Genomic DNA, 72,089 nt, shown 5'->3' with positions numbered 1-72,089 from the left:
AAAATGACTTTTCACAATCATTTCTTTCGCATTTGAGTCTTCACAGAAAAAAATGCTAATAGTTCAGCTGCCCAAAACCTCGATCTTCAATTATTTCAATTTGCTTCAATAAGTCTTCGGAACGTTCAGTCGCCGCAAACGTCGATATGCTTGAGCAACTCTAGATGCTGTGTGACGTCATACACCTTATCGCATCCGGGACAATGGAGAAGCGTATCAGCTGCGGCGGCGTCGTCGTAATCTGGCGATCGTTTTTTTGCGTTCCTGCGATTGTCCCTTGCCTTTCGCTCGCGGCGCGACTCGACAGCGACAGCTAGCGACTGAGCGGAACGAGCCTTTCTCTCGCTAGGTGGCGCCGGCGCTGCGCGTTTGGAGCGCGTTAGTTCGACGCTTGTGACGTCAGTGGGCGTCTTGTCGCGGCGCCGCGGAAACGGCTTCGGAGGCGAAACGGCCCGGCGCCCGCGGCCCGATCGGTTGGTGACGTCATCGTGGTTGTACACGTCATCGTAGGCGGCGAACTCGTCGAACATAACGTCACTGAATGACACGTGGGGTTTCTGCAAGTGATACAACAATTAGGTTAATAATAATTTAAGAGTAAACTATTATTTGTGCAAAGGATATTTATAGTTACCACGGTTGGCAAGCAATTTACAGAAATGTTATCATAAATCGCCATTAATAATACAAAAATACCTCAGAAATGCTGATTTCGGTGTTTATTCGCCAGGTGCTAGTTAACTTATCGTCTTATCACAACACAAAACTACAAAAACAGTGGGCTTAATGTGGGATACCAGAGATTACACACTTGTGCTAAAGGGATAAGCGCGTCCAGTAAATTTAATGGTCCTATACGCGTAACACACTATTTTGTATTCTTTTTAAGACTAGTTTAAAAAAATTGTTTGTCAAAATTTTTAAGTAGAATATTTTAAACGAGTCCTAAATGTAATTTTACAGAACCTTTCTAAACCGCTAAGTAAGGCTCGCGTCGTAACTTTTTTGTTGGCAAAGCCCTTCTTTGCCTATTTTAAATTCAAATAAAAACAAAGCCATCCGGCCTATATCGTTACATCACAGTTGTGTGTGCCAGTTCCCAATAAATCAACTGGTGCTTTTTTTAGTTCCGTTTTCGCGCACCTATAATCTTTGAATTTAAACAAAAACAAGACTGCATTACGTCACAGCCGTTTATATTGACGTTTGGAAACAGCAATTTGAAACCTTCTAAAAGCGTGGAAAATCTACCACGCGATTACCAAAAGGTAGACAAAACTTATACTTAGTCATAGCGACGTCAAAAACTCGAAAAAATATATATTTAAAAAGATAGAAAATAAAATTAAAATACAATGATAGGTCGGATATATTTGATTTTGTTTGAATTAAAGCCCAAAGGTGCAAAACATCACGACATCATAGCGGAAAGAACACAATTGGTCGATTTTAAACCGGAGACATTAACTGGCACACACACACAACTGTGACGTAACAATAGGTGGCAGCTTTGTTTTGGTTTAAAAACAAGTACCTTATGTAGGATCTCGATTTTCTGCTGCAGCTGTTGCACCTTGTTCCGGAGCACCAGCATCTCAGTTTCGGCGATTTCTTTTTCTTTTCTCTCGGCGCGAAAGTCCTCGCTAAAAAGTTGCACCTGGAGAGACAATCAAGTTTAGTTTAATAAAAATACTAAAGTATACCATTTAGCTTTAAGCTTTATTTTAAACAAATAAACGGATTTTCTTAGTAAATTTAGTTAAAAGTACCATTTGTTTTTGTTTTTGATGAGTTGTTGGTCCTAATCGGACAAGTTTACCAATTTTAGAAGTTAAAATGTTTTATTCTTAAATTGGTGATTTGCATTGGAGTTGACTTTCTCTAATAATGGCTAGATTGGGACTTAACTTGGGCAATCGATGATTCGGACTGGGATTTGCCTTGCGACTTTTTGAATTAAATCGACTTGATTTGGAATTAAATGACTTGACTGGGACTTAATTCATTTATAAATGACTTTTTACAGCACTACTTTTCCAAAAAACGTCACAAGGAAAAAGGTAGAGAACCACTGCTGTACAGTATTGTGTGAACGTCTATATACCTGGCTCTGTAGCAGCTGGATCTGCGACTGTTTCTGTTTGCTTTCCTTGAGCGAGTTGCTGCTTCTTCTTCTTTCGCTCTCGTAGTTTGCGGTGATAGTGGCGAGGGTTGTGCGCTGTTCCTCGTAGCGACGCCGCCAGTATTCCACTTCCTGTATAAAACAAACTACCGTAAATATATATGCCAAATAGCGGGCCACAAACTATCGTACATATATATATGCTGAAAAACTTTCTGGAATCTAAAACCATTTATTGGCAGCAGGTTTCTGCTTGTCGATCACTGTTCCACTCACGCGTTTAAAAACAATAAAACTCGAAGTTTAAAAACCAGAGTAAAACCAGGATGAGACATTTTTTAAAGAAATATATATTTCACCCACACTGGCATCGTCGGTTTCTTTTGAAATTCTATTTCTATTAATTATATTTGAATGAGAAAAAAATATATTTCTTAAAAAAGGTTTGAACCTCTGTTTTGATCGGGTGTTTAAACTATTGTTTATCTCCTGAAAATAATGTAGGGCATTTAATTTGCTTTTGTTGGTTTACGTGGGGCTAAAGCAGTGGTTATCAACCTTTTTCCCAGGCTTTTAATACTCAATTTCCCCCTGAGAAAACGGTACCCGTAATTTTGTCAAATACGAAGAAAAGGCATAACCCAGTGTTTCTCATCCTTTTTTAACGTCGACCCAAACGCTAAGCGTAAATATAACAGCGAAGGCTTTTTCGACCTAATTACGTTAAAATTAAAGAACTTTTTCACACTAGCATAACATTTTTAAAATCTTTTTGGTCTCTTCCTCACTTCATATATAACCTTCTGTAAAGTTAATGGTATTTTGCCCTGAAAAAGATCACCTGTATATAGGTAATCGAAATGTCGGCCCTAAACAGAATATTTGTCAGAAGAACCCCTTTATAATTATCTTTAAAATCGCAAGCTCTGTTCAAAAGATTAACCAATACAACACATTTTCGATAACTCGCACTTACGCATGAAGCACAGTAAGTTTGCAGTCTTTAGTTTTTTCTATTTGTGAAATAGCAATGAAAGGGTTTGTGTATTAAAACCGTGAGCCTTAAGCGATATAAAATAGATAACTTGAGCGGTACTGAACCGCTGAGAGACTATATTACTGTAGGTGTAACGCATAAGTATATTATTTTCATCCGCACACGACGTTTGTCATCCACATTACAATATTTTCACCCGTCACTGCCCTATACTATATCACTGGATAATTGGATTTCTTGAAACGACTTACTATAGGCGTCAGCAGTAACCGATATCTATCAATATAAAGAGGAAACTTTCCGGGACGATTACTTCCCCAACGATCCACTGTCTGTTTCGTCACAATAGATCGGGTGACGTGACAATATAGGAAGTCAATCAATCGATTGTGAATTATTGTCAACAGTGCTTGGATTATATCGCCGTTCAATCAATTGCGATTCGTCACAATGCGCATTGTTTCAGATTCGTTTGTTGAGTTTGAAAGTAAACAAAAAACAATGACCACAATATCAATTACAATGCTTATGGTAATCAATTCTGTCACCGAAGTTGCAATTCACACATATGTATATTAATGCTTTGCTTTAGTTTGGTTTATTTATAATTTAAAACCGACACATTTAATCAAGAATCTTTTTAACTATAATATTGTATTTATCGAGAGCGAAGTTTAGTAGAAAAACAACAAATAAACTTAAATGATAATGTTGAAATTTAAGAATACAAGAACCTGGAGGTGAATTTGGAAAAAAAGTTAAGAAAACCCGTTAAATATAGGAAATCTTGGTGCTGGTCTAGAATGTTACAACATTTTTGTATGGGGTTTATATTGCTAACATTATTTGGGTTATTAGGGTGGGAGTTAGCGTTTGGATTTGGGTGGATCAATTAGTAATATTATAATATTTATTCTCTCATTCTTGTAATTTTATTTTTTAGAACCGTTAATGTAAAAAGGGTAGAACTCTAGACCAGCGCCGGAATCTTCTTTGTTCTGTTGCGATTTTTTGCAATGATGTTCGAATTAGAAGATCGAATCCTTGGATTTAAATCCAAATAAGTTTGGTATATAATTTACTGTTATACGGCCAAAGACTGTGCCTAAATGTACATAAGGAAGTGGTAATTTTAGATAAACAGCCGTTATCCTAGATTCGAAACATAAAGTTCTAGACTTACCTGGGATTCTACTTTGAACAAGTACAGTTCATTATTTTTTCTGCTTGGTTATCCAGTATTCGGCTAACATTTATAAGAAAACTACGCAAATAGTCAAATCAAAGCATATCTATGTTTTTTTACACCTGCAATATTATTGCATGAGGTCAGATATAGACATAAAAAGGTTGTGCACTGACCGCTTTAAGTTGCTTCATATCCGATTCGACCTTGGTTCGGATGACGTGCGACTCGGTCCTCACGTGATTCGTTTCGCTTCGCTGCTTCTCCAGCTCCTGTCGCGCTTCGATAAGCACATTGTCATAGTGACGTCGTTGTTCGGCTGCGAGTTTGTCTGGATGGAAAAAAGACGTAATGACGTAATTAAGGGGGCAAATCAGTATAAATGCCATGTTCAACTATTGTTTTTCAATCGCACTTAATTAACATAAACTTAAGGTGCACATAAGTGAGTTTAAAGACCATTAAAACGTTTTAGAAAGGCATAGGGTTTTGTTTAAAAACTTTTCAAAGGCATTGTGTCAGCCCTATAATACTATAAGATGATCGTAGAATGATTTATGTACAGTATCATAAAAGCTGCACTAAAAAACACCGTAAACACTCAAATTAGGCGTACTTTGGTTTAAAAATCAGACGTTTTAACCTTTTAAGTGCAGAGGCCCCTTCCATAGGCTATCAACAATTAGTGCCCGACGGCTACGGTTGAGAAACGTTGGTTTAATTCACTGTTTGACAACCTATGAGCTGCGAATAAAACTAGGTCGCCCTTTGGTTTGGTTTGGTCGTCTATTGCAGTAGTTATATATGGTTAGAATTATAGTGATCGGTTCTAAAAAAGATTTTTCAAATTTTAGAAAACTGTGTAATTATATTCGAGTTTATTTATGGTATTATGTTTTTTTTTTGTTTAAAATACGGTCAAAGCCTTAGCCGTTACATTTACGTTTAGTTTATGGGTCGCCGCAAAAAAGGTTAAAAATCACTCATTTAATGCATAAAAGTTAACATCAACCACTAGGATAAATAGGATAAATACCAAGACATGGATTATAAAATAATAATAAATACTTGATTTATGCTATTTGTCTGTTTTGTTCACTTATAATATATCATTAATTAGAATTGGGTCGCCAAAACCTCCGCTGCCATATTTACGTTCATTTTTTTGGCCACGCGTAAAAAGGGTTGGAAAACACTGATTTAATGCAGGAAAGTTAACATCAGTAAGCAACCTTTGGTGAAGGCATCACTTAGTACTTTTGCCAGGCCGTATTTTGTAACACACCTGGGTTGCTGGTGATATGTGCCAATTTGTCCCTTGCTTCTTGTAGTTTGACGCACACCTGGTTGTACTTGTTGAGCAGGTTGCCGACATATTGCTCGCGCTCACTGTTGTAAGTCTGCCAGCGAACGTTCTTTTCCAGAACCTGTTGAAAAGCACCACGGTTTTAATTTAATATGGTTAAAAAAAGTATAAAAGACTTAAGTTAAAAGACCGATATCACTTTTTTTACATTTTGCCAAAAGATACCCGATACCGATTTTTTTATATACCTGAAATATGGCAAAAGTTTATTATAATTGGAAAGGATGCGTACCTGTATCTATTTTTTGCAAAATAACCTATATTTTTTGCAAAATAACCTATATTTTTTGCAAAATAACTTATATATAGCAAAAAACTGGAAAATTTGTTTGTTTTTTACGAACAACTTTATATCATAATTTTTTAGTAAATATCGGCCCAGATATTGCCCAAACTTAACCGATAACGATTTTTTTTATTTACGCGAAATATAGGCCGATATCGGTATATCTCTACAAAAGATCACTAAAGGCCCACCAGCCACCCCCTTTCTGTCGAGCCGCGTACAACGACACGGCCTGTAGAGTTAAAAATACTTGACGTATACACATAGCTGGCAGATATTTCGAGGGCCTAATTTAAGACTGACCATCGAACGCGAACATTGGTGCATTAAGAAAGCAAAGTCCCCAAGGTTGGCAATGGGAGCCATTGGTTTATTGAATCAATATATTTTTTGTTTTTTTCTAGAGAAATGTTGATCTTCATCCAATCGTTTTTTTTGCGTTGCTTTTGATGTACAAACATATTCAATCAGATCAAAACGCAGGAAAATACTCACGTCGCAAAGTTGTCTGTGCAATTCGTCGACGTTCGTTGAGTCCAGGATCGAATTCGCCGACTCATCATGCTGCGTCAGCAAAAACAAAGAGGCAAAGTTACTATTGATAACAACTGAAAAGCTTCTAAGCGACGCATGCACAACTTAAAATAATGCAAGGGTTACATAAGGGAAACATTGTTTTCGCGGGTTTAATATGGGATACTTGACATTTTATTGTGATACCAACACCCGATATTTTGGATCAAAAAGTATCGCGATCAGATCTGATGCAAATGACGTCATTAATATGCTAAAAGATAAAAATAAAATCGTTCAAGGTAATGTGTTCCAGGTTAATATGTCAACATTTTTTATTGTTTTTAGGTTAGCCACCTCTACAGTTGTTAGCCTAAGATTATTTGATACATTTGTGTTTTAAGAAAAAAAATCGCTGGTTGGAGAGCAAATCTACGCTAAAGTCCCATGTTAATTTGGTATCAGATCGCTACCGATACCACCCTAGTATCGGACAAGAACCGATACTACAACCTGTCATCTAGGGTATTGGCCCGTATCCGATATTTATCGGACATAACTGGTTTAAGACTCATGGAAATGTAACCATAGTAGGTTTCAATGCGGTACAGTAAAATTGAGAATAGACGATATTGCTAAGTTATCATAGGCCTTAAAAAATGGTCGTATGTCACTTAAACGCTGTGAATTAAAATGGCTTTAAATAAATGGCATGCAAACTTTTACCGTTGCCACGCTTTTCCTTCGTTTGGTCACATTGCCCTCACTGTTGACGCCATTGTCCTGGAATTGTTGACAAACAAAGGAAGACGACGACAATCGCTGCTTTAGGGCGTCACTGAAAAAAAGGATAGCAGGTATTGAATTATGCAAACCATAAAAGTCGAGATATGCTGATATTTTTGCAGTCGCGTTTATGCTAAGCAGCTCAAAACACAATTATCTGCTATGAAATGCGGTATTGTAAATGTAAACTACTGATGTTTGTTTTTAGTTTCTAGTACAAACAATTATTAATAACTATTATTATCCCGGTAAAGTCTTGTACAAAAATAGCAGGCGATTTACCAATGCAATTTAAGTCATTGCCGTAGCATTACATTAGGTTAACAAATACACTTTGGCCAAATTCGAGTATTTTGGAAATAAAGTCAAGCCCTAAAAGAAATTACAACACTGGCTAGGCTACTGCAGCCTATGGTTTAACGCTCCGACCAAATCGTCCTGTCATTGAACTCTTGTTTTTCTTCCATAGTTTAAGTGCATGTTGTATTTGTATGAATTTAAAAAAAAACGCTTGCGAAATTGACATATATACCAACGGAACGGTGATAAAAAAATTGCGCATTTCGTCTGTAGGCAAAAGTGGCAGAAAATTAGGACGCCAAAGCGTAAACAAAACGCATGTCAATCAAATAAATGCTAATTAACTGACGTTATTGTTGGGAAACAATTCCAAGCCCGCTTTCCGTTTTATTTTAGACTGGGCCGCCTTGGATAAATATCCAACGGAATCGGTGTGTTATCACAAGACTAAACGATAAACCGATAGAAAATCATTGGAAAGAACAGTTAAGTAGGGGCGTATAGAGGGGCCTAATAAGCTGCAAACAGATTGTCTTTCTTGTGGATATAGAAACCTTTTACTATAAGGGTTCTTGTACATTTAACTTACCGTTTTGATTTAGTGTCCTGGTCGCGATTCTCCTGAAACAAAATATAGCATTGATTACGAGCCTTAGTTTTTAACATAATCTATTATTCAGTCGAAAACTTAAAAACCAAAACTGTTAAAACGCAAAAAATCAATTTTACTCATTACGCCGCGTACAATCCTTAAACCTAAAACATAGCTTAAACAGCGGCATTAAAGCGAACGTGGATGCACATCGGTAGGTTCGCTACAGCATAAATATTTGGAAACTGATTGAATTAAAAAACACAGTTGTTTAGTTTTTAACTCACAAGATCCGAAGTCAGCTTTTTGGTGATGTCTCTCAACTTGGCGAGTTGCTCCTTCAAGTTTTCGTTTTCGCGTTTCAGCGAATCTTCGTCGCAACTCACGCTCGTTTGCATTGCTGCGAAGAAGAAAACGTATTTTTGTCAATTAGACCGGAGATAGAAACTTTTAGGCCTGATCATAGCGGTCCGGATATAAACTGTTTTGCCGAACTTTATTAACTAAACTATTACTATGTTGGAAATGAATAAAGAGTTATTTGAAACGTTCAAAATGATACCTACTTCTGCGTGGGCTTTGATAGCTAGTATTACTACAACCTTCAACCATTTTGCTCGAAAGTTTATTGACTTAATTATCGTCAAACAAAGAAAATATAAATTAGTATTCAATAAAAACTTCGCATAAATACACATAAATAAGTGGTTAAGGGCTAGATTTATCCAAGCTTCATTTTCAAGCAATTTTATGCCGCTTTTTTAATGTTTTTAGCTGATCCGTTGTTTAATACCCAGCCTCGGCGTAAGTTTTTAACCAAGACAGCAGCACGATGAAAAGGTTGCTGCTTATAAAGTCGGGCTCGTGTTTACCCGCCCATGCAAACCGCTCTTTTACAATAAGCTAATAGCCGTTAAGCTTGGGCTCAATACTGACCTGCCGATACATTGTGCGCCTGCATTTTGCTGACGTCATGAACTGATGACGTCACGGTTTCTGACGTGCCGGCGGTGGAGTGGGTTGAGGAGAGCCAGTTCTGAAGGTCGGCCAGCGCCGTTTCCATTTTGTTGTTGTTCTGTTCGAGGTGGCAGATTTCAAGGCGCGCCTCTTCAAGCACTTTGCCGATGTGCGAGCCTCCTGAAAAAAACTTAGGGTTCGGTTAATTGTTCAATAAGATAGCATCGGTGCCCAATGCGCTAGTGATAGGACAAGATCACCAGATTCGTCAGTCATTAGTGTAGTTCTAAAACATCTAAGCAAAAAGGTCTAGGATCGGAAAATCAGACTTTTAGACCTTGAGGTCGATGCAATGCACAAATTTGACTTGACAAATCTGCATAGGAGATTAACTTTAATAATATTTGACAAAATAATTTGTATGCCCAGCTGAGTTTGGGCTTTTTCCCAAACGTTTAAATAATTTAAGGACAAATCACTCGATCCGTTAGTCATTGGTGCAGTTCTGAGCAAAAAGATATACAACAAATAGGGCATTTAACTATCGGAAAGTATGACTTTTAGACCTGGAGGTCTTCGACAATGAACTAATTTGACTTGGCAAATCTGCATAAGATGATTACCTTCGATAATAGTACTTTACGAAAAAAAAAATTATGCTTCTGCCTTAGCGTTCAAATATTTTCACTTAACGCACATTATTTAGGTTAGCGTTTGTGTTCGGGTGTGCCAAGTATTATTTAATTTAATCTTAAAGTTTTTGATTAATTTTTGTCAATATTTAGCGAACATTTTCATTTTTATGTATACAGGGGGTTTACCTAAAGGTTCAATTAGTGCATTGCCGCAACATCAAGATCCAAAAGTCAGACTTTTTAGGTCTTGGATACCTTAACAGTGGCAGACCATTTTGCTTAGAAGTGTACTGATTTCTTACCAAAATGGTCTACACGTATGAATAGAAAGATGGCATCAATGTGGACAAACAGATTTAAGTTAGGTAAAGTATGACTAAACCGAAACGCAGAAATAAAATGGTACTCTGATCTAGCCTCTAGTTGTGCGGAATTTTAATTCCCTTTAACTGAACAAAATTGATGGATTTAAAAATCATAAATACATATTTGCTCTCGTGTTCCGACACAAAAAACTTAGATAGGATTAAAAAATTAGTGCTGTTTTGATTCTGCATTCAAGGTAAAGTGTTTCTATGACTGGTGAGTGGTGGCTACACTGTCAGATCAAATATATCGATTATGATAATAATTAAAACTTTGTGTACCCTTTTTTGTAAGGCATCAATCTCAAGTATTTCCTTCTTAACTTAACATACAATCACAGTGCAACAGACCCAATAAAGACGCAATACTCAATTTGAAACCGAAATGAAAAGTTAAGTTGCCCGAACTACAAATATCCATCACTTCGATCGTAAATCAGCAGTAATCAACGCTCATTTTTCAGCTTACCTGGTAAAGGCATCCGCCTTAATCTGGTTTGTTGTTGTTGCAAAGATTCAGGCATGCTGCGGTTTACACTGTTGCTGTTACTGATGTTTGTTGTGACTAATATGCACTTGCACACATAAGGGCAGGCACCGCACGGCCTAATACGCTCAATCTGCCTAATATACCTGGCCGCCACAAGCATAAACAAGAAAAAATTTGAATCACGCTTGCATTGTAACGTCACAAACAGGAAGCACGCGCTGTCAACCAGCCGGAAGCCACTATGACGTAACAAGCCCCAGCGGACCGACATTCAATGGAAGGTTACTTGCAATTTTGCAAGGGTTGGTCTTAAAAAATGCGCATTGCACAGCTGTAAGCACAAGACTGCTCAAAACTGTAAAGATGTTAAAACTGACGTTACAGCTGACGTTCTCGAACTTTATATTTACTTAAAAATAATTAAAAGCGTACTGTTTCAATTTTAATTCTCCCGCGAAAATTACAGTATAAAACTTATTTGGCTAATTCTGATAGAACAACAAATTCAATTTTTTAAAGAACATAATCTAAGAATGTTTAGCCGCTCGGAATAAATTGGCAAACTTGTTTCACATATAATAAACTCTATTAGCACTGTATACATTTAGGAAGTACACAGGACTCTATTTCTGTCTCAGTATACTAAGCAACCGAAACGAAACCTTATAATCAAAAAATAAATATACTTAGGACAATATAAAACAACACGGATTAGCATATGGTATTCTATGACTTTCGGTAAAAGCATTGTTGCGCCAAAACAATGTGCCTAGGAGGTGTCACTCATCATTTCTGTTTACTACCGCGCAACAAACAATGGGTGGGTGGGTGGTAGGCGTTATAATGAGTCGCATTTTGACGTAATAATAGCGCAGCCCGGCATGTGCCTTGTGACGCATGGCATGAGGCATTATGACGTATCACAACATTACAATTAGCACGCAGTGCCTGAAAAACAGCCATTGTATGACGGGAGCTGTACTTTATAATGCAAAAGACTGTATATTGTCTTTAGGCTCAGTAAATACATTCGAGTTTTTTCGATGTGATAATAAGTCTTTCACTTATTAGCATATACTTTAGCTAACAAAAATTTAAGTCGACACTATAGAAAGCTGTAAAATAAGCTGACCTCAAAAATGTTTACTACCGTTTACATACAATACCTGCATCAACTGATGAACAAATTTCAACAAAATCGAAAAAATAAACTGGGAATCAACAATAACGTTAATATAAAACTGCTATACCACCGACTCCATATCAACCCTCTATAATGCCAGGAGAAAACAATCCAACTTCGGTTTTTCAAACACAGCCGAAATTCAAATTTTCGCGCCGTAAAGGCGCAAAGATTATAAACTGCCTTTAGGTTTAGTAAATACATACGATGTGTTCGTTACTAGCATAATACTTTAACCAACCAAAAACCTAACATGTCGGCACCTCAAAACTGTAAAATTAGTTGACAACAAATTTCAACAAAATCTACAAAATAAACGGCAAATCAACAATAAAGAATCTCTGCTATACCATCCACTTCATAGCGACCCTCAATAATGCCAGGAGAGAAAAAAAATCCAACTTGGATTTTTCAAAAAGAGCCGAAATTCAAATTTTCGCGCCGACCGGTCTGCTGGCCAATAGACGAAAGGCGATTTAACAATTCGCCGCAATCGTTAATGCAATCGCATTAACAAGTATTTGCGAGCTGCATTCGGGATTAACAATGGAGTGTGCCCTCTTTCAGCCGTCTTTCGCGTCACGGTCGGGCACAAGGTTGCATGTGAATTGCGGCCAGTTTCCTTTCTCATGTCGGACAAGCAATCAATCGGCGCTTTGGAAAGCAATTCGCACTTGTGTGTATTGCGCATAGGATAAGCTGGAGGTCAATTGAGGCGGCAACAACAATGCGTGCAATGAGCGCACTTGTACAATTTGTATAACTACAGATCGACCGATATCACTATTTTTACCTATATAATGATAACCGATTTTTACGTTCTTGCCAACCGATACCGATGTTTTTGTATACCTGGAGTTTTTTGCCCAATTTTAATCGATTGACTGACTGCGAACGTTGAGTACACCATTGTATTCAAACTTTATAGATTCATGTTAACCAATTCGTATTTAGTGCCGTTATTAGGTGTCGTACCACAGGGTTAAAGTCGGGTTGGTTAACAGGAATCTATGAAGTTTGAATACAATGGTGTGATTAACGTTCGCTGTCAATCGAACGAATACAATCGCGCGACCACTTGTCAACCTAGTGTATTGTATAGAAACGTTACAATTTACAAATACCATTTATTCGTATTTTTGCAAAACTGGGCACAACAACATTTGCTGTTTACTTACGCTGATGCAGAAAAAATGCACATATTACAAAATCAGTAAAATTAAAGCCACGGCAAAAAGAAGCCACTCCTGACTATTGACCTAACAGCTCCTCGCAAATTTGCAAATTTTCGGATAATTCTTGCTTTATACAAGGCATTCCGCCCCTACGAAAAACGTTTAAATGGTGGCACAACTCTACTGTAATGTCATCCCGGATATAAGTTGAAATTGCGCCACGCTATGAAAACACACGTATGCCCAAGCGCTTCCTCACTTGAAGCGGTGAAATAAACGTTGCAGCGGCAATTAACGGGTTGAAATTGTGAGCTACAATAATTCGCATACGATTAAAAACTACAAAAATACTCCTCGAAATGTAGTTCGGGGCTTAAAATAAAAATTAAGAAATAGAAGCGCGTAAATGTACTTGGTGTTATATCTTCATAAGCTACTAGCTGAAATTTTCACACAAAGATAGTGAAGACGCTGTTTACCAAACTTCCAAAATAGTTCATAAAGATAAACAATCAAATGTTTCGATTATCAGAACAAATAAGGGCCATAAATACAATATGCACGGATCCGTAATGTAGCCAAACAATTGATGTCAAAAAAGTGGTGAATCGACATTATTTACATAAAGACGTTATAAAACGCACTTGTATCATCATTATTTAATTAATAAGCGCCTTTTTAACAAAAAAGGCCTTTGTCGAACCGATTTTTAAACATATCCTAATAAAAATCAAGAATCCTTTCGCCAGTCGGCTGCATAAAGTAAACAACGGCTTTGCATTTCTGCTTTCTAACAAGCCCGTTGCAACTGCATTGATCATTGATTTTAGGCCCGCACCGCGCTCACCTGCCCCGAGTTCCTATAACACGTCCGGTCGGGTAGTCGGGCTTGTACCGTCGCCCATCAGTTATATCTAACGACTGGCGCAATAAACTGCTATTAATTATTGCTGATTCTGGTTTCGATTGAGCTGCTGGCCCAGCCTTGGGCAACCATATATAATTCTTGATAATGAACTAGAAAGCCCAAAAGGTCGATTAGATCAATAACATCTCGATTAACACGTTTGGTTTTCAACTCTTATGATTGCCATAATTGTGTGGCTTCAACAGGGCACCACTAAGGTGACTAAAACTAACCATAAAAAAGGGCCATGTCTTTTATATATATAGTTGCAATTTGATCGTTGTCGACCAAAGGACTTATAGAACAGTGACTATCCACATCGTTGCTGATCAATAGAACAAAAAAGGCGTGCTCTCGATGTCTGTGATGACTCGTGCTTCATAAAAAGGCAATCAATCAAGTAAATCGGAACAATCAACTTCAAACTAAATAATGGGGCTTCAACGAAGAAAAAACTTGCCGAAGCTGTCAAACATTGAATCATGGGAAGCACGTGAAATTCCGCAGCGCGCATAAATTAGAAGTAATATGAGTTACCAAAATCTAACTTGCTTTCTACATTTTAAGGATAATAAATGACAAGTGCTATGGTATCATTAAACTGTTGAAGTTACCATACAATATTAAAAACATTTATTTTTCGTTTCTGCAATGAATAAATGAAGCAATCCAACCCAACAAGTATTTTTTTTCTAAGTCCAGTCCAGTCATGTCATAATTATAGCAAGTCAATTCCTACTGAAAACCTTGTCAAAAAAATTAAACCATAACTCAAAATTAAACGATAACCACCAAAATTGCTAAGTATAACTCGATTACAGCAATTACTCAATTAACAAAAATGCAACATATACCAAGCAAATTGTTTTAGGTATAGAAATCAAGATATATAACCAAAGATTTATAAAAAATGTTAAATGAAAACACTCCATTTTTAACAAGTCATTTGCCTAAATGAAGTTTGAAAACAGTGACTTAAGTGCACATGGCCTCTCTATGCGGCAAAACAATTGAAACTGTTTGTCTTAGATACGTTTTAAACGCTTAAAAGGTGCAAGCAAACAAAACAAACGCTACAACTGTTCACCTAGCTAACACCACACGTTTCCTTTTCAAACGCAGAAAATCAGGATTAATGCTCACTCGGCCCACGCGAGTATAAAAGAAACGAGGAAAAACGATTACAAGGTGCCAGACTTGTGGCAAGAAACCGACAGGAAAGGCGCGAAGAAAAAGGGCGCTAGAAAAAATGCTGCAGTAACGCTTTGTGCATTAGGCCGCTTTATAGAAAGGCCACCTATAAAATTGCAGCCTTTTTTAAAGCTTTATTGGTGTTTTATATCTTTTGTCTTGCTTCAGAGCTGTCCTTTTTAATTGCCAAGAAGCGAAAATGATTTTCTTCAAATATTTTATAAACCTTAAATTACGGGAATTCCAGGCGCCGGTCTAAAATCCTTTCACATTTTCGTCATTTTTGCTAACAATACTTGGGTTAAGGTACGAGTTAGCGTTTGGGTGGGTCAAGTAATATTATTATATATATTCTTACATATTTATGCCTTTCTTGCAATTTCAACTGTGACAACTCGTTTCGTCATCGTTAAAATAAACGTGGTAGAATTGTAGACCAGCGCCGAATTCTATTGTATCAGATCAAATTTAATTCACAATAAGTTCGGGAAAATCAAGTCAACGAATTAACAAATAAAGTAAAATCTAAATGTATGTAGAGGAGTATGAAAAGTAAAGAGTATTTCGATTAGACATCACTGATACGCGACTGAAACACTTTGGTACACCCCGTCATGCCAGTCTGCATTTCACGGCACATTAGGTTAAGATTGAAAAACTTGGATTTGCGCAGAGGCACGATTTTGCACCATGAAATTGCGCGGCTGTAGTAATATTTCTGCCAAAATAGGCGCGGCTGCAAAACAAAAAAAGCTAAAAATGAAGTACTATACTGAAAGACAAAACGAAAGGGGGTGAAAACAAAAAAGAAGGCGGCCTGCGTTTGGAACAGCCACGATAACTGGTTGGCCTGTTGCTGCAGTGGCGAATTGCGGTAATCCCTTGTAATGCGAGCCGCCTTTAATGGTCGCCCGACGTTTAATCGCCTTTGCAAGGAAACGTCCGTCAAATCGCGGGTAGAAACTGGCACCTTCGCGCCAATCTTAACGTCCCACGTTGCAGCCTCCAACAAACCGCATATACATCATGTAGTAGCTAGCCAACTTGGCACGTCTTTACGCTTGCTGTGCAAGATTTGACACTACCACCTTTCGTGCTTTTGGAGAAGTAAATATTTTTGCTTTGGTCCCCAGTTGGCATTATTAACACCATTTTGTCGGCATCCGGATAAAATAAACTAAGGGTGTTCACATCTTTTGCTCACCTTTTAGGTAGAAAACTATTGCACTTTGCTAACCTTGAAGTTAATTTTTTGCAAAAACTAAGTGCAAGCTGATTTGACAAAGCAACCAAAGTTCAAATAGTGTACCCAGGTTAAAAGAAACTAAAGTAAAACCTTATGATGCAATATTTTTATGTAGTTTGCGAAACTTGAAGTTTTTAAACTCTTGCTAGATAATCTGATACAGGGGCCAACAGTTGAATTAGCTTGACTGACTTATACCTTGTTTAATACAAACTTCTGATTGTGCAAAACTAAACATGTTTCACATTTGTGTACGAGGTTAATCCTAAAGTGGCACAAAACTCTAAAGAGAATCACAGTATTTCAATAATTGATTTCACATTATACTACATGTATGCATAAATTCTGGGGTGTATTGAATCATAACACCATGAATGGAATGGTTTGTATGCCGTTAACCAGAAGTTAACTTCAAAATATAAGCACACTATACAGCATTCACTTAATCACTTTTTAATTCTGCCTCCAACCCTGTGCAAAAACTCCATCGATTTTATTCAACAATTTCCTTCTAAGAAAGGCCTTTGTTTGAGCAAATTTCAATGGGGTTAATAGCTTCCTGTTTAAGTGCAGTGAGACCAGCGTAATATTGAATAAGGTGGTTATTTAAAGTTTTCTTGCCCTTAGTTTAGGGCGGCTAATATATATATATATATTTTTTTTTAATTTTGTGATTAATGACAAGTATTTTAGAGCACACTAGTAATAAAGACATCACATTGTTCAATGATCTCAAAAAGTTCACAACCGTTCAAAGGAGGTGAATTTAAATTGACAAAATAATATTTAACTTAGGATAATTAATAACACCCAAGAGAACTTTGTTTGGCTGTACAGAAAACCGAATACACATAACATTTTAGCTCTTTATAGGATTTTATCTTTATTGGTTTCTGTACAGGGAACAACTATAGACTTGAATGGGTGACATTTTTCTAATTTACATTTGCTATTTAGTAGACCAGCTATTGTTATTCAGTTTGTATTCCAATTGCTCATACTTTTAATTTGAACAGTGACGCTGACCATTCACTAAAAAATCACTAAAAAAACAACTTTCATTTTATAAGGAAAGATAAATCTAAGTCGCCAAATAGGCATTATTAGTATATAGTAGAAAACAATTATACAGATTGCACAGTGTATCAGAATTTCTGCTTGTTTGCATTGTAGGTGGTCCACAAAGCCCCCAGGGACAATTCTTATTAATTAGAAGCCTTCGCTTATATGTCGGTGTGCAAATAACTTTCAGTCAATTTTATCATACAGCTTACAACATACCTCTAATAGTTCATCGATTATTGTACTTGCCTAGTTTTATATGCTTCTCGATTGTAGATAATTATGAGGTCTGTTTATCATGTAGAATACATGAATACACCTATATGCCAAATAAATATAATAAATACATACCTTCATTCATTGGCTTTAACAAAGACATCTTAAAAATCTTGTAGTGGTGAAAATTTGGACTTCAACTAATAAAATTTCTTCTCATTTTACATTGAAATATCATGTGTTTAAATAAAAATTACATATCTTAATACAGAGAAAGAAAATATAGGCGAGTTTGTATAGATTGTTGATCATTACCGTCTACCGATATATTAAATATATTTGCATAAATGGTATCAGACCATAAACAGTTCAACTGTTTAATGAATTCACATATATTCCATATTATGTACTGCAAGCACAATGAACTGTGCCTTCCTTAATTAAAGACATTAATACTGAAAACATAAATAAATTATCATAAAGCAATATTTAACGACTACAAAAGGTAATCAATAACGTCCAATATTTAAGTTAGGGTGCGAGTTAGCATTTAGGTTCGGATGGGTCAAGTATTATTATGATCTTAATTCTAACATATTTGTGGGCGCTGGTCTAGAATCCTACCACAACGAAACACCACTTGGGTTAGGGTGCGGGTTAGCGTTTGGGTTAAGGTGGGTCAAGTATTATTATTAAACAAAGAATATAATAATACTTCACCCACCCACACCCAAACGCTAACCCGCACCCCAACTCAAATTTTGTGCGTTGATTTTAGAACTGTGGTAGGATTCTAGACCAGCGCCTATTTGTGCCTTTCCTTGCAATTTCAAATTTAACAACTCGACTCGATACTGTTATAGTAAATGTGGCAGGATTCTAGACCTGTGCCAAATAAAGTTACGAAACCAGTCGTGAAAATTCAAAACTGAGAGAATAAATAAATATAAAAACTTGATCTACCCCAACCCAAACGCTAAATCGCACCCTAAACCAAATAATGTGCGCAATTTCGATCATTTGAACGCTCTGGTAGGATTTTAGACCGCGCCGAGTAATTTTGATCGAATAAACATATCTGAGATATAAAATTTAGGCCCAAATTAACTAAATTGAATGCTAAATAACACAAAACACCGGTGAAATTAACAAAAACACACTCATTTTCTCCCGCAAACAATTTAAAGTTCAGGAAGCGATGGCGTACTTTCAAGTGCGGTCATGCATAAACAACAAAAAAGTTTTTTTCTAAAAGGGGCAAGGCGCAGGCATTAAAACATTAGGAAAAACGCTTCAGTTGAATCCTAATCTGATACCATTATTGCGAATAACGGTCTTCAAAAGTTGTTTATTAAATAAGACATTATCCATGCTGTGATATCTACGATGTCCTGACACAAAGTGACACATAGACATTTTAGTAGGATGGTTTCTCCAACTAAAAGCACAGACCGACTCAGCTAATGGTGTAGATCAGTGGTTCTCAATCTTTTTCTTTCGTGGCCCCATTTACGATGCAAAAAAATTCTGTCGCCCAATAAATTTTTATTAAGGAAAAAAACGTAAACTAGGTTTAGAACAAAACACAGCAGAACACATTTAAAAAAGGATTATTTGCACTAGTAAGATACTTGCGGCTGAACAATAAATTTACATTCCTTTTTAATTCCTCTCCAAGCCATTATTCCTGCAAAATTAAATATAGTGACACAAACGAAACTAAATCTAGCTTTTTAAATTGGTCTGTGGCCCACCCAAAATGTTCTTATGACCCACCAGTGAGCCATGGCCCACTGGTGGAGAACCGCTAGATATTAGCCGAATTTCCTTTTTGGAGGTTCTATTGCAATTACGGTATAGTTAAATACAAATTTCAACACCGTATGATTTTTTTAACATTCGAAAAGTTTCGTCTTATTATGCAGCGCAGGGATTCTCGAACATCCTTATTAGTTAAGCTGAATCGCAATTTCAATACAGCTTGAATATCGTGTTAGAAATTATCTTACTTAGCACGTATCTATGTCTAGAAGGTTCAGTTAGAACTGGTTTGGGTAGGACTTATAAGTACTTATCCTGACTGATTTGTGACACATAATTTATTTTATTGCATGACCTGTATAGCCTACAAACTTCCTTAACCGTTTTTTTACGTTAGAAAATCATATATTGCAGTTTCTGTCTCTAGGTGGCGCTCGGACCAAATCTGAAACTGCAAAATGTTTACAATGGCGAGGGGATAAATAACCTGCCCTGTTACGTCGGTCCCAGGGGCAGGGTAGAACAGAACTACCTTTTTAGATAAGGGTTGTACTTAGCCTGTGTATACTCCGCATAGGCTACGCATTTAACTATATAGCCATCGAAGTTAAAGCCTATATACTAATTTAATCAAACGTTGATATTTTTTTAAAAATAGAGTTAGCTCCACCAGGCAACATATCAATTTTACTTCTCAGTATATAAGATGGCTAACGCACTCTCGTTTTAATTATTAACCCTGATGAGGTCAGCTGGTATCTGCTGCCGAAACGTCGGTTTATACTTCGTTTACACCAGAAGAGCGATTTATATTTATTGATATGTTGCCTGGTGGAGCTAACTCTATTTTTAAGTTTATCGCAGACTCGCATGGATCACAGGCACTTTCGTTGTTTCGAAAGTACCTAAATGCAGGTGATCGTTATACGAGACACCGTTGCCATATTCGTTTTAACCATTCTTGTATTTCAGCACGTGTTCTGCCTAAGAGCGTAACGTTAAAGAGTCCGGACAACAACCGAGCAGCCAAAGCTCTAACTCGAAAAAACGGGTTCCGGTACTTGAAACTACGTATCCGGGAATCGCATATGTGGGCAAAAATCAGCAAGGAAAGTATGGATAAGTTGTTTAATGACCTTTCTAACTCTGTTTCACAGGATACATTGCAAAAATGTATTAATTACGCGGAAGTAAATCGGGAAAATCTCTATCAAAAATATAGAAAACAACATGACGACAAGTTACAAAAACTTAAAATGGACCCAAGAAATAGACCTGTCAACCAAGGTAATGCTAAGAATTGGGTTAAGAATTTATCTAGCACTCAGCTAACTCCAGCCCAGACGAACGTCCTCTCTCTTGGCTTAAATTTTGCCGTAGCACCTGCCAAGGTACCTACTCAACAAATTTTAGCCTCAATTGAAGGAGGGCTCTGGAGATTACCCCCCGGTGAAGCTAATCTGGTAAGAGGTAAAGTTATTTCAGGTTTAAAATCCCACAAAACAATCGAACCCAACCTCCAACCGGACGAAAAACAAGCCTTAAAAGAGCTCAAAAATAACACAGGTTTGGTAATTCAACGGGCGGACAAAGGTAATGTTACAGTTGTTATGGATAAATCTGAGTACGATAATAAACTTCACAATATGTTGGCAGACAGGGACACTTACTGTCCTGTTACGGTTAATCCCACTAAAGGTATAGAAAAACAACTTAACAGGTTCATGCAACGGCTGAAGAAAGAAGAGAAGGTGAACAATTATGAATGGAACCTTCTCAAAAGTTCTGATGCTACATCACCATTACTCTATGGGTTACCCAAAATACACAAACCGGAAATCCCGCTTAGGCCTATTGTTTCATTCATTGGGTCCCCCACGTATAACTTAGCTAAACGTATTTCTTTAATTTTATCCCCTCTTTTAGGTCGAACAGAATATCATGTTAAAAACTCGATTGGTTTCGTTGAAGAAATTACAAATTTTCAAATAAAAGAAGATGAAAGCATGGTCTCGTTCGACGTTACCTCCCTGTTCACCAATGTACCCGCTAACCTGGCTATACAAGTAGCTAAAGAACGTCTTAACCAAGACAACACACTGGAAAACAGGACTAAGTTTAATATTAATGACATACTAGAAGGGTTAACTATATGCCTAGAATCTACATACCTTAAATTCAAAGGAAAACATTACAAACAGATATTTGGAACAGCTATGGGATCACCGGTTTCAGTAACTGTGGCAAACTTGGTTATGGAGGACATCGAACAACGGGCCATGAATTCATTCCATACCCCCCCGCGAATGTGGCGAAGATACGTAGATGATACGTTTGTCATAATAAAAACAAACTTGATACAGCAGTTCCTGGACCACTTGAACAGCTTGGAACCTACCATTAAATTCACTATGGAAACAGAGAACAAATGCTCAATTTCATTCTTGGATTCATTAATCACTCGTAACCGGTCAGGTAAATTATCTTCCAAGGTATTTAGAAAATTAACACATTCAGATCGCTACTTGAATTTCAGATCAGACCACCCTTTACAACACAAACGCTCGGTTGTGAGTTCCCTGCTACACCGAGCTTCAAAACTTTGCAGTAACTATCAGGACGAAGGCAACGAAATTAAACATATTAAGAAGGCCATGAGATTAAACGGATACCCCGACTGGTTGTTCAAACCTCGTAACAAAACCAACCATTTAACATCTAAACCAGAATCTAAAGGTCTGGCCATTATTCCCTACATTCCAGGTCTGGGAGAAAAATTAAAACGCATTTTGAAGGGCCACCACATCTCTACAGCTTTTAAACCAGCCAGAAAAATTGGAAATATTTTACCTTCAACTAAAGATCCAGTCAAACCAGAAAAACGTCAAGGGGCAGTTTATGAGATTCCCTGTGGAGGCTGTTCAGCAACATACATAGGGGAAACTAAACGTTCCTTTCATACCAGGAAACTCGAACACATGCGTGATGTCCGCCACGAAAAGGCATCCCGGTCAGCTCTGGCAGAGCATGCGGTTGAACTCCGACACGGAATTGATTGGGATAACTGTAAAATTCTAGACTGGGAACCGCACTATTACAAAATACGGTTCATTGAATCATTCCGGATTGACAAATCTCCTAACACCATGAATAAAAAGGATTCATGGTATCCGGCAATCTACTCGTCGTTGTAGCTATACGCAATAGCTGATAAACGCCCGTTGTCCGACGGCGCAGTACTGCACCGGATGACTCCGGCGCGTCACAGCTTATCGCATACTTCAGCGACGTCTAGAATTATTAATTTTAATCTACATTTTTTACTTCTAAGTATATAAGATGGCTAACGCACTCTCGTTTTAATTATTAACCCTGATGAGGTCAGCTGGTATCTGCTGCCGAAACGTCGGTTTATACTTTTACGTTTACACCAGAAGAGCGATTTATATTTATTGATATTTTTTGTTTAAACTTTAGAGGTTCAATATTGGGGCATGCTTGTTTTTTAGAACTTAACTTAAATATGAGTTCGAATTCAAATATTTCTGTAAATTATTGACCGACAGTTTTAGGTTTAACGAAACTGTAACACAACCATGCAAGTCTAAACAAGTGCTGACTGCTGCTACATAACAACCTAAAGACTTGAAGCTGACTTAAATAATGACTTGACTGGGACTTGACTTAGGCAACTGGTGGCTTGGACTGGGACTAGACTTTATATTTTTTGCTAAATATTTGACTTGGACTTAAGTTATTTCGCAAGTGACTTGACTTGGACTTGAGACATCTCAAAATGACTTGTTTACAACACTGCTACTTGGGCACTGCTAGCCATTTTATACTTAAAGTTGACTTGTGCTACAAGCGCAGGCCTTACGGGTGGGCAAATTGCCGGACAACTATCGCTCCTTTACGTCTGAAATTTATTCACGATCGATAAATGTCTCGTGTTTTCGTAACTTAAAATATGTCTGACACCCTTAGCCCAGTGTTGTGTGCTAAAGTCGATTAACTAGTCGTACCACTTCAAAAACATCACACAACATTGCACTTCAGTTGAATGTCAATTTGTCACAATCTTTTTTAAACCATCGGCAGCAACATGCGGCTTCAAACTTTTATACCACGCCAATCAATTTATATGCTGCTTCCACACAGGTCATCAATTGAAAAGCCACACAGATACGTATGTAACCTTTTAAATAAATTGCCGCAGTTATTCACAACATAAAGATTTCGAAAGCTTTTGCTATCCAGTATCGTAAATCTTACTTGTTGCACCTTTGTTGTAGTCAAAAAGCTGTTTATGAAAAATTCTCGTATTTCTCGTTTATGACGTAATAATACATTCTTGTATGAAAGAGCATTTTCAGCTCTTACCAACATGATCATAAAATACAGGTCCAGACTTTCCGTGGATTCTGACTTATGAGTTTGCCTTTCACAAATAACTCCTAGAATTTATGATTCATGCAGAAAGAAGCAAGCGCACACGTCTCATTGATGTTGTCAGTTTTGTAAATAAATAAAATTCGTTTTTTGTTAATTTTTTGATTTGTATTGCCGTCCGCGAAAAAACTGTTTCACAAATAGTGGTCCGCGGTTCAAAAAAGTTTGGGAAACCCTGATTTGGACTGTATTTCACTTTTACATTTTTGGACCGGAACAGCATATTTCTGAAGTTTATTTGTATTGTTCGTAAATTTATGACACCGTCTCTTAAAATTTCTTGCCTACACTGATCCATGTGAAGAAAAATTTTTGTAAGGGGTCCGCGGTGAAACAAAATTTAGGAACCCCTGATTGAGTTCAACCCTTTCTGATACAGTCGTCGCCATTTCCATGCAAAAAACACATCACATGGTGTTGAATATCTATTTACCGAACGTGTAGTGCCACGTATAGCGCAACGTTCAGGCATAAATGAAACTTTTATGGAATGTTAGAAAGATTTTGCGAATTATTGCTCTTATTGCAATTTCACTCGATTTGCGATTTACTTGACTGGGACTTTTTTTTGTAATTTTTTATTTTTCAAAATTACTTGTTTACGACGGTGAATAAAACTATAATATGTTTTTTGTCCGTATGCAGGAATCTCTTCAGCCCAAAAGCGCTATGCATATATGGCACGTTGCATCGTGTGACTCAGAACACTATATACAGAGCGCAATTTCTGTCCATTCAATACGCTAGTACAGGGGTCCAACAAGCGGCATCTAATAAAAAATGGCACGCAAGCCCTGCCCAAACAATACTAAAATTTTTATTTAGCCAATTGCCAAAAAAGCTCAATTTGTTATTCAGCCAATTGTCAGAAAATACTAAGTTTGTTATACTGCCAATTGCCATTGTTTGTTCACAATATAAAACAATCGCGGCAATCACGACAACCAACAATTACTTTTGATCTAGTAACATTATACTGTGTGGAGGCTAGCATTCACATAATATTATATAGCTTGGAAAAAACAAAAGTCAGCTCACCGAGAGACACTTTGATGTAGTGATGCGCATTTCTACTACACAGTTTTTTTTAAGTTTAAATAAACGTTCTTATTTTTGGTAAAAAAGCGCTTTTAAGATTAAAAAGAACTGGTTCGGTTACGAAACTTTGGCACGGGAAGAAGTTATAAGATAAAAATTGGCACGCCGTCATGTTTGAGTTGGACACCCCTGCGCTAGTGTCATTTCTGTACCTAAAGCGTCTTTTTAAATTGATAGTTTTGCTAATTTAATCCAAATTGAATCATTTTTTCGCGCTATGAGCGATTATGTTGGTTTCAGCTGCATATTTTCATACAAGTTTACTTGAGAACAACAGGTGCACGTTACAATAGTAACATCAACTTCGGTAATCAGTATGAGACCCGCAAATTTTGCATTTTGCGACTACTACCATTGTGAGTTTGTGCAGGCCTGCGCTAGCCAAAGCCCACGCAGCAACAGCTTTAATGTTTTTATTTTTATTTTGTTTAAGAGCGGCGAACATTTCGAATCAAGCCGCAGTGCTGTAATTGTAACTTCAAATGTGCGCATTATAGACTGGTGTATTTTTCAGTTGACGAAGACCTATTGTAAATCTGCACGAAGCGGGTTTATCAAAATATCAATTATCAAATATCGTAGCTAACGTTTGCCGGGCAGAGGTGCAGAAAAATCGTGGAGATTTTAAGCTTCCGGTGTTTTTCAAAAACAAAAATCCTCCGCATGTTTTACGGGAAGTTGTTGGCGTGTGTCACATAATGTCGGGCAGAACGTCATCTCATCTTTTGCTTTATTGGTCGTTTTGTTGTTCGTCACGGATTGTATCAGGAATATCATCTATGCTGAGTCGGCAACCAATTCGGATTTATGCGGCGATGCCTAGTTCCCCCCCTAAACATTGCCTATACTCAACCGAAGTAAATCATTGGTTCCGTTTTTAACACTGTCACACAACTTGGCAGCTTTAGAAATTCGCTCTTAATTTTCACCGTCGATTTCTTTGTGTATTAAAAAAAAAAATTTTTACAGCGATTGGGAAATGCTATTTAAAGTTTGCCTGTCACGCCAAAATCGGTCCGGCCGGATCGATTTTGGCGTTGGAACAGCCGCTAAAACAGGTCTGGCTAGGGTTAGGGTTAGGGTTAGGCCGGACCAGTTTTGGCCTAGCCGGACCTGTTTTAGCGGCTGTTCCAACGCCAAAATTGATCCGACCGGAAATATATAGGTTGTGTTATTTTCGATTAGTATGTCGTTACTTATTTTTCCAACCAGAAATATTTCAAATATAAAAAACAACTTCTCTAAACAACCCAATGGCTTGAGAAGCGCACCGCTTCGAACAACAATCAGTCGGCAAGGTCTAAAACTTTTAATATAAATATGCATTTCGCCATATAAATGAATGGCATCATTGGTTTATCTTTACAAATAAAAAGTAAAAAACAATTAAAATAATAAAAAAAGTAAAGCAAATAAATAGAATACATCCAAGATTACCATGGACATAGACAACCTAAATAACTTGTGTTAGTTTTTATTTGGTATGACATTACTGATTGTTTACCAGGAATATTTCAATTAAAAACAATTATGCTTCAGAGACTTGTTTCCCAAGCAAAACACTTTCTTTAATCCATAGAACAAGAAAACTCAATTGAGAAAGTTTCGCTCTTGAATAACTAAACGCATCCTGTTGCGTTGTTTACTGTTACCCTACTGCCTAGCAACAATTAAACGTGTGCTGTCTATGAAATAAGAAAGCGGTGAAAATGCGTTAGCTGCAAGTGACTGACAACCAGGGGCATACTGAAAACTTTGTATGTCAATGCATGAAAGTTTTCAGACAGAACTGTTTTCGTAGTCCGTCGAAAGATCTTTTCGTCAAATTGCATGAATAGTGGGACAGAGCTTATTAAGGTTTATCAGGAATGCTTTGTTTCGCAGAAAAGGCGACTTTTTCGAGTTTGATGCACACGGAGAACATGAAAAAAATAGGCGCTGAGCAGATTAGAGCAAAGCGATTTTTCTTGTTTAGTGTGGTAAACTTCGAATTCGAACGGACCATCACATCACACACCTAATTAATTAGCTCAGCAAAAAATTCGCTTTGCAATTGTCTGGGCCACAATCGAGCTCTAAACGTTTTACCGGCGACCGGAACCTTAAACGATCAACTTCGCGTATTTTGTTACAGACGCGTATGAAATATGATACTCTTAATTCAAGCTAAAAACACACAGGAAGGTCAATGTGGATTTGCAAAATCATAAAATGTTGTAAACTAGTAGCATTAAAAACAGACATACGTGCAATGTGGCAGGGCTAGAAAGTTCACGACATATTAGTACCAGATAACAATATAGTAGGCTATAGATATATTCGAGCAGGGGTGCACAAACTTCAACCTGTTGACGGCCGCGTTGACAGTCTTTTTTTTCTCACGTCCGCCATTAGTAGATTTCTTACAGCTGAGGTCAGAAGTTATAACGTGACGTCATAAAACAATTATTCTCAGAAAGACATGTTGTTTTTTAACGATCTTGCACGAAAATATGGAACTGAAATCCAGTCCAATCGCGCAAAGCGCAAAAAATGCGTTTAATGGGTTTACATTTGGCAAAACTTTTAATTCAAACAAAAATGGTCTTAGGCACATAATAATAATCGCTTAGTGTTAAAAAATACCGGCATTTATGTTCTAATTTAACAGAAATAGAAATTTGTAAATTGTGTTAGTAACGCGTGGCAACATGATATAACATACAAAGCGCCTTGAAATGAACGGATTTACTTCACACAGCTAAAACAAAATAAAGACAAATAGAAGTAAAAAAGTATTTATACATAACAGAAGTTGACCATAAATGCAGTTTTTGTTGGAAGGGGAATTGTCAGGTGCCCCTTTGATCAGCCCCTGCTCACAGTTACAAAGCTCTCAGCCAATCTGATGACAAGCAATTGAAGACTGATGTCTGCCTGGCCCATAACGTAAAACGTCATAGTCATACACAACGGCCGCAGGTTAGACACACCCGTGTTAAAGCCTTGTCGCACAGTAACGAATCTGCAACTTTGCTTTGCACAAAGTCATGTCGTGAACTATTTTTATTGTTCTTTTCGTAAATTGGCAAGTGCCGAAAAAGTTAAGAACCACTGGTAGAAGCTATTAGTTTTATAACTTTGGTAGTTATAACCTTCACTTTACATGTGCCAGCATGTTTGGTGGAGAAACTTACGCCCTTAAATCAGCAGCAGAAATAGGTGTGCAGACTATAGCACTTCGAAGCAATTAAGGAAATGATAAAAAGAGAACAACCTGGTATACTAAACAGTATAGACTTTCTTGTCTCAGTCAAAATCAGTCACTATAGGTTCTAGTTTATGAAAGAGAAATATATTTCGCCAATCACGGCATCATCAGTCTCGTATTCAAATAGAATCTTGAACCTGGTATGCAATTACTATTTTGCTATGCTATAATGTTTACACACAAAAAACGGATATTGTTTTTTCGTGAATACAAAACGATATGTTTGAGATTTTAACATTTGTTTTTCCTTTCGGTTGTTTAGCAGTATAGGGTAACTAGACTTAACAAAAGCTAAAACAACTGTATCAATGATGACAATCACGTCCAAGTACGCCTTGGTGATAATCGGCTTTGTTCTCCTCAATGTATCACAGATCACATTTTTCAGTGGTTCGCTTGGCAAATTCAACGATTGGTATCCGACAGGTATTATCAATTATATTACAATTTCCTTATGTAAAAGCAATTGCACGATTTCGAACATTGCTTTAATTTCCAATAAGCAGAAGAAAACATTTTTACCAAATTAACTCGAAAATTAACGGTAAAACTTACCATACCAATATTCATGTTATACTGGTACAGTTTTGTGTTAGTTCTTATGCCTCTGGCATTCAAACTTGAGGTTTAGTTGTATTTTTTTGACTGATTTACATGTGACCGGCGAAAAGCTGGAAAGTTGAAGCAGCGTTTATGAAGCCATTCATAACTCACATTGATTTACAGTGTTCACAATTCGCCCAGAAGAAGTAAAAGAGCAGTTTCCACTTGACTTTGGTCCTGGAAATCCATTGGTGGGTGATATTGTATATTCCAGTGCCATTTATGTTTAATGTTTTGAGGCACGCTTTTGTTAGCGTTGGGTACTACAACATTTGAAGGGCTAGGTTGTAGTCATACACGCATCTATGACCTTTTCACTGATTTATTATTAATACCCTGGAAAATAATGTCTCACTTACCAAGAGCATGTTTTTCCCACTTGCCCCCCTTTAAGCCGGCGCAGCTCAGTAGAGCAAGGGTCCCGGTTTATCCGAGCTCGCAAGTTCGAACCCCACCAGAGGCTAAACTTTTCTAGCGATTTCTTGCACGAAAGTCTTTGATTAAATTTAAGGTCTCCTTGTGTATAAACAGTTTATGTTTAAAATGTAATAGCAAACCGTTCATGAATGTTTGTTTTTCTGTACAGATGGGAGTTGCCTTGATTATCATTTATTTTCTTATGCAATGTAAATACCTATATCTGCTGAAGTATGAGAAAGACTTCGAGATGCTTAGTACGGTAGGTTACGAAAAGAGGATAAATGTTCGTGATTTTTAACTAAACTTTATAGTTACGAGAATATGTATACTCTGAAAGTAGACCAAAAAAGATTGGGCCAGATAGAAGATGTTTTTTTCCAATTGCTACCACACCATTTATTTCTTTAAAAAAGAAACAAAATAACAAATAACGAAAAACACTTGAATTAAAAAAGTGTATAGTTAAAACAAGTTGCGAATGAAGGACACTTTTCCGATTTGATTGTCGAATTGTCCGTATGTTTAGGTAAGGTAATGGAACAGCGTATAGCTAATATTTATGGCATACTTTGCTTTACGTGCGAAAAATAGCAAGACCGAAAGAAATAAAAAAAACATTTGATTGATGCTTATATTGACAAATGATCATGGTACTTAAATAACATAAAACTCATGCCATAACAACTATATCTTAAAGTGAATTACTAAGCGGTGATCAACCACTATAAAAAAATTTACTATACGTTCACTAAACGTGTTCAATACGATGGGAACCGGTTGGGTATCCGATACCTACAAATAATGTCACTAATATATAAACACCCTGACGAAGGAAACACCCTGACTTGTATAGGTTGCCGAAACGTTGGTTAACAATTACACTTACCAGATAAGCTGTTTTTGATTTATGTCACTCTTTTAAGTCTAAGCAAATTTGGCACAGCAACTAGGCAAGCTTACTTTGGTAATTTTCCTTTTTGCCTTTAGTAGCACCTCAGTTTACTTCGGGGCGGACGGCCGTATTTGTATTTACTGTCGGAAAAGTATCGCAATGAAATATGAAGTATCCAACATTACCAAAAGAATTCAGGGGTCGGTTCGGCAATGTATTGGTATGATTGAACCAAATTTCCGGTGTGACAAAGGCTATGGCTATAACCAGGGCTGCAATACCGTCCTTAGTTTTAAGATTTGTCCTTATTTTGAAGAGCCAGGTCGTAGAAAACTTAAATGTCCTTATTTCTAAGAAATGTTCTTATTTTCGACTTGCGTCCTTGTTGTGTCTTATTTCCAACTATTACAGAACTTCGATCGTTTTTCTCTTATATCCGGTGTTGCATAATTAAATTATTTTTTTGCACCTAAATTTTATGACATCATAAATGAAAGGAACAGAATTTGACTTTGAAGTGCGGTGAGATAGCTGTGACAGTGGTACAGCAGTTTACTATTCAATCGCCACATTTCACCTGGTCGATCACGTTATAAGTCGGATTTCTAAAATAGCGTTCTTTAAGCAACATTAACAGGAGTAGACCGAAAAACAAACCATAGACCTTGATAAATTGCTAAAGCAAATTGTTTCTGGCAAAAATTATGGAACGTGATATGAAACAGCGCGTATAAATACAACGTATGTCCAAAAACGTTTTTTAAATGCTGATTTTTCGGTTGTCCTTATTTTTAAATCCAAGTCGATGGCAAACCTGGCTATAACAAACATTAATTACGTGCAACACAATGACTAATTTTTTGGATGTTTAGCGCTAAATATTGTATTCTTATATCGATATTTCGGACAGCCAAAATTACGATCCGGTCCTTTAGCACAGTTTGTGTCCAACTCAAACATGCCGGCGTGCCAATTTTTATCTTATAACTTCTTTCCGTGCCAAAGTTTCGTAACCGAACCAATTCTTTTTATTCATGAAAGCGCTTTTTACCAAAATAAGAACTGTTATTTAAACTTAGAAAAAATTATTTTAAACTTAGTAGAAAATGCGCGTCACTACATCAAAGTGTCTCTCGGTAAGCTTTTGTTTCTTCACACCAAGCTATATAATATTATGTGAATGCTAGCCTCCACACAGTATAATGTTACTATATCAAAAGTAATCGTTGGTTGTCATGATTGCCGCGATTGTTTTATATTGCAACAAACAATTGCAATTTACTGTATAACAAACTTAGTATTTTCTGACAATTGGCTGAATAACAAATTGAGCTTTTTTGGCAATTGGCTAAATAACAATTTTAGTATTTTTTGGGGAGGGCTTGTGTGCCGCTTGTTGGACACCCCTGCTTTAGCACAAATAAGTTTAGTTGCTTTCTGTTCTTAGATCGCTACCGATCCCAAATTATTTCGATGAGAAATTTAGGCAAAAAATTCTACGAAGGCTATTCGTTCGAGACTTGATCAAACGACTAAAACTTTCACCAAAAGGCCTTTTAATTCAAGCCCATACCTCATGATGGTATAATGCTTCTGGGTTACACACACGACATCATATTTTACACAAACATTATCAACCATAAAAGTATTTCGTGTTGTTTATGTAAAGTTTTGCTTCTTACAGGGGTATTATCTTTTTTGGATCTTCCGTGTGGTCACTACTATGCCCTTTAATTTCCTTTATTGCACGGAGAGGGTTGCCAGCTGTTTTCTGATAATGCCTGTGTTATTTATATCGGCCTGTTTCTCACTTGTCATATGTCTGAGAAGAAGAAAGCAATTGGACAACGAAAACATGACAGGTGTTTAAACATGCCTCATGTGCAATGTTGTTGTTTATTTTTATTTATACTTTTTAAAATGTTAAAAATATAGGCCTATATCCGAAACGAATTTGAACGATACGCGAATCCCTTTATTTGAAAATTCTTCACCAAAAGGCCAATAAAACAAATTGAAACGCATTTTTGCACTGTTCAGAACTTTGCTAGGTAATGAAAAATTGTTATAAAACATGCATGGAACTGAATGGTTTTTCCTCAAATTAAATAATCTTCGAAAATAACACAACACAGAAAAATGTAACAGTGTTACCCAGCGCCAAAGCCTAAAAGTCTGAGGATCGGTTTAGAAATCCAAGTTTTGGACATACCTATAGTTCGAATTTAACCAACTTTAACGTGCTTAAGTTAGCTCCGCTTCGACCAAAGATCTTCAGTATAAATAAAGAAGACTCTCTCGCATTCTGTAATCCTTTGGACACCTAAACGATCAATTATTACTTTGTTTTTTTTGCTTTAGAGTCGGCGAAGTTTTATTTTGACCGATGCGTGCTGGAAGTGCATGCCTGCGACTACCTTTGGTATTCTCACTCTGTGTCTTTCTGGGGCGCCCTTGCACTTGTCTACAAAGATGGTCCTGCAATTGAACTTGGCGGAGCGGAGAACCTAAGAGGCAAGTCCAGAACCCTAGCGATTGCCATTCAGATTTGTAATATTCTTCCAAGGCCCAGATCAAAAATAGATGGCCATATTCGCACGTTGAAGTGTTATGTATAATCCCGGTTATCGTTTGACTTCTATCTTCGATAGTTAAACACGTAAAATAAAACAATGTAAAGCTTAATTTTGTTGGTAGATTTGATTTTAGGAGTGTACCTTTGTATATAGCAAAAGCTTATTTGAATTACGCGTTATGCACGCAGCTAAATGGGTACGTTTAAGGGTAAAAAAAAACTGAAAAAAAAGTTACTTTATACAATATTGCTAAAGAAAGGAATTGAAACTTTTAAACGACATAACGATTAATTAAAAGAGTTATGTGTCCTTTTTTTAATATTTATGATTCTGAAAGACATATAAATAACAAAACAAAACAAAATAAGCATTACTATACATATAGTTTTAGATTTAAAGGCGCTCTAAAATTGCTGATAATTTAGTATTGCAGATAATGAGTTAAATTACCATTTCTTATGATCTATCTATCCTATAGGACAGGGTACGCCACAACATTATAAGTATGACGCTACAACACGCGTTTAGAACTTAAAAATAATGGTTGTTGGTTGGCGTAATTTCGGTAAAAAATTTAGCTTATAAAATCGGTTCAGGCAGACAACACTTTTTGAGTAATTTCCGTTTATCTTATTTTTTTCCTATTTTAGTAGCTTGAGAAGAGCACCGCTTTGTACAACGAATAGATATTCTATTTGAATAAGATAGACTGATGATGCCATTTATTTATATGGCCAAATCCATATTTACATTAAAAGTTTAAGACCTCTGACTGATTTTTGTTCGAAAGGGTGCGTTTCTCAATCTAGTATTAAATTTTGGAACTTTTATCGTCGGAATTATTGGAGAGCAATATTCTGTTGTGGAAACAAATACCAAGATTTTACCTATTTTAGGTTTATTTTCTGTTGAGGCTGCCGGCACTATTTGCATCATGTTCTACGCAACAGCCGTGATAGTTTGGGTTGTGGCCGATTTATTTCTGTTTCATCATTACACAAAACATATCAAGTTTTTTTATCCTTTCGCCATTCTGACATCCACTGCCGTCGTTGGCAGGCACATCTTTGTGGGAAAAGGTAAGTTCATATCAAAATTAGTTTCGATAAAAATTCAAAGCCATAATATTCGATAAAATCGACATTTCGAAATTTACAGACGTTTCAGAAATAACTTATGCCATCATCAGTGTAACTGCTAGGTATTAAAAAGACATAAAGGTACCGAGGTTGTATACTGTATCTTTTTAATACCTAGCGGTACGCACTGACCCATACATCGCCTTTTTTGCTGCTATTTTTTGTCTTTTTTGCTTTCTTTTTATGTTTTATCGCTTTTCTTCACTTGATTTTTACCCTGATTATGGCATGAGTTATTGCTGAAACGGCTGTAAATTGCGAAAAGTCGATTTTATCGAATATTATGGCTTAGATATTTTTATTTAAATTACTAAAAAAAACGTGTATTGTGTTCCAAAGCATATCAAAAATCTTATTCGTTTTATGTAAAAACTCTCCGCAGTATTTGTTTTTAACTTAAAACTATATTTTACTTTCATTAATTAACACGAAATTTAAGATTGGCCTAATTTTTCTGGGTTCGCAAATTGATCAACTTTAAACCAACGTAAATATTTACGTACGCTATGTACGGATCTGTAATGTAGCTTGATAATGAATTGCAAAGCCCAAAAGGTCGAGGCAATCGACAGCATCTTGATTAGGACGTTTCGATACGAGCTTGTATCATCCTCAGTTAACATCAGTTAAAGCTCGTATCGAAACGTCTTAATCAAGATGATGTCGATCTACTCGACCTTTTTTTGGCAATTCATTGTCAAGCTACATAAAAGATGCATAGTGTACCTAAATATCTACCTTGATTTAAAGCTTTATTAAATCGCGAAACTAAGTGGACAATTCCATCAATTTATCTAATTTAACCACAAATTGTAAATTGAGCTAAGATGAAAGATCAACTTGATTTGCAGTTGACATTAAACATTTACGTTGGTTTAAAACCTTATCAAATCACAAAACTCAGTGGACAATCCTATCTACTTATCAAATTTTAAAACAGATTGCGGTACAACTTGATCGAGCTATAGACAACCATTAACCTATGGCCGTGTTGCTAAAGCTTTAGCTCCTATAGCTCTAGGTTGAAGTTTACCTTTGTTTGTAGCTGAATTTTAAACCTTGTTGAAACACTTTAACAGACATGAATCTCAACAACGGCATTTACCTCGCACTGGGGATTCTATGCATCCTTGCCTGGATAAAAAGAGGATCGTCATCACAAAAAACAGACGAGAAAGGCACAAAAACGGAATAGTGATGAGCGGCCAAACATATGATGATTGATTGTTCCCTATCACCTTTCATTACTCGGAATTTTTGTGTATTTTTTTATTACTTGGAGTTATTGTTACCTCATAACGAAATATGTTACGTCATATTAAAGATTTTTGTCCCCCTCTCCACACACCCGCCCCTACAACATTAGTCCGCTATAAAAAAGCCAATTGCTTCTGATGGTCGCGACCAAATGTATAGTTGGGCCAGGCTTAAGTTATAGTAAATAGTTAGCTATGACACTTTTTTGTGATTTAAGTTGTTTAAAACCTCGATTCGTATTCCGCCTTAGAAATCCTCGAGGACGTGTGACTGTGGGGTTTGGAATTTTTATTTATATTTTACCCTACTGTTGTAACATCACAATATACACGTATCCGGTGTTCATTGAGGTGTGAACAAGAGGCTAGCCGAAGTAATCGTGTGTTTGTGAGATTTATGAATATTGATTCAACGAGCAATATCAACTGAGTGAAGTGACTCTCAAAGACAGGTATTTTAGCGGCCTGCTCTTTGAAGTGCGTTGTGACAAGGGACGTGTAAGAGACTTAGGCAGCCGTCGGCTCGCCTTAATAGCCAGCGCCTTTTTTCTTGTAACTACAGCTCCTAATGGCTAAAGCAGCGGTTCCCAAACCTTTCTAAAAGTTTCGCCTGGCGGACCCGTTGATAATTTTGATATTTGGTGGCCCTATAAAAAAAATTCAAGGGTCAGTTTACCCATGTTTTTTGTAGAACACTATAGTGCAGTCATTTTTCTAGTGTAACAACTTTTTCACTAAACTAATTCGAATTATTCGCTGATAGCAGGTAGTACAGCATAATTGATGCTTTATTATGTCAAGAGACATTATCGAACACGCTGTGTGATCGAATAATAGAGCATATAGCTAAAGTGACCTATATTCTTCTTTATATGTTTCAGTCTTGAAACTAATTAAATCAATCACAAATCTTATTTGCTTTTTTGTATTGACGATAGTGACAACCAGCCTTGAAAGTGGTCCAGGGACAAGTTTTAAATGAAAACCGTCAGTAAAGGTCTTTCGTGGCAATTCAGCTTATCCTGTAAACTCATTTTTATATGTCAGATGTAAATCAAGCCAATTATTAAATTATAGGTGTGGTGAATCATTTCGTATTGCTTGGGTCACAATAGACCCTTTAATCCTTAAAATATTACAAGTCGACCGTATATATGAAACTTCATGTTAATAGTATTGCTGCTTTATCTCATCTCTGAATATTTTAAATCTAAACTGCTAATTCATGCTTTTACAACTGAATGTGTTGGATTGTTAAAAATTATATTGTGCGAAAAAGGGGGTTAGTAGGTTAAAAAAGAACCAAGAATTGTAAAGCTACCGTAATGTTTTTATTGTTAAAAATAGTTCGGCAATTACACTGTTTGTAAAGATTACATTTGCAACGTGGTTTTTAACATTATTGTCGTTTTGCAAAAGTTTGATTAACACTGTTCGTAGCCGATATATTCGATTATATATTAATTAGTAAAACAAGCGAGGTTCTGCGATAAGTAACTTATTTTATTACTGGCTTACATGGAAAGGTTAAAAGGTTTTACATTCCCAAATAAGAAGCCGAAAAATTCCAAGCTCAAATTATTGGAACTTTAACTTTAAATACGCAGGTTATTCTGTCCAAAAGACTCAAGTCAGGTTAAGTAATTGACCTAGTCATTACAACACTAGCGCCTACCGCGGTTAGGCAGAAATGTCGACCCCCACTGACATTCGCTCGGCTATATACAACGTTCAGAAAAATAAGCACGACAAGAAAAACATTTAGAGAGATCGCCTATTCGGCAGAGGCCGGGTTTCGCCAGTTGCCACGTTCTAGTGATCACATGACCTGGCAACCGACGAAGCAACAGCAAGGCTTGACAGGTTGAAGAGTAGACGAACTTTCCATGTTGGTGAGAGCGTTTGGCCGGTAAGTGACCCTGCACATAAATGATTCCTTGGCCATTATGCTCCAAGTAGGGGTAAATTTTTCTTAAGTTGTTGTCAGTGTTTTAAACAACTCAATTTGAAACAACTTAAGTTCCAGTAAAATCATTTGCAAATAACTTGTAAATGAATAGAGGGATATTCGAAGCGTTCAAAATGCTATCTACTTCTGTATGAGCTTTGATATTCTTATTACGTCTTACTACCCCCTCCAGCCATTATGCTACAAACGAGTATATACTTCGAGTCATTTTTAACAAATAACAATTCAAATCCCAATCTTCTGTACGTTCTTTGCTATTCTTAGTACGCTTGACTACAACATTCAACCATGCTTCAAAATCGTAATTATCAAAATTAAGTCCCAGTTCAGCTCTTTGCCATAGCAAACCGAGTCCCAGTCATGATAGCATTAAAATTGCTAAAGCACTTAAAATTAATTACCCGATTGTAATTTAATTACCCGATTGTCTTTGACATAAACAGACATCAACCAAACTGTTTTACGTGTAAAAAATTGTAAATACCCAATTTTCTCGCAAATGCATTAAATTCAGCAGTAAATTAAAACAAAACACAAAACGCAACATGATAGAAAGCAAATTGTTTTATGTACAAAACTTAAGATAAATACCCGAATTTTATAATAAAAAAGGACCAATGAAAGTATTTAAAAACGGTAAATTAAGTGCACTCAAGTCAAGTCAATTCTGTCAAAAGGACTTAAGTCAAGTCAAGTCATTTGTGCAAAAGACTTAAGTCAAGTCAAGTCATTTAACCAAAAGACTAAAGTCAAGTCAATTCATTTGGCCAAAAGACTCAAGTCAAGTCAAGTTATTTAAAAACAGTGACTTAAGTACACTCAAGTGAAGTCATTTTGTCAAAAGACTGAAGTAAAATCAGGTCATTTTGTCCAAAGACTTAAGTTAAATCAAGTCATTTAACCAAAAGGCTTAAGTCAAGTCAAGTAATTTTGTCGAAAGATTTAAGTCAAGTCAAGTTATTTAAAAACAGTGACTTAAGTGCTCTTAAGTCAAGTCATTTTGTCAGAAGACCGAAGTAAAGTCAGGTCATTTTGTCGAAAGACTTAAGTCAAGTAAAGTTATTTGAAAACAGTGACTTAAGTGTACTTAAGTAAGTACAACACTGTTGTCTGGTGCCGAGTATTAACCTGAACACGGTGAGTCGGTAATCCATGGCGCTCCTCGTGATTTTTGACGAGTAATCCTCCTTGTTGTAGCTGCGTTCAATCAGGGGATTTCCCACGTGACGCTGCTGACCCGTCCACGCCTCAACGCTGTCGGTTTCTATGCCGATGACGTCAGCCCCTTAAAACGGCACGTGACGATTGTTACGAAGTGTTTATAGTTTATAGAAATTCAATCTAAATCACTCAAAAGAGTCCTTTGAGCAGACTTGGACAACTAGATAATTCTAGTTTTCTAATTCTATGCATTAGAGCGAAAAGCAACTAATTCCAATTCTAATCTAACTTGTGAATTGCTTGTATGCTTAAATTCTAATTCTTTCTAATTTAATTTTTTTACCAAAAATGCTGTTTTGTTTTACGGCATTTATGTCTCTGAGTCGTAACAAATAATTTGAATTAATACTTATTGGTCGGAACGACTTGTAAGATACTTTGAAAGACTCAGAAGCATAGGCCATTCTAAAACGTGTAAAAAGTAGCATACAAGTATTTACATTTCAAATTCTTACAAGAATAAATTGCGATCAAACTAAATTTACTACACCGAAAGCCATTGCAAATTCAGTGAGTCTGCAATGGCTTTCGTTGTACTAATCATACGTAAGCCGTAATCGTTGGTCAAAAATAAGCTTCAAAGGAGCTAGATCAGTTGTAAACACACATATGTGTGTGCATGTTTCATTGAATAAACTAAATTCCTTGTGAATAACGGTTAGCAAATTGCTAATCTCTCCTTTGGTTTGGGCTCATCATTGCCCATCAATCAATAATAATTCAAAACAGCGCTTACCAGTCTGTGCCACCCAGTGGTCGATCCGTTTGGTCGTGTCGCTGGTGGTGGCGAAGATGGGCTTCTGAGCTCCGCAACATCCCGATGTGGTTAGCTGCTCGGGGGCGAAGGTCCTCACCTCTAGCATCTCCTTCACGTGGGGCCGGACGGGGGCGCGGGGAAGCACCCGGACCCAGAGGCGCAGCACCCTCAGTGTGTTCCACTTGACGCTGTGGTGCGGCCACTCGTACGACATGTGAGTCGACTTTACGTGGCCCTTCATGGCGTCTGAGGATAAAAGCGAAGAAAATATGTCCATCGTGGGCCAACTACTTGAATAGGCAAGTTATGAAGGTTCAACTGAAAATCCACTGGAAATTGTGATTCTCAAAGTTGTTGAGTTTTGGTAATTTACTTGTTTTCACATATTTATTTAGATGTTAAACGTAATAAGAATATCAAAGCCCCTACAGAAGTAGGTATCAACATAAAGTTGTTAAAAATGAATAAAGAGTTAGGCTACTCGAAACGTTCAAAATGATAGCTACTTCTGTATGGGCTTTGATATTCTTATTACGTCTAACATCTAAATAAATATATGAAAACAAGTAAATTACCAAAACTCAACAACTTTGAGAATCACAATTTAACGTCTTACTACAACCTCCAACAATTAAATGCTTTAATTATGCTTTTTATATGTTGTTTTAGAAAATCATAATCAATTGTTGCCGTTTTCTCGTAATCTCGGGGGGGGCATAGTTTTCAACAATACACGCGCTGTGACGTCACTATAGACACCGCGTCACATCGCCAATCGCGAAATAAAAAAATAAAAAAGTTTTCAATATGATAAAAAAATTGAGAAACATCTATAAAGCCTTGTACAACTGGTTATATACTCAATTCAAAGCACTAAAAAATTTATTTAAAGTGCGATGCTATTTCAATAATTACAGATTTGCATATTTCATGGAATAATATTACCTGTGGGCATTTATTATCGCAATTGAGTTTACATATGAAAATAAAATTATTTTGCGACTCTCATCGGGAAAAAGCATATAAATTAAAAAGTAAACACATCAAAATTAGGATTTAGAAAAAAAGTAATTTTTAAAACTTTAGCAAACTGGACGGAAAACAACATACAACAATTCATCCCATACGGCAACTAAAAGTTCACCTAAAATAATAAAAATGTACAATTGACTATCTATACAGCATTGTTCAGCAGAAAAAAATGAATATATAACTGGCGAATGATTTATTTTCTAAGATGTTGACATTTATAATATTTCCTTGAACCAAGTCAGATCATTTCTAACAAGTTCTAACGTGGGTATATTTGCACTAAATTCTTCAAAATGCTTGTCCAAGTCGTAGACACACTTCGATTCTTTACTGTTCGAAAAGCAAACTCACCCAAATATTTAAGTTTAAACGGAACTTCGATCAGTTCTGACGACACAATCTCCACGTGCTTGTTCTTTTCGAACCAGCGGTTGGCCTTGGCAGCGACGGCGCTGATTGGTTGAAACTCGAGAACGGACGGGGGATAGGTCACTGGGTGAGGCACGAAGTCCTGACATACTGGACAACAATATACGATGACGTATAGCTAAAAGTATGCAATGACATAACCGAAGCTTCCCAATGTAAGATACACATACATTACAGTGCGTTTAATAACAACAGTAATCTAGACCCTCGGAAGGTGCTTTTTAACCAACGGTTAGCCCGCGACTTCCGTATAGTACATGGAAAAGCCATCGCAGAGTCGTCGATTCAGTCGTTCATTGATGCAAGCAGAGCAGGCCAGAAAAACAACTAGCCTGCAGTGCTTTCCACGTTTGTTTTTATGATCAAGTCTATAAAACACTAGTATATATATGTAGTTTAAATTCTGAAAAACTCGCAACCATAAAAGTTGAGTGGGCTTGCCTTTATCCCCGCCTGACGCTTCTTGATGAGTGCTTTTTTATTCTCTTTCGTCTTTCTATTATGTCGTTTAAGCGGTATCAATAAAATAAAGCTTTGGTTTGCCAGTCGTACAAAAATCTACCAACACCGTATCTCCCTATTTTACGCTTACCCAACTTAGGGTGTTCGTGCGGTTCTTGCTGATTGGTTTTCAAGTAGAAGATCCTAACAAAGGTGAAATTCCACTTCCCGGCTTTGTCGATGCTGGTGTGGCTTGTATCCACCTCCAGGTTTTCCTGGGTTCGATACACCGTCTTATAGTTGGCAGCAAGGCTCTCAATCGAGATGATGTCGCCTGGAAAAATTGGATATTCATGTCAAAGCGTTGGGAAATAAAGCTAAAGGTTTTGCAGAAGAAGGCAGTGTTGTAAGTCATTTTTAAAATCCATAAGTACTAGTCAAGTCACGGGGTCTTATTAAAGTCTTTTTGTTTTAAAACAAGTCAAGTCACAATCCAAATCATCAGTTGCCCAAGTCACGTCCCAGTCAAGTCATGATTATTAGCGATAATTCAACCAAAAGATACCCAAAAAACATCATATAGCAATCAAATTGTTTTATGTGCAAACATTGAGAAAATATCTGACTTGGATTTTAGTATTATGTCTAATCAAGTCATTTGAAAAGAATGACTTAAGAACACTTAAGTCATGTCATTGACTTAAGTCATTACAGCACTGGTAGGCGCATAAACATGTACAAAATACAGTATCAGTTTTCAGAATTCGAAATATAAGAAGTACTTGTTCAGAACCCGTATTTTTGTTATGTAAATTGGAGGTTTAAGATTTTTAAATACATTAAGGACAACAAACTAAAAAAACGACGTTACAACTAGTTTTCAACACTAGCAGAAATGTTATGTAGCCTTCGGAAAAGCTCACCAAAACCAGTCAGCCTAATCAGAATTACATTTCAAGCAATGTCAGGCTACATCAGTGGTTCTCAAACTGGGGTTCGCGAGACAATTTTGCTGGGATCGCAAAGCACCTAAAAAAAATCAACACGTCGCTTCTGAAGAAGATAGTTTTTTGTGCAATAAAATTTTCAGGCAACTTACTTTTCCAAACCAAGCTGATAAGATGTTCATTCACGTGATTGCACGTTTTAAGCAGTATTGTGCATTGTGACGTCATAATGTTGCGTTGTGCTAGTAAGAATTACGTTTTTACACCTTGCTGCGCTGACACTGTGAGCTGTCCGGTCACGGTTTTAAAACTGTTCGTGTTTGCTTCACTCAAATAAAGTGATTCGTTAGAGGTTTACATAGCTGAGCATATAGCAAAGAAACAAGTGCACCCGTCCCATTGAAACCATTAAAAACAACGTGTTGTTTTGTGTTTATTTGTGTATATAAGGGGACCGTGAGCAATTAAAAGAATTGCTGGGGGACCGTTGCGTAATTTTTTTTTAAGTTTGAGAACCACTGGGCTACATAAAGGCACGTGGTATGCCATATATTGCGTTCCGTTATTGTACGACTCCGGAAGGGCTGGATCACAGAATCCTCTTTGGTTTTATAAACGCGCAGTATCTTCCATTTTACAGCAAGTTTTATAACAATTAGAGTAGACCTGGGCAACTTTAGTTTATTTAAGCTTTTTAAAATCGATTATGATTAAAATTAGAGCATTTCAGTTTTTCAAATTAGATTAAAATTAGAAGTGCCGAATTAACGAATTTCAACTACGTTACATTGTGAGTGCTAATTTTCATGTATTGTAGTATTTAGCCTAAGCTTTATATAGAGTTATAGTTTTTTAATCCCAAGCCGATACGCCACGTATAACATTTGATTCTATGACGTTGCAAAACGTTTGGTGACCTTTCAGCGGCGATCGCTGCAAACTCTCGTTTATCCGAGTCAACGTTTGTGGGAATTCCTCGAAGAACGGGGAGTCCCCCTCTTTGTAACGATGCCCCTCGTTCTTGTACTTGGGAAGAAAGTTCTGGTAGGCGAGCTCGACAGCGCCGCAGGTGGTCTCGGATTCCAGGTAGAACCACAGGCTGAAAAACAGTTAGGTGAAAACAAGTCAAAAGAAGGTGGAGTACATGGTGCGACTTTGTCTTTTAAAGGTAATTCGTAAGGTGATACCAGATAAATATTTTAGCAAATTCTTGTTACTTTAAAATTTATGTCTTTATACATTGTTTAGACCAGTGGTTAGTATGGCCTACGGCAAATTATTTGGCCCGTGACCACTTTTGCAAACTGCCCCAATTTTGTGGCTATTTTTAATAGGCGTCATTGTAAAAAAAAACTTTTACGCTTTGCTCAAATGTCCTTTGACTTTGAAATAGATTTGTGGTTTGAGTTAGTCTTGCTAGCCCAAAGGCGCCTATAGCTCATGTTAACAGTTTAAGGGGATTTTTTGGCTGATGCAATCCGTCATTTGAGATGCAACAAACGAGAGTATACCAGATATATCACGAAAAACTTTTCAAGGGTTTTTTATGCAGATGCAATCTGTCGCGAAGCAAGAAAAAACTGCGTTCAGTTTGTTAAAATGAACAAAATGTTTAAAGACATGAAGCCTTGATCACACGATCATTAGGCCAGCATTACTCGATACAATGGCATTTGTTATATTGATTTGGACAAATTACTTGTGAAGGCTTTTGATACTACTGATGTACAGATACCACGTCAAAACGTCTTAGCGAAAAAAATACATACGGTACAATTATCCTCTTTAGCGGTTATGTACTTCATGTTGTCTTCATATTGAAAACATTTGTAAACATTTGCGTTAAACGCGAAAACTAAAAAAACAAGATATGTTCCGAAAATAAATTTTCGACCCATATAATTAGGCTCTTAAAACGAGCTAAACCCTTTTGGTTTTGGCCAACATTGATCTGGTCGACCACAGAAAGATCCTCATCAACGACGTCGCCGCGGCTCAGACCTGCTACGCTAAAGGTGGGTAAAGATATAATATTGAAATCAACAGAGATAAGCTAGTCATACTAACCTCATTATTGCATCACGTCTCTATTGCGCGCAGTTCGAGCGTTCGACATTTCGCCGATTTTATCACAATACTATATGACTATGGTAAATTTATGAAACCCCGTGTATTGAGTTCAAAAAATAATCGACTTTTAAGTTACATTAAAGTGAAAAACAAATCAAACCGGAGTCCGTTGACGTATGATCTGTCGTGTGACGTAGTAGATTCAGGGTTGATCCGATGCGAATGATCAAGTCGATGACGTAACGTTTCACAGCCGACTAGCTTCACGCATGACTGGTCAGCGAGCCACTGGTTTGATTGGTTCACGCAATCTCTGTAAGTCGCAAATGCGTAATTTAAAAGCTGATAAAACGTGTAAGGAAACACAGTACACGTAAATTCTGAATTGGGTCTGCCTCGTTTTAAAAGGGACTCTTAAAAAAAGCATAATAACGGAATAACTAAACCTGTTGTGGTGGAGGGAAAAGTCTATCCAGTGTGAATACCAACAGACCGAAAAACGTAAACTATTTTAAATAAACGGAAAAGGACTAAATATTAGCAATGCCAGAAGTACACCGGATGCCTTTAGAAAACCTGACCGAAATCACTCGACCTGATTAGGATAATCGTGCTTGCAGGAGTATCTTAAAAGTTAAAAAAAAATGCCATGTGGTAAGGCTAGAACTCACGACCTCCGACCAAACCGAGGGCGGACTGTTGCTCACAGCGCAAATTACAAAACCTTCTTCATCGAAGGCCTTAGACCAGTGTTTCTTAACCTTTTTTACGAGGCGACCGGAATACTAATCGTAAATATAACAACAGCGACCTGATTATGCTCACTGAACTTTATTTTAACACATCTACAACAAGAACAACAACGTGCTAAACCCTGACTTGTACTCGCGCTTGCAAAAAACACAGCCTGTCACTTGCAATGTATAATATGGAGCATCAAAGGCCTCAGCTCCAACTCAATTTTCTACTTTAAGAACAATCACCACATCAAAACAACATCAACAACGTGCAAGTTCCTTACTTAAAGCTCCTGAACTCTCGCTTGCCGCACTTTCCCTTGACGCTGCTGGGCAGGAAATCAACATGCTGGAGTCGTCGGTCGCCCATTGCAACCTGCTGGGGTCCGCAGCTTGTTGTCCGCAGCAAAGTCGAGTAGACCGAAGTCGAGAGGTTGGCGTTCGGCGTGCTACAGTTGGGCTGCGGGGATCCGCTGCGCTGTGACGTAACACTGGACGCGCCCGGCCGCGCCACGGTGCCGTAAGGCGTGACGTCACCGTAGTATTTCGTCAGAGTGTCCTGGTTCAGCTCGCGGTACTCGGAAGGCTCGCCGAGCGCCGACGAAGGGATCGTGAAGGAGATTGCGTCGAGCGAGCTCGGTGACGTGGCTCTGACGTCGGACGCCGACGACTGACGTCCCGATGTGACGTCATCCGGGAGGACCATGAGCCGGTTGTAGGTTCGCTCCTGGTCGTGGGTTTGCATTAAGGTCACTTGTAAGTCGCTCGACCCCCCGTGCGTTGTCTCGTACGCCTGAATGTCGCCGATCTGCGGCGACTGTTCGTCATCAGTTGATGACGTGGTTGTTGTTGTGGTGGTGGTCGTTTGTTGGATGGCGATCACCTTCGGAACGGTTTCCTGCTGCTCCATTGTGAGACAGTAAAGTGTTTTGCTAGCCGCCTAACACACTCAGATTAAATCTATCTAAAAAACGTTTAAACTAAAACTATACATTGTGAGCGACATTTACCTATAAAATTACTTTTATGCCCAACCTGGAACTTGTTACTTTATATACACTAAGTTTTTATATGCAGATAAATCATGTGGCACTATATAAAGACAAATTGTATTTAATCCTCGATAAGCTTTCGCACGACCAGGCTTCCTCAGGTCAAACTGTATTTTTCACACAACTTTTCTTTGGTTTTATTCCATTCACGTTTTTTGGCATTTGTGGTTTCTGGTACGGTACTTTTTGAAACGTATTTCGTTTTCCGCAGTTTGAATGGTCATGCAATAACATGCTGAATTGAATTAATCGCAAAACATAAATGACGCTGTTTATGCTTGTTACAGCTTTCAGGTTAAGTGTAATCAACAAAGTGTCACCAGCTCTGACTACTTAGGCCCCTGACTTTTGTCAAATAAGTAATTTGCTGGTTACCGTCCTCTTCGCGGAATATTTACCTTTGTAAAATACTATGAAATTTTGGTGGTTTCAAAATACAATATCTAGAAGTCTTGCCTTGTCTCTGCTACTGCCATACTACAATCGGTAATGAGCACTTAACGTCCAAGACTTGACTCTTATCTGCCACTAATCGCGGCCCCTGGTTATTTTTAAACAAACCCAGATAACACCGCGTTGACTTTTGTAATGTTATTTGGACATCTCTATAGGCGATGACGCGTTATGCCAACTGTAGGATAACAATAGAACAACATGAGGTACAAATCAAGGTGAACCAACATGTAACTGACACTAGAGCGTTTAAAATATCAAGACAGTATGCCCAGAAGTTTCTCAACATAGAAAGACAAATCATAGTCCAGGAAATTCAATACAATGTAAATCGTATCTGTCCCAAATTGCGTTGTTCCTAGAAAACCACTTTATATTCCCAGACATTGCGTTACTCTGCCTTCTGTCATTGACCGCTGTGACGTAATATTCCTATTGTGATATATTATCGTGCGACCAGTTGACCTGAAGTAACCTGTTGTTTTGACGTGACTTTGTGGCAAGGCGTGGCGACCGTGGCGTGTTATTCTACAATCTACGTAAACTACGCTAAGTTGAACATCTGCTGTTTTTGCTGTGCCAGTTTTAGGTTTGCCATCACCGGCAAGCAACTTTAGGATATTTGACCTAAAAGTTTGCTACAGTATCCGTCAGTTTTTAACTTAGTAATTGTACTATTGGCTTTTAATTGATACTGGTGTCATATTTGAAGAATATGTTATATCTCATTCAAGCAGATATGTCTGATTGTAATTTATTGCGACCTTGTATAACTAACATTACTAAATGTAGTAGATCGAAGGGGTGAAAGCAGAATAATATTCTTACCGGGACGCCGTTCCGGACCATTTCGTCTTACTATCACCACTAGAAAAACAAAAAACTACATTTTAGATACACTTGTCCTAAACTAACGGTATAGTTGTGAAGTTTACTAAATAACTGGCCATTATTTGAAGAAATGTCGTTTTAGTTTTCAACATAAACATGAAGTCTTTTAATCCTGTGTTAGTTCCAATAAGGAATGCTGCCTATTTCACACCAATTATCATATTCGATTTATTCATACTAGAAAGCGTTTTAGATTTCTAACTAAATCCTCAAAACAGGCAAAACTAAAATCAATAATCCAAAAACTATTTCACATTAATTATTATATTCGATTTCTTCGTAGCAAGCGATTTGACATCTAAATAAATTCAAACAAACTTAGGCAAAACTAAAATCAATATAATCCAAAATATATTGGTGATTTTTTACATTAAACGTAATTCGACCTAACTTTGGCCGCCATTACTCGAACTAAAACTAAATTGTTTGCCGATTTAATCCCAGCTGTCACTTTTCATCAGACAGCTGCTTATCAACCACTAACAACGCCACGTGACCAACTTCAACTGCACGTCACAACTACGCACTATGACCTCATAGACCTAGGGGAGATCAGGAATCTTTGGCGTTTGTTTACCAGCATTTTCGTTCAATTCATCTAGCACAGTGCTTCTCAACGTTTTCCATTTCGAACTGAAATAGTTAATGCGACACAACACATCTAATTGCTATACGTCTTTGTTACATTGTTGCATAAAGGTTACGTAATGATTATGCAATAATTTCCCGATCTAATAGAAAACTGCAACATTACAAAATGCTTCGCGATCCACCTAAAATAGACCCATTGGTTGGGAAGCGTATTTATTGAGAAAGTATATTTATTTTCACACAAAGAAGTATATTTATTTTCACACAACTTTTTTATTCGATTTTTAAGAAGAACAATGCCTTAATAAATCTATTTGTACTAAATCCATCATCAGTTGTTTCATTTGGGATTTGAACAAAATTTCTGAACGCAATAAAAAGACGACAGTCTACAAAAAGCCACAATAATATTTTTAGGTAAAAAGAGTTCACTTTAAAGGTATTCATTTTTAATTTTTTATTATTTGGTAACCTAAAATTGTTCAAGGAGATTACGATTTAAAAGAGATTCTTTGCTTGTCTTTATCGACGGTTGTTCTCATGTTTGACTTATCTTGAAACCTTATTTTTCTATCTGGTAGTGAATATAACTACCGTTAATGGTCAATTTTAAAGATAAACCATAAATATATCAAGCAGTTTAAATTGGCCCACCCTAACTGTTAGGTCAGTCAAACTTTTTTGTTGCGACAAGAAAGGGTACAGGATTAGGGCTGGGGTCACGCAATTTTTTAGAATGACGTCACAAATTTACGCCACACACACTATCTTTTAAAATTTAGCTAAGTCACGCGGCCCACAATTACATGATTAAACTATTAAAAATAATGGTTAAAAGGGCCACATTTGGGCCGCGGCCCACAGTTTACCGACCACTGTGTTAGGTTAACCAAGTTTAATCCAATTTTGCAGGATATAGGCATATGCTTGCACTAACAGTGTTGCAAACATTGTTGGCCAAAACCGTCTTAATCGCTATGGGACGTTTCAATTTGTCAACGCAATCCTGAGGAAAAGTTCCACTGTTTTTTACAACGGATCATAACATTACAATCAACTCGAATTGAAACGGTTAATATGTTTACCAAATATTATTAAAAAAAAAAAAAAAAAAAAAAAAAACAACAACAACAACAACACGTTTAACATTCGAAAAACAACAACTAAAATGTCGTTTATCTCAAACAAAAGTATTTCTAGTGTTCACTGATTCGACATGCCAGTGGTTATTTACTTTTTGACACTTGAGGACAGACACAAATACAAAACTTCTTTAACGGACCGGTAACCAGAATTTCAAAAGCACGATTCTTTACTCAAACAAATCATTACTAAACTAATTTATTGCAAGAGTGCCATTAACTGCTCGAGGTGTTTTTGTGTCCAAAAACCCATAAAGGGGCTATGTACTTTAAGAGTTGGTTAAATTTGCGCTAAACGCGAAAAATGTATGCTTTTACGCACATTTACGCAAAGTTAACACAAAAAACATAAAGAAAACTTTTTGGTGGACGGACAGAAACTTGTCAGATAGGCACCGGTCCTCCAACCGGCGGTTAAGAATCACTGAGAAATGCTCCAACACAAGCATGTAAAGCATCAATTTTAGATGACGTCTAAATATATAACGTCACCGCCCTTAAAACCGAGTTGGTTTAGTGTTTCGAGTTTTCGGCCTTTCATGACGGCGGTCACAAAGCGCTGTTTGTTTGGGGGAATTCCCGATATGAGTTGGATAAACGTCTTCAGATGACGTATGTGATCGGTCAGGCGGAACGCGGTTCGATAGGGCAAGGTTCCCAGGTTCGCCTGAAAATATTGTAAAAGAATAAAAAATAGGATCTTACATAAGTCGATTGATACCCATGAGACAGAAACACTAATGTTGTGTAGTCAGCTTTTAATAAAATATTTGCAGTAAGTTTCTTGAATTTTCAGACGATAAATGATTATACACTAAAAAAAACACCTATCTAATAAACAGTTTTTTTGATCATATTACTACATCACTTTTTCAGCACGGAGGGAAACTTTTAACAATTTATTGTATTTATTTTTTTAAATTTATATCTGTGTAAAAAGTTGATAGAATAAATGCGGCTTTCCCGTTTATTTTAGGAGTAATGTTATGGGCTTACCAAGCACGAATTTCAATGGCGTCAATGTTTAGTAAAACTGAAGATAAAGCTAACTTTAGATAAAAGGCAAGAACAAACTTTAGTTATTGCCAATGTCATAGCCCACGATACATGTAAAAAAATAACGAGAAATATTTACTTCCAAGTTTAAATGAATAGTGGTGTTTAGGAAAGCGCCTTTAATTAAATATCACAAAATGATCAATTGATTTAGTTTGGTCGTAATTTTGCCTTGACGAAATTAATTTATAATATTACTTTGCGGTAAAACAAAACTATTTATGTTGTACGTTTAACAGATAATATAACATTAATATATATTTGCACAACTTACGATAAATGTAACTTTTTCGGTTTGGTTTTTCGATGTTCTGGAAAGTTGATCGTCCCTCGTTGTGCTTTTATCAATTGCTTCCGAGTAACATAAGAGGGAAAAAGTAAGAAACATTTATATGATGCAGATAGTATACCAGCAAGTAAAGTTTAAATTAAAAAAAAAAAATATTAAAAATGCCAAGAGATAGAAATATTTTACTTTAAACGGTTTATATATTTATAAGGTCATGTTAACATTTAGCGCAACACGGTATGTGTAACACATCAAAACCGAATGACGTTAAATATTTTCTTATAACGTCACATCTAACCTTTAAACTTGCGGGGCGTTGACGTTAGTTCTCCAATGTCATCCGCATGATCAAGGTCAAATACTTCCTCACTGATAAGATCGTCAATTTCGTGCGCGTGCGTAGAAGTGGAACCGTCCCAACCGGAACTGTAACCACTGCTCAGACTGCAACTGCAAAAGAACAATTTTTCGAAATAAATATCTTTAAATATCTTGTACCTTAACGAAACATCAATGATTAAATTATCATAATTTAGTAAACAAACCCTTGTTGACAAAGGTATACTTTAAGGCAAGTTATATTTGTAATGGGACTTTTCAAAACTTTAATGGTTTTACAAATATTTTTTCAATTACGAAGAATGGTAAGTCAGAAAACTCCAAATTTACAAGGTAGTAGACATTAACCGAAGATGATACAATTTCCTATCGAAACATCTTATTTAAGATGATGTAGTTCTACTCGGCTTTGCAATTCATTATCCAGCTACATTACAAGTCCGTGCGTAATGCACCCAGGAACAAGATACTTGTCAATTTGGATACTTATCTGCAGCATTTAAATCTACCAATCACATAGAAACGTAGCAAGTGGGTAGCAAATTTCAGAGTAGCAATTTTTCGTAGTATACAATGTTAATAGCTTATTAAATGCCAACCTTAGTTTGGATATTTCTTTGCTTTTACCCGCTGTGTTGGTCTTATCAAGCTTAATCATGTCATTTCTTTCTTTTGCGAAATCGTTCAGTTTCTATAAAACACAATCAACACGTCAATAAAATGTATCAGCAAAAATTTATAGCTTTTTTACCGTTTTGTGATTTCTTTTTGTGTCAGTACGATGCTTTTGTTGCGTAGCTCCGTTTTCCAGAAACTTTTCTTCTTTTGTCGCATTTCGGTCATCAGATTTGAGCAGATATTTATATTTTACTATAACGTTCCGACGCCCGCTTTCACCAAATGCTTCGCCGTCGTTTGAGACCAAGGGAACCGGTTTTAAAGCACATCTCTTTTCTTGCAACGTATTGCTGCTGTGGAACACTTTGCCACCGAATTTATCGGAACTTCCATCAAAAAGATTTTCTTCAAACAGTTGCTGGTGTACGTCAGAGACTGCGACACTCAGAGCCCGACTTAAACTCACTTTTTGCTCTTCGGGCGCGTTTTTGATGGCCATTTGCAACGCTCTCGGTATAGCTTCATCTTTTAAGCTTGTTTCTGTTTCGAAATTTACACTCGACACTCCGCTATCGACTGAACAAGAGCTGACCTTGCGATTTAAAAGGTTTGAATCCGGCATGTTGTTAACGCGTTTGTCTTCGTAACAATGCCCACTGTCTTTTGAAACACGCCAGGTGATCACTCTGCCGGCTTGATCCTCAAACTTGCTGAGGTAGTACTTGTACTTGACCAGCAGGGCATTGTTCGGCAACGGACGACGGCTTTGTGGCGTAATAATGTCCAACGCCATGACGCTTTCAGACGTTTTATTGCTCATGGTAACTTCTCCCGACAGGTTTTCCGGCAATAAACTACGAACAACTGACGGCAGTTAAGTTTTTACGAGAACCAAAATACAGTTGCAGTAAGGTGAGAAAATGTTTCCTAAAAATCAATTTGATTTATAATGCCCTGTCGAATATATTTCTCAAAATGTGTACTTCATTTTGTATTTAAATACAAATTTCGTATTTAAATACAATCCCATTAAACATATAGGTCAGATAATTATAGACTTAAATTACATTTTTGAATTTATCTTCAATAATCTGTGACATTGTCAGTATAAAAAGAAGTGAAGAAAAAACAATTAACCCACAAATTAAATTAATGCCATGCAAAATACGAAACACTTCAGATAAAATTTCATTTTTGAATACGTAAAAATATTTACAAAAATGGTATGGCTTATATTTTCAAGTAACGTGTTAAACTTTATCGCATGGACGACATAATGTAAAATAACGGTGATGTAATGGTTGAAATACCTAAAAACATTCAACACTGCACCGCTCGCGCTCGTCTATAACATAAATATTACGTATTTTTACTAGTTAAATAAACTTAGATTTAAACCTTGCATATGTACCAAGAGTAAGTTATTAAATTCGACTCTAACACAACATTCGCTGCCTATATATTAACTTCCAAATAACTAGCCTCCAGGCTGATAGGTTAAGCCCAATGCAATCGTGAACCGCGCAATGCATTTTCTCATGCACAAAAATATGCGGAGCACCGCCTCCGCAAAACAGATTGTGATCTCAACAAACGAGCAAGACCCTCGGGGGAAAGTCGGCGCTAAATACCTCAGACCAAGAAAAGGTTGATTGTTAATGCTTAGCGCGGCCTTAATACGCGCTAGGGACAGGATCTAATCTCATACAAGGCTTGCTTGAACTTTAACCTTTTTAGCCTTTTTTATTTGCTAATGTACAAAAACGTTAGAAAGAAGAATTGGGACAAATAAACAAAATCAACACTTAATCCAGTGTGTTTTAACCTTTTATGAGCAACCAAACATATATTTATTAAAATAAATTTTCAGAACACCAAACGAAAGTTTATAATAATGTATTAAAATGAACAACAACAAAAACAATTATATTTTTTTTCAGTTTCTTTAAGTGCGATATCTGGGCCTCTTAGGATGTCAACAAAATTAAAATGTGGACTGTAATGTACTTATGCAACAAAAGGCTAACCAAATTACATTCATATTTTTTTTAAACAGACTTACGCCCATTGTGTGAAACCTTTGATTTTCGACCGGTTTCCATGAAAAAAAAGTCAAATTTATAAGTTTCTTAATGTTTCGAAAAACCTAACAATATTTTAATAGTGTTCCGCGGAATACCAGATGAAAATCATTGATCTTAGCAAATACAAGACTTGCTTATATTTTATCCTTGATTGCCTTTTTATTTGGTAATGTACCAAAACGTTTGAAACAAGAATTCGGACAATCCAATAATGTTAATTCGTATGCTCCGAATGGCCGGAAAACTAGTGGAGCGACATCGTAGGCGTTATGTGGAAAACATCGGTAAAGTTGTTAAGTATAGTGGAATATAAATCTTAATGCTATCGATAATAAAGCAAACGCGTTTATGCGTTATTGAAAAAATAAACTAATTCTTACTTAAAATCGTGTATTGAAGATATTTCGTTATATCCCAATGTTAGTATATTGTGCAAAATATCTTAAACCTCATATTGCAATCACAGCCTTCTTAAGTCCCATTTTTCACTGAAGGTATTTAATTGGTTACCGGATCAATTTTCTTGGCGTTCCGTAGTTCAGGAAGCGTATGGACATGCGCAATTTATTTTCATAGCATTGGATGGTTTCAGTGGTAACAACTCAAGCAGGTTGTTGTAGCTGATGCCCTCGGGCCATTGTTCAATCATAAACACGTCACCGTGTGAGGTGCCATTGTCACGAAACAGAACGTTTTGGTAAAAGTTGTAGGAAGTGTTTGTGTAATGAGACACGCGTATTGACTAATAATGGTTAACACTTCTCTTATGTACATTGTCAGAGCTGCTAATGCGTGTTGTTTCAAAGGTTTGTACACTTAGTAAAATGTAGTATTTTTGTGATGATTGAAAGGTGCTGACTTTGAACTTGTGAAAAGCACAGCTACTGCTTAGTTTGCTCTTTTAAAACTAAATATTCATGGAAAGTTAGATCGGTCAATAACATTATTTAGCAGTGTAATATACGGAAGTTTGTTTAATGACAAAACATTTAATATATATCATAAATATAAAGGATTTATATGCGATAAAAATAAAATTGATCTGTTCAAAGCAATGTTGTTGTATGTTGATATAGCCACATGTGGCACGCATAAAATAATCGATTTTATATGCGATTATTTGTGTTGTTGCTATGATTTAAATACGAGCTTATTGTGTACGTTTTCCAAGCTGTAAGCACAACAGATGACTTTATAAAAGGTAATGAGTGAGTACGTTTGCACATCCGTGCCCAATCGGTACAAAATCAACGCACAACGTTAAATAAAAAGTGCAAAGTATAGAACAGTGCTATTCAGAAACGTGTAATTTCTATGCGCAAACGAGCAAAGAATATTTTTATGAGACGTTTAATTAAATTGGCTGGTTTAAAGTCTTTAATTAATATAAGATATGGTGTAAAAAAGCTTAGTTAGCTTCAGTTCTTAATAGGGATGACCGATAATATCGAACCGGAACCAATACCCAAACCACGTGGCGGTATCAGTAGTCTTCCGATACTAGGTATGTATCGGTGCCGATCTGATACCAAATACCTATAGCAATTTAAGCGATTGTTTGCGACACAACGCAGCGATACAACCTTGAAAGGTAGCCTACCATATCAATTAAATCAATTACTAAATATAGTAGGTTGAAACTGGATGTAACTAAAAAACTTATAGTAGGTTGAAACTGGATGTAACTGAAAACTCTTTGAATAAAGCAAATTTTGACCTAAAAATTTAAATTAATAAAAAAAAACTAAAAATATCCTTTGAATGCTTTATTTAAATTATTTTGCTTGTTTAAGCTTAGTAATGACTTAGGATCAAGACGCTGTACTTTCCGTCCAAAATATCGGGTATTGGTACCGGCATATAATATAAAAAAGTATCGAACTTTCCTAGTTCTTAACCTACTATATTCTGATAAATATTTCTTTCAAGGTAGACTCGATGCGTTTTATCGAAAACCATTGGTAAAATTCCTATGGTAATTTGGTTATCAAAGTTAATCATCAAACAGGAACCCTATAGATCGGACGAATACCGATACTGCCACTTGGCACCGGGTATCGGCTTCGATCCTATATTATCGGACACACCTACATGCATTCCTATAATTTATTGAGACGTGCTACTATAAAAGTTTGCAATACCTCGAAGGACAATTATTTCCGAATCACGAAAGCCTAATTTTACTCAAATAGGCTACCTTTTTTGCAAAGGTAAAAATAGAGGTTGTATTTTGAAAACATAATTCGTTCCAAATGGGTCGTTTCTCTCATTGCCCGGGTGTGTCGTATTTCGACGACTTCATGAGAAGGAGTTCTTCCGGGTTGGATCTCCGCCCAGACGAGCTGGTTTCCCGGATGCTGGATCTACTGGAGGACACGACCATCTCTAAGGAGGAGCACGACTGGTGGTAAGTGGAAAAGATACTTTCAAACAGGGCTTCAGGGTCGGACTCGGGACTCGAGTGAAACCGCATATAACTACCCAAGTCCAGAGTCCAAGTACCAAATTTTGAAAACTGAGTACCAAATTACATAACTGATATTACCGACAACTGACATTGTAAAGGCGTAATAGCGCATGGTAGATACTTTCCAACTATGTATTGTGAGTGAATGATGACACCCCTATAGCCTAAGTGGACTGAATATACACCGTATTCAGTCACGTTAATTGGCGGAATGCAGGTTGTAGAATCTAAGCCGGACTCGGGACTCAACGAAATCGCCCATTTGGCCGGAGTAGCATTAGGTACCCGGGTTTATTTTTTGAGCCAGAGTCGGAGTCGGGTTATTTTTAACCGACTCCGCAGCCCTGGTTTCCAGTTCCACAATCATTGTGGAGTCCCACTAATGATAAATATACAACGGGTTTTAGAAGACAGTTCTTGTATCTTTGTTGGTATGCTTTTTAGCAAAGTTATTTGAACGGGAAAAAAAGGTGAACGGCGCATTGCGAACATTTTACCATTTTTGATGCAGCAATGTTTAACCAGCTATTCGTCTGACAATTTAACAATTCACTATTTAGCTTTTTCGACTTTTTTACATAACCATAACATCAGGTTCTGTAAAAACATACCGAAAAGTAGTTGGGGATAAGGTTTATTTACTTAAACACATCCCATTTCACTTCTTGCACAACCAACTAGGACAGATGCCCAAACGCTTCTTCGTCCATTACAGTGAATGAACCATTTAGTTAAGATTAAAAAGTGTCGAACTGAAATCCTTGAAATCTTGTCTATAGGTGCCGCATATTGGAGGTGTTGGGTTCTAGCATGGATAACCACGAGTGGGAAACCAGCCAAGATTTTTTCTTCACTCTACTGAAATCACTTGATCGGAAAGAGATTTACGTCGGTGATGACATCACACAAATGTCGAGGTAGGTAATTACGATAAATTGGAATGATTTTTTCGTCTGTAATATACATATATACTTGGATGGGTTTAGGCTGTGAACCACCCATTTAGATACGCGAAATTCAAGAGGTATAATGTACTGTAAAGCATATTTCGTCTCAAAGTGTGTATACAGTTTCGTATTTAAATACAAATTTCGTATTTAAATTCCGTATTGAACTACAATCTAACTAAACATATATGCCAGCTAATTAATTATATCGACATAATTTATATTTTTTAAAGTATCGGCAACAACTTATGACATCTTCAGTATAAAATAAAGTGAACATAAAATCGATTAACCCACAAATTAAATTAATGCCGAGCAAAAAAAAACACAAACCAAAAAAAAAAAAATTAAAAAAAAAAAAAAAAAATTAAAAAATATATATTTGTATACATGATTTGAAATAAAAAAAACGTTGTGTATTCACCGAAGGCACTTCTTCGAGAACGCAGCGGCGCCCAAGCGTTCGGCGAGTAGCGAATCGGCAGCAGTAAGACTGGGAGCCGGGGAGCGGCAGCACGCACAAGCTGTAGTGGCCCGCGTCTTCTTCTGTCGCCAATACTACCTCACCGGTCGCTGTCAGCTGGGCGGAGACTGCTCGCTCGAACACTGCTGCCATGCCTGCCTGAAGAAGACCGGACGCCGGTACCGACACACCGTGCACGAGTGCGACGTCCTGATTTTGTGAGGACGCAAGCAATTCTGTTTCCCGCTCAAACGTGCAAACCGGCATTGTAATGCCTAGTCAAGGACTTGGTTAAGTCTATTTAAATCAACGTTTTTAAATTATTTGACTTTACTTAAGTCTTTTGGGTAAAATAAATTGAATAGACGTAAGTCTTTTGGACAAAGGACATGCCTTGACATAACGCTTTTGAACAAATGACTTGACTTGACTTAAGTCACCGTTTTTAAATGACTTGACGTGAGAAGTCTTTCGGGCCGCCACACCGTGCAATGAGCGAACAGTGTTCCCGCTCAAACGCGCAAATTCTGATGTCTCCTTCTCCAATATGTTACAGTTGTATTGAAAAACACGTCATGCAAGTTGACTCAAGAAACCTGCTGTTTTCGGTCGAACAAATGTGAAACTCAAATAAAGTCAAAATATATACATTTAGGTAAAAATCGCCAAAGCGTTTGTTTTCAATTACCGTAAACTACTTGGGGATTTTTTTTGTGGGACTCCGACTTTAGGCGAATGTATATAAAACTGTAGTTAACTGTTGGTAATTACCAACAAACGTAACTTATGTAGTGCTTCCTTTCCGCTTTAAAAATTCCTTACCGCTGCAGTCTTCTTATTTCTTAATTCTTTTTAACTTCGAAAATCTTTAGACCTATGTTGTTTTACTAGCAATTAATTTTTCTAAATTAACTTTTCTTTATCCAATTGCCAATAATTCATCTTTAATGAGCAACTGGACTCGGTGGTAATAAAGTCTTTTCGCTATCCATGTGCTATTTTTGTGTTCCTATAGGTTTTCAATGTTCTCAAGTTGCAGAAAAATAAACTGAATCCGAATCTGAATCGAAATCTGATCAAAACGTTGGCGTATGAAATTTCATAGAAGGAAACATGACCGAGAGGCTCGCAAAAGCCATTGAATAAATTCCCAACTTGTCAAATCCATGGATTGGGTCCATTAAACTGACTCCTGTGCGACCGCAGAACTGTTACCTAAATCGAGCTTGGTGCTGTTTAACGCTTGAGGAAGGGGGTGTTTGCTGTTTACGATTTTACATTTTATTTGTTTTTCTTTCCTGGCTACTGTTGTGCTTGCGAGTTTGTAAAGGTCTCCCAAGAGTTTTGTCGTTTTAGAGATTTAAGTTAACAAATTGGAAAATTGCATCGTAATGTTACCAACATATTCTTTTGGGAATTTGGAAGTTGGCTCTTATCGTCAGGTGATTTTTGAAGTTTAATTACACTTTATTAATCAAATGAACTTTTTGTCATAAATACCAACATATACAGCTTTATATCACCTCAGGGCTAAAATATATGCTTAGTATTTGAAACGCCTAGGCCAGTGTTTCGTAACCTTTGTTGACTTGCGGCACCCTTGCTCGTATTTTTGCTGAGAACTGTGCGAAATACCTGTGCAACAAAGTTGAAACCTTGTAATTATTGGCACTTTGATCGTACGCAAAAAATTGTACCAAGAAGCTTACCAATAGAGAAAAAAATTGGAATCTTAAAGGATTTGAATTATCTCTCGGCACCCTTGAGCGTAAAAATGGCACCCTAGAGTGCCGCGGCACCCCGGTTGAGAACCACTGGCCTAGGATGTTGGCCTACTGCCTTGTCCACTTTTAGCTTGTGATTACCGTGTGCTTTTACTTTCTTGATATTATTCCTACCTTTTTGTTTTCGTTGTCGCTGTGATTATAATTCTATCCTGATGGCTTGGTCTGTTCTGTGGTTTCAGTTCACAGTAGCACAGAAGCTTAGTAAGCGAAATACACTGCAGTTAGCACAATGTTAAACATCCTTTTTTTAACATGGATTATAATAAGAGCTGGCTTGGTTTATGAAAATAAACATATAGAGTGTCTTAACAAGCGTGCTACAAAATGAATAATCGAATGCCCGAAGATTCAAAATTATCTTCGCACGTTAAAGTATCCATGCAAACTGTAAAGTAATAGGCTACACATCAACTATGCCTTATTGACTTACGGCGTTGGTAATGAAACTTGGTTCTATAGAAACACAGGGCAATCCAAATTTGTAAAGCAGTTTTAAAGATTTCTATAAATAAATCCTTTAAAATTGTTTTTAGTAGGCCTTCTATTAAATGGCAAAATAAAGCCATACAGTAAAATGACTGTTGGAAAGTAGGCTATTAAGCGGATTAGGGGGAGTCTTGAGAGTTAAGTTTATTTTATATGGTAAATCTAGATATAGATAACCCTTTAATTTATTTTTTTAAAGTATGCTTCTGATATAGATATAGATACATACAACATCAATTTGCCAGTGTATTGTAGAGTCAAAATCTCTTTGTTTTGAATGTTCTTGTCAGAAGTTATGAATTTATATAGGGAAACCCCCTTACTACATGTGAGGGTAATGATGCATAACGAACGATTGTAGAACACATTTAGAACACCCGATCCGACTCGTTTGGGTCGCTTCAAGCCGTCTTATAATTTCACTTCTTCGGCCTTAAAGCAGTCCCGTGGATGTCCACTGACCCACTGGTGGGTAAACTTGCCTGCTTTATGCCAACAGCTTATTCCACTCGGTTCATAGCACTCACGAATCTTCGTGAATGTGATTTACTGGCAAGCGGCTATAGAGAAACGCAATATTTTGCTTTTTTATTACACAAAGGTAACGATTTCACCCGAGAATGATGCAAAGATGAACTACTTAAGTAATAACGAATAAAAACAGCAAAAATATATTTAGTTTACGAATAACTAGGAAATACGAAAATGTAAAATTTTTAATATTTTTTTTAAAACTTATACTCTCGTATAAGGGGACTCCCCATTGTAGCGACCGTAACACTAAAAAACTTCAATTCAGCTTAAAAAGTTGTCTTTCTGTCAGCACGGTTTTAAAAATTATGAAAAAAGGCAAAAAGTAATTACCTGATCAGTTAACATTTCCTGTCAGCTATGTTTTAGTCATGATAAAGTGTATTATATTCGGCCCTGAGGGTGTCATGTAGCCTGCAGAGCCACTGCTTGTACAAGTAGCTTTCCCTGTTATTGCATTGCAGCAATAATATATTGTTGAAAATGTTAGGCGCAATCTAACCTATAGAAGATGGTTGCTTACTAGTCTTTACTACCGTTTTGGGCAGCCTAACGTATAGTAAAGGGCTTTGTTACTCAAATAACGCTATACCTGCAGAACGAGTCTGTGACCCGACTACCGCTAACATTCGGTCACATTTTTATTAGTATTTAACTGTTTTCACTAGTCTGGACCTATCACTTATCAAGAAACGCAGCCGTTTAAGCAATCATTTTTTGTGGCTTGTCTAGTTGCCCAGGTCTAAACATGTAGCGAGCCAACATATTTGTAATTATAACTTGTGCGCTGTGCGTAAATAGACCAAATCTTAGTTTAAAACTGTCCTGGCATATTTCGTTTTCCCCCGAACCAAAGTCAGCAACTGACTAGCTTACCCGCCATCGCCCTTGTCCCGTATGGAAAATATGACAGATTTTGATGAAATCGTGCGATTGCACTGCCAGAAAATTTGGGGTGACCTGATGCAACTAAGGTCAAAACTGCACCCGCCAATATAATTTGTTGAAAAACTGCTATTATGCTATTATATTCATTTTCAAGGGTTGAAGGTCTAGTCCAGTGTTTCTTAACCTTTTGACTTGGTGGCACACCTATATGAAAACGTGGCGGCGCACCTTGTGAGCGAAGCGAGCGAGAATTTTTTTAGGTGTACCCGGTATTTCTCTTACTGCAATTTTTCAAATATTGTTTAATAGTTGCATATCTTTAAAGGGACTCCAGTGTTTAAGACTGAAAACGCCGGGCGCACCGGTTGAGAAACGCTGGTCTAGTCTGTTAAAAATAATTGTGGGTGCACTTGTCATACTTTCCATGATGGACTCTTGTGCTATAATATAGTTTAACACAGCTACTGGAAATACACCCAACCATACACAACAATTATATTGCAATACTTGCGAGACATGTTCTTGCTGCACTGTGAACTGTATTTATTAAAAGCAGAGCTATGCTGAATTTTTTAAATTTACATATTTTCAAGAACCTGACTATCGCTACACTGACAATATGCACTTTAAAACACTGAGGCAGTTTCTTCCGTTTTGATCTTTTTTGTGTTGGCTCATGGACTGCCTCCTTAAACGACTCTTGATAACTTTCACATTCACTGTAATGTTTTAAAAAATGGTGTGCTTACACTGTAATGTTTAAAAAAAATGGTGTGCTTGTAATGTTTTAAAAAATGGTGTGCTTAGGAGTATTTTTTTACTTTTGCTCATTGTAGCATCATAGTGCCACCGTGCTATACATCCCCCAAAATCTATACTGCATTAAACTGTTTATGTCCCAAATGCTGTGCATACTATCGTATGTTGAGCTGTGTGACTTATAAATGCTACAAAGTAAATTTTTATTAAATGAAACTATAAACTTTTTGCACTAAACGTCTAATTATTAGTATTAAGTGTTTTATGACAAAAACTCTGTGATATAATTCGCTTCATGTGCTGGGCCTTTAAAAGCTCTTGAAAGAGCATTTTGGGCAGCGACAAAAAAGTTTGTAGGCCACTGCTTAAAGAACATTGTACCCAAGTTGGAAAGTTTGCCTTATCTTATGCAGTTGCACTTTGTGCATTTTATGGAAATTTACTGTGGAATCAGATTAACTCCACAATCACAATATATATAACCCCTAGTACAGTTTTCAGTTGAACTTTATCTAAACTAGACAAATTGCATTTGTAAGGTTATTACAGCCTATTCTGTTCTCCAGGACAGGTGCACACCCAAATTAGTAAATTATAGAAAAAGATTTAGTTGTGGTTGGATTCAGAACTTTAATAAACATTAAACCAGGGGTGTCCAACTCAAACATGCCAAATTTTTATCTTATAACTTCTTCCCTTGCCAAAGCGTGCCAATTTTTATCTTATAACTTCTTCCCGTGCCAAAGTATCGTAACCGAACCAATTCTTTTTAATCATAAAAGCGCTTTTTTACCAATAATCAGAACGTTTATTTAAACTTGAAAATAACTATCTAGTAGAAAGGCGCATCCCTACATCAAAGTGTCTCTCGGTGAGCTGACTTTTGTTTCTTTACACCAAGCTATATAATATTATGTGAATGCTAGCCTCCACACAGTATAATGTTACTATATCAAAAGTAATTGTTGGTTGTCGTGATTGCCGCGATTGTTTTATATTGTGAACAAACAATGGCAATTGGTTGTATAACAAACTTAATATTTTCTGAAAATTGGCTCTATAACAAATTGAGCTTTTTTGTCAATTGGCTAAATAACAATTTTAGTGTTTTTTGGGCAGGGCTTGCGTGCCATTTTTTATTAGGTCACGTGCCACATTTGGCCTGAGTGCCACTTGCTGGACACCCCTGCATTAAACCTTGGCCCAACTGAAAATTTGATGCCACTCACCTGAGGTCTTGACCAAATGTGCCATGAAATGCTGACTGAAAACAACACATTTAACGGTTACTAATACTAGCAATTTAGTAGAGTCAGAGCTTAATTATTCACGATATACTTTTAAAAAGGCAATACAGCATTCAACCGCAAAACTATTTGCTAACATTTATATTAATATCATGAAATTAAAACAAATATTCAACATTATAAACAACTGCCATTTCAAAAAGTTGTATAAATTGTAGTACATAACTACCAACAAAAAATATCATAACAGAAACACCTGGTTGTTGCCCAAACTTAATTTTTTGTTTATTTAATGAGTGCGGTGCAACACAATGAGCTCTTTACAAAGGGGGGGAACTGTTGTATTGTATTTAAGTTTTGCTACAACTGATCTGGTTAATCAGCTGAATATGATGCTGAAAAGAACATGTTACTATTTGCCATTAATATCTTATTATCACTGGGTAAAGTAACCTTTGTTAACCTCGAGTAACCCCACGCAAATATTATTATTAGGCGAAGGTTAACAGCAAATAATTAGAAAAACGCTGGTGTCGCAGTACATGGCTACCTTTATAGCAAGTACAGTAATTGTTTCGCCACTGCTACAGACCTTTATTCAAACTTGCCACTTGCGTATGTACAATTAGGAGCAACTCTTTGCACTCCAAACTCAACCTATACTTCAAGCTAAAAACTATATTGGTTCCAACCATTAAATACAGCAAAATTAGATACAATATAAGCTTAAAGATTCTCTATTAAATATTGAATATCCCTATGTTTAACCCACTCTTCAGCTAAGCATAATGGGTGCAACAAATTCAGTCTGCAATTTCATTAATATTTTAAATTGCGTATGTACAATTGAGGCAATTTTTTGCTGTAAAACTTGAACTATATTGGTTTCAACAATCCAAAACAGCGAAATTAGATACAATATAAATTTGGATTTGAATCTTAAGATCCTTTATTAAATATTGAATATCCCTTTGTTTAACCAACTGTTCAGATAATCGTAATAGGTGCAACAAATGTCCATCAGCAATTTCATTAATATTTTAAATATACTAAAATTAAACAAATTATTATAAGAATGATTAGTATTTGATTACATTCCATAGGATTTAATACATTTTTTTGTATTAGTTATATGTAGGGCGATTACTTTTTGATAAAATGTCCATTACAAATCAGTTATTTTTTCGGGTTTACAGATCTCTTTAATGCATAGGTGATATTTTAGTTATATCTAAATAACAAACAGCTATGAAAATGCCTCAGAAAAACAAGACGCTGGTTATTTTAGAAAAATGTTGTTGGAAATATCTCTTATTGCAAGACAGAATCACAATTATGTTTAATGTTACTTTATACCACTGGATTCTAAATAAAAAATTATATGTAATTTTTTGTACTGACAATATTTGAGACTACTAAATTATTTTCCCTGGATTTTTACACATTATCAGCAAAGATGTACAGTGTACTTTATACTTATTTCTTATCGATAGATAACTTTAAGTATTTCAACCAGCACTTCTGCTAAACTATGTATTGTCCTTCAAACTTCATGAGCATTTTAAGGCATTTTGCTAATAAAGTGTATCTGTACTGGTACAACATTCTCGATTACTAGATAATATAGGTATTTTGGAGTTCTAACAACCTGTTTATATTTGTGTCATTAATTGGAAAATACCAATCAAATTTTAACTACACTTCTGTTTTAATTTATACATATTTTTAATAAACAAATCCTATTAGAATGTTGACTAAAAAAAACAACATGACTAGGCATTTGTTTAAAGAATTGCTTTGCCTGTATTAAAATTGGGGTTTGAAGGCATAGATTTAAACAAAAAAATCAGCTTCCAGACATTTTGTTAGATAACAGGAATCCTAGTTCATTTTTTTAGCTTTAGGAAAAATTAATTACAAATTGGTTACTTGCTTAAATCCTATAGATGACATGTGGAACAGTTTAACATTAGTTTTTTAATCAGGATTGTTTTTCTTTAATTTGTTTTTTAGATTTCAGCAATAGTCTATCAAAATGTACAGTTGCTTTTCTCTGAAAAGAATGATACCAAATGATAAACATGCTATTATTATACTACATGTTATAAAAAAACAGATGAGATGAATATTGAGGATACATCATTGTAAAAGAATTGATAGATCAATTGAAACAGGTATTTTAAAATTAAAATGACAAATTTCATATTTCATAAAACAGGGAATTTCAGTGTTGACTAAAATAAAGCAAATGGTATTTTCAAACTACCTATTCTGTTTATAAATTTACATATACATTCAATGGGTATCTTACAGTCCTACAGTTTGTTGTAACTTAGTAACGGTAAGAGGGATTTTGCTACGACTAGCACTTGAACTATTTATTTTACAGTTTTAGTCAGATATTGAAACCTTTGCACACTATATACTTTGATATTTACTGTCAGATATTAACAACTTATGTATATATATACACAGAGCTACTTTCCAAAGTCAACTACACAAAGACAACTGCTTGTAAGTTAAACACAACAGGATTTTCAACACTAATGTTGCTTGATTAAAGATTTACTCAAACGTTCCAAGAATGCTACATAGTTCTCTATGGGCTTTGATTTTGTTTAAAGCCAACTACAACCTCTAGTTTGTGTTCCAAACTCATTGGCCAATTTGTTAAAAAAACTAATTTGTTTAAAACCGCCATAATTTGTCACTCCTATTACAAGTGCAAGTATGTTTAGTTATGCGTTTGTTTTTATACATTGTTTTTCATTTTTGCTACATGACGTTAATTAATTAAAATTTCCAATAGTGCATGATGTTTTTAAGGGGTTAAATAGCAATTGTACGAATTCGTTAACGGTTTGTTAAGTTGAACAAAGGTTAACCACCACTTATTTACCCCGATATCCCTATTCCAAACGACACTTTAACCTAACCCTTAGTTTGATAAACAAACAGACCAGTGCCCAATCGTTCCATTGCTCTCTAAGCTAAATATTTTGATGTTTTGATTTCAATGTAAGGGTATTCCGGTTGGCCACGGTCTACTCCGTCGTAGGATTACATTTGGGTTTCATAAAAACGTTATTTTATTGCTATTTTGCGCTAATGGTGCTTATTCTCGTTACGCTTTTCTATTACGCTGTGTAATAATAATCTCATCTGTCATTAGTATATGTTTTTCTACTTAGATTTGTGACTCTTACTCACTAATTGGCTCACACTTTTGTTAAGAATTGCAACTTTCTTTTCGTCAATTTAGAACAAACTACTATGCCATGTAAAAGTATCTGTTTTGTGTTGCTTTTGGGTAATATTGTTTATTTTTTCCGTATTTGTCTGTGTTTTTAACGTTCTACTCTGAAATGGTAAGAAACAGTTATCAATGTAGGGCGGCCTTCTTTTTAACATTGTTTTGAATATGCTTCTGTGCAAAAAAACAAATACTTTTGACCGTAGTCATTAACTTGATCGATTAATATTGTCATAAATCGTCATCTCCTGCGTAGTATAACTTGCCAAGAGTAAAATTTGATTGTGCCTAATAATATGAAATAAACAAAACAGTTGTTAATAAAATACGATTTTAATGCTGTTACCAAGTTATTTAGAAATGTAGTGCTAGTTAAATCAAGAAAACTATTACGTGGTAAATAACGTGTTATTACAAAATATTACTAAATAACGTGGTATTACAAAAAAACTAAAATTTAAGTGCACTTTATCATAGAAATACATTGTTGAGGAAAAAACAGCTCCATGTTGTGTAGTGTAGTGATCTTGTGACCTTGTGGGCAACAATTAAGTTGTGCGAGCCAAGTTTAAAAACGACTTCGATAACTTATTGTTATCTAATTCACTTTTAATAAAAGCAAAGAATTCAGTGTAAAGCAGGTTTAGTCACGTTCTTTTAAAATATAGTGTTAAAAATTTAACATATCACATATTTTTTCCGCTTTTGTTTAACGTACACGATGGAAAAATTTCATCACTCTACATCTATGCCTATTAATTTGGATATTTGCACTGGTGTTTTACCAATTTTTATTAAGAATGGTTTAATCTTGTTTTGAAACAAATCCGGTCAGCTGGGTTGTGGTGTTTTAGTGCAGACGACGTTTAATTCGCCTTTGCAAATTGTACAAACGACCTTGTTATTGCGGTGAATTCTATCGCCACCTTGCGGATTACATAATTCTGCGATTTCGTCAATTTATATAAAATATTTTAGTGGAATTTTATGCCTAAGCTCCAACAGATATAATTAGGACAGATGTACAACGTCCTAAAATATCGAAGTTTTTATCGATTAGGCCTAAATTTTACCTCAAAAATATTCTAAGGTTCCGTTTTATAACAAAAAATATTGTAAGGTTTTATAACAACAGGAGCCTAAAATGTATAGCTCTGCTGTATTGCTTGGTTTGTCTCGACATTTTTTTTTAAATAAGATAATCTAAGTGTTACATTAGTGGAAAAAATGATTGAGATGAACTATCACAAGAGATACAAACATTTTGAGACCGAGATAAACACTTAATTAGTATTAACGTGTTCGCTTTACAATGGACATATAATATTTTAATCTCAATATCCAATTCTTGAATCGTGATACAGATTGTAAGTTTAGTTTATTGCATTAAAAACGGCCCGAACAATTAAGGTCATTTCATTTGATTCACTATTAAAGGGTTGAATATTTACTTCGCAAACGTGACAAACATTTAAAAATCGACGCATTGTTTTCACGATCGAAATATAGATTCCGAGTTTAAATCATTTACTTCCGAAACGAGAGAAACATTTCAATATCGACATTGATCGGAAAACAGATTTCGTGTTTGACTCATTTCCTTTGGAAAGTAGATGGACATTTCAAGATCGACACTGATCGGAATATAAGTTTTGATATCCACCTATTAACTTCATAATCGAAATACAGATTTCGTGTTTGACTTATTTCCTTCAGAAACTTGATGGATATTTCAAGATCGACACTGATCGGAATATAAGCTTCGATATCGACTTAGTAACTTCGCGATCGAAATACAGATTTCGTGTTTGACTTATTTACTTCAGAAACTAGATGGACATTTCAAGATCGACACTGATCGGGATATAAGCTTTGATATCCACCTATTAACTTCATAATCGAAATACAGATTTCGTGTTTGACTTATTTCCTTCAGAAACTTGATGGATATTTCAAGATCGACACTGATCGGAATATAAGCTTCGATATCGACTTAGTAACTTCGCGATCGAAATGCAGATTTTGTGTTTGACTCATTTACTTCCGAAATGAGACTAACATTTCAAGATCGACACTGATCGGAATATAAGTTTTGATATTCACCTATTAACTTCATAATCGAAATACAGATTACGAGTTTGTGCCATCTTCTAAAACAATCATCTTAAACATTTCATTTTTTTATGAAAATATAACTATTTTTACAGGAAAAAAACAGATTGTTCTTTAATATTTACCGCTACTTAGTATGTATGACGATATTAAAACATCTCGATCATAAAGTAAACATGTTGATCTTATTCTTAATGTAATCGTTCGAAGGTTGGTCCCGATCGTGGAGCTAATAAGTCAAACTCAAAATTGCTATCTCGATTATGAAGCAAACTCGAAATATATTTTTCTATTGCAACGTTGATAAGCCGATATCAAAACTGATATTTCGATAAGTGTCGATCTTGAAATATTCATCTCGTTTGTGAAGTAAATGAGTCAAACACGAAATCTGTATTTCGATCGCGGAGTTAATAAGTCGATATCAAATCTTATATTTCGATCAGTGTCGATCTTGAAACATTCGTCTCGTATGTGAAGTAAATGAGTAAAACACGAAATCTGTATTTCTATCGCGGAGCTAATAGGTCGATATAAAAACTTATATTTCGATCAGTGACGATCTTGAAACATTCGTCTCGTTTGTGAAGTAAATAAGTCAAACTCGAAATCTATATTTCGATCGCGGAGTAAATAATAATTCGACATCAAAACTTATATTTCGATCAGTGTCGATCTTGAAATATTCATCTCGTTTGTGGAGTTAATAAGTCGATATCAAAACTTATATTTCGATCAGTGACGATCTTGAAACATTCGTCTCGTTTGTGAAGTAAATAAGTCAAACTCGAAATCTATATTTCGATCGCGGAGTAAGTAATAATTCGACATCAAAACTTATATTTCGATCAGTGTCGATCTTGAAATATTCATCTCGCTTGTGAAGTAAATGATTTAAACTCGAAATCTGTATTTCGATAATGAAGTTAAGTAGGTGGATAGCAAAACTTATTTTCTGATCAGTGTCGACCTTAAAATGTTCACCTTGTTTCGGAAGTAAATGATTTAAACTCGGAATCTATATTTTGATCATAAAAATAATGCGTCGATTTTCAAATACGTTAATACTAATTAAGTGTTTATCTCGGTCTCAAAATGTTTGTATCTCTTGTGAAAGTTCATCTCAATCATTTTTCTCACTGTTGTACCACTAAGATTATCTTATTTAAAAAAAATGTCGAGATAACCCAAGTAATACAGCAGAGCTATGCATTTTAGGCTCCTGTTGTTATAAAACCTTACAATATTTATGAGGTAAAATTTAGGCCTAATCGATAAAAATTTTGATATTTTAGCACGTTGTACATCTGTCTTAATTATATCTGTCGAGGCTTAGGCATAAAATTCGATTTAAACATTTTATATAAATTGACAAAATCACAGAATTATGTAATCCGCAAGGTAGCGATAGAATTCACCGCAATAACAAGGTCGTTTGTACAATTTGCGAGGGCGTATTAAACGTCGTCTGCACTGAAACACTACAACACAGCTGACCAAGCATACGACGGATTTATTTTAAAGCAAGATTAAACCATTCTTAATAAAAATTGGTAAAACACCAACACAAATATGTAAGGAATAAGCATAGATGCAGATAGATAAAATTTTTCCGTCGTGCACGTTACACAAAAGCGGAAAAATACATGTGATTTGTTACATTTTTACCTTCTATTTCAAAATAACGTAACTAAACCTGCTTTACACTAAATTCTTTGCTTTTCTTAAAAGTATATTAGATAACAATAAGTTATCCAAGTCGTTTTTAAACTTGGCTCGCAAAACTTAATTGTTGCCCGCAAGGTCACTTGATTACTACATAACACAACAGCTGTTTTTTCCTCAACATTGTATTCCTATGATAAAATGCACTCAAGTTTTAGTTTTTAAAGACTTGACATTTTAGCGTTTTAGTCAAAAATACCAGACTTTTTTATTTAAGAACATTCTTGAAATATTTTTTTGTAATACCACGTTATTTACCACGTAATGGTTTTCTTGATTTGACTGGGACTACATTTCTAAATGACTTGTTAACAACATTAAAATCGCCTTTCATTAACAAATGTTTTGTTTATTTCATATTATTAAGCACAATCAAATTTTACTCTTGGCACGTTATACGACAAGAGATGACGATTTATGACAATATTAATCGATCAAGTTAGTGAATAACTTGAAAAGTATTTGTTTTTTTACACGGAAGCATATTCAAAATGACGTTTAAAATGAAGGCCGCCCCAAATTGATAACCGTTTCAGAGTAGAACGTTACAAAACAGATTAATACGGAAAAAAATAAACAATATCACCCAAAAGCAACACAAAACAGATACTTTTTACATGGCATAGTAGTTTGTTCTAAATTGTCAATGAGAAAGTTGCAATTCTTAACAAAAGTGTGAGCCAATTAGTGAGTAAGAGACACAAATCGAAGAAGAAATACATATGGCAGTTAAGCTTATTCCACAGCGTAATAGAAAAGCAAGAACAAGCACCATTAGCCCAAAAATAGCAATAAAAAGAGTTTTTATGAAGCCTAAATATAATCCAAAGACGGAGTAGACCGTGGCCAACTAAAATACCCTTACGTTGAAATCAAAACATCAAAATATTTAGCTTAGAGAGCAATGGGAAGATTGGGCACTGATCTGTTTGTTTATAAAATTATAAGGGTTAGGTTAAGGGTTGGAATAGGGATGTCAATTTGGGTAAATAAGTGGTAGTTAAGCTTTGTTCAACTTAACAAACCGTTGACGAATTCGTACAATTGCTATTTAACCCCTTAAAAACATCATGCACTATTGAAAATATTAATTAATTAACGTCATGTAGCAAAAATGAAAAATAATGTACAAAAATAAACGCATAAACTAAACATACATGCACTTGTAATGCGAGTGACAAATTATTCCTTTTTTGAAACATATTAGTTTTTTAACAAATTAGTCTACGAGCTTGGAACACAAACTAGAGGTTGTAGTTGGCTTAAACAAAATCAAAGCCCATAGAGAACTATGTAGCATTCTTGAAACGCTTGAATAAATCTTTAATCAAGCAACATTAGTTTGCGAGAAAGCGTGTTGTGCTTAACTTGAAATTGGTTGTCTTTGTTAAGCTGACATTGGAATCCCTCAAGTTGCTCTGTACATACATATATACAGAAGTTGTTATTATCTGGCAGTAAATATTAAAGTATATGGTGGGCAAACTTTAACGTCAATATCTGACTAAATCTGAAAAAGAAATAGTGAAAGTGCTATTGGTAGCAAAATCCCTCTTACCATTACTAAGTTACAACAAACTGTAGGACTGTAAGATACCCATTGAATGTATATGTAAATTTATAAACAGAATAGGTAGTTTGAAAATACCATTTGCTTTATTTTAGTCAACACTGAAATTCCCTGTTTTATGAAATATGAAATTTGTCATTTTAATTTTAAAATACCTGTTTATATTGATCAATCAATTCTTTTACAATGATGTATCCTCAATATTCATCTCATCTGTTTTTTTATAACATGTAGTATAATAATAGCATGTTCATCATTTGGTATCATTCTTTTCAGAGAAAAGCAACTGTACATTTTGATAGACTATTGCTGAAATCTAAAAAACAAATTAAAGAAAAACAATCCAGATTAAAAAACTAATGTTAAACTGTTCCACATGTCATATATAGGATTTAAGCAAGTAACCAATTTGTAATTAATTTTTCCTAAAGCTAAAAAAATGAACTAGGATTCCTGTTATCTAACAAAATGTCTGGAAGCTGATTTTTTTGTTTAAATCTATGCCTTCAAACCCCAATTTTAATACAGGCAAAGCAATTCTTTAAACAAATGCCTAGTCATGTTGTTTTTTTTAGTCAACATTCTAATAGGATTTGTTTATTAAAAATATGTATAAATTAAAACAGAAGTGTAGTTAAAATTTGATTGGTATTTTCCAATTAATGACACAAATATAAACAGGTTGTTAGAACTCCAAAATACCTATATTATCTA

At 36.1% G+C, this 72,089-nt stretch overlaps 3 protein-coding genes across 3 annotated transcripts in view; 1 reads left to right on the top strand and 2 right to left on the bottom strand.

The window, feature by feature from the left end:
• Positions 1-10,733, bottom strand: part of LOC146158978 (uncharacterized) — an 11,710-nt gene extending 977 nt beyond the window's left edge. Inside the window, exons 1-11 of the mRNA XM_083384701.1 lie at positions 10,575-10,733; positions 9,085-9,285; positions 8,436-8,548; positions 8,146-8,177; positions 7,197-7,308; positions 6,453-6,521; positions 5,591-5,732; positions 4,482-4,636; positions 2,105-2,254; positions 1,535-1,657; positions 1-557 (exon numbers count right to left, since the gene is read on the bottom strand). The exon at positions 1-557 is cut by the window's left edge and continues 977 nt beyond it. Coding sequence (XP_083240827.1) covers positions 126-557; positions 1,535-1,657; positions 2,105-2,254; positions 4,482-4,636; positions 5,591-5,732; positions 6,453-6,521; positions 7,197-7,308; positions 8,146-8,177; positions 8,436-8,548; positions 9,085-9,285; positions 10,575-10,629 — 1,584 coding nt within the window. The 5' untranslated portion in view covers positions 10,630-10,733 and the 3' untranslated portion in view covers positions 1-125. The remainder of the gene's footprint in view (positions 558-1,534; positions 1,658-2,104; positions 2,255-4,481; positions 4,637-5,590; positions 5,733-6,452; positions 6,522-7,196; positions 7,309-8,145; positions 8,178-8,435; positions 8,549-9,084; positions 9,286-10,574) is intronic.
• Positions 10,734-36,009: 25,276 nt separating this feature from the next.
• On the bottom strand, positions 36,010-46,424 carry LOC146158977 (uncharacterized). The gene is made up of 8 exons (XM_083384815.1): positions 44,910-46,424; positions 44,049-44,201; positions 42,736-42,917; positions 41,023-41,205; positions 40,353-40,520; positions 38,949-39,215; positions 38,120-38,276; positions 36,010-36,941 (listed from the first exon to the last, which is right to left on the bottom strand). The coding sequence occupies exons 1-8, from the start codon at positions 45,533-45,535 to the stop codon at positions 36,842-36,844; spliced, it is 1,836 nt and encodes a 611-aa protein (XP_083240941.1). The 5' UTR covers positions 45,536-46,424; the 3' UTR covers positions 36,010-36,841.
• An 8,914-nt stretch (positions 46,425-55,338) lies between these two features.
• Positions 55,339-57,588, top strand: LOC146158976 (uncharacterized). The gene is made up of 3 exons (XM_083385633.1): positions 55,339-55,547; positions 56,387-56,524; positions 56,984-57,588. The coding sequence occupies exons 1-3, from the start codon at positions 55,393-55,395 to the stop codon at positions 57,237-57,239; spliced, it is 549 nt and encodes a 182-aa protein (XP_083241759.1). The 5' UTR covers positions 55,339-55,392; the 3' UTR covers positions 57,240-57,588.
• Positions 57,589-72,089: the final 14,501 nt, after the last annotated feature.

Source organism: Ascidiella aspersa, chromosome 3 (assembly GCF_963924565.1).
Source record: "Ascidiella aspersa chromosome 3, kaAscAspe10.2, whole genome shotgun sequence".
Classification (NCBI taxonomy): Eukaryota; Metazoa; Chordata; class Ascidiacea; order Phlebobranchia; family Ascidiidae; genus Ascidiella; species Ascidiella aspersa.
Note: the sequence above shows the minus strand (reverse complement) of the source record. Positions and strands in the feature narration are given on the sequence as shown.

Excerpts from the sequence above, each read along its gene's own strand:
- LOC146158976 (XM_083385633.1), top strand. The coding sequence starts at position 55,393 with ATGGGTCGTTTCTCTCATTGCCCGGGTGTGTCGTATTTCGACGACTTC. Across the intron at positions 55,548-56,386 it reads AAGGAGGAGCACGACTGGTG|GTGCCGCATATTGGAGGTGT; the intron begins GTAAGTGGAAAA and ends TCTTGTCTATAG. Across the intron at positions 56,525-56,983 it reads GACATCACACAAATGTCGAG|GCACTTCTTCGAGAACGCAG; the intron begins GTAGGTAATTAC and ends TATTCACCGAAG.
- LOC146158977 (XM_083384815.1), bottom strand. The coding sequence starts at position 45,535 with ATGGAGCAGCAGGAAACCGTTCCGAAGGTGATCGCCATCCAACAAACG. Across the intron at positions 41,206-42,735 it reads GCAGCGATCGCCGCTGAAAG|GCGACATCATCTCGATTGAG; the intron begins GTCACCAAACGT and ends CAATTTTTCCAG. Across the intron at positions 38,277-38,948 it reads CCACTGGGTGGCACAGACTG|GGGCTGACGTCATCGGCATA; the intron begins GTAAGCGCTGTT and ends TGCCGTTTTAAG.